Source organism: Vicia villosa, linkage group LG1, assembly GCF_029867415.1.
Source record: "Vicia villosa cultivar HV-30 ecotype Madison, WI linkage group LG1, Vvil1.0, whole genome shotgun sequence".
Taxonomy (NCBI): domain Eukaryota; kingdom Viridiplantae; phylum Streptophyta; class Magnoliopsida; order Fabales; family Fabaceae; genus Vicia; species Vicia villosa.
In genome coordinates this window covers 244,143,382-244,215,470 of record NC_081180.1, presented here as the reverse complement: position 1 = coordinate 244,215,470, position 72,089 = coordinate 244,143,382, and the positions used below count along the sequence as shown (strand labels likewise).

The following is a 72,089-nucleotide window of genomic DNA, read 5'->3' as shown; positions in this document are numbered from 1 at the left end:
TTTTCTTTATTTTCTTTTCGCATAATAATTTGAAGAACACAACTAACATCACGCTAACATCTTTTCACGAAACTAACTAAATGGGCCCCGTTGAGTGCAACAGGTGTGAGGGTTGCTAATACGTTCCCTTTGTATAAACGGCTCTCGAACCCAATTTGGTTACGACAACCATTTTTCCTTTCTTTCGTGGGATTTATCGATATTTTCACTTTCCTCTAGAATAATAACGTTCGGTGGCGACTATGTTGTATTTTGAGCGGACGATACGCTCTAGTATTTTTCGTGCCGCGACACTAGGGTGTCTGCTCTGATTCCAATTAAAATATGTTCCTCAGAGGATAAATGTTGATCGAGATGCTCCCACAACAGGTTCAACAAGATATACTAGAACCAACACAGATACAATAGTATGCGTTATGTAAGTTGATGGAGCTGGAAAATGGTAAATAATGTAGAGAATTGGTAACCTAGTTCGGTGAAACCACACCTACGTATGGGGGATTGAATCCTTAACTCAAAGAAAGGAAATTCATTATTAGTAGCTTAGTAAATTTATACATACAAGAAACTATAATCTCATGTTGTTTAATGGCTCTTCCTAACACTTCCCAATGACTTTCTATTTAGAAACTCCCCCTAAATATGAGAATCCACCCACTTTCTTTCTCTATCACACAATTCGTGATAGGATATTACAACCACTAAACTCTACTGATCAAATTCAATTAACACTTTGAATGATGTTGAATTTTATAACTCAACTAGATAAATGTTCTACGCCAAGTTACTGAAACATAGAAGTGTACAAATAGATTCTACACTAATCCTATTAGGGCGTTATCATGGGATACACGACACTATACCTAGGACTCTTAACATCTTTAATGAATACTTGACTTCTTGAATTCCAAAGTTGGTTGTGTCCTACTTATATAACAATTCTTCTGGGCTTTTCTTCATGGATTTGAGATTTATTTTATCCAGAAATATTGCTAATTTTGTTGGATATTTGATTTGTTCCTTGAATATATCTAAAAAAAATATAGGATTTGGTTTGTGACAAATTCAAATTTAAATCTCTTTAAATTTGATTTGATTTTCACTAGTGTCCAACAAATCATTTAAATTTGATTTGATCTTCACAACTGTCCAACCAACAACTAGAGATTTCAAAGGAGGTTGTGGATTCAGACGATAACATGTTTTCACATCTGTCTGCATAGTTTGGAGATCAACTACAACTTGAAATATTTGGATAACATGAGTCATCACTTGCAGATTCATGTATGAGAGCTTTAAAATTAACAGTGACTTGAAAAGAATCTATTGCTCTTGTCGAATTTGCACATCAGTTTCTGCTCATGATTCTACAAATTTTCTCGTCAGTGGTATCACTGGCAATGGTGTCGGAGATGTCCATGGAAAGGTTTCCGAAAATATCGTCGGAGATGACGCTGGTGAAATGGTCGGCAATGTCGCCAAAAATTTTGTCGGAGTTTTTGGTTCGGAAACTCTCTTTTATTTTATGTGCATCCTTATTATCCCTCTTTTGTATATGTAGATCTTTATATATAATAAGGAGGAGATCCTTAACACAGACAACTTACATGGTTTCTTTTTCACTACTGTTTGAACTTCGGTAGAGGATGTGGTCGCCATCGATGATTTCAGAGGTTTTTGAGCCTTTTGTGACAGAAGATTATTGTGAATCCATGAATGTTCATGATGAGGTTCTGCCTCTGGATCTTTCATTGCTATAACGATATTCATGGATCTCTCGTCAGCTTCATGTCTTGATAAATTTGAGGTGAAATTGGTTGTGAATTTCAATGGATATGGATGCATGAATTGTGTATGAGTAAGGTTGATTGATGAAATTACTGTGTAGTAGAATTGATACTTAGTTTCTGGACAGTGAAATTGATATGAGTAATGTTGGATTGGAACTGTTGAATATTTGTAGTTAGGTGAATGGTGGGTGTGAGGTCAAAAGTTTTTCTGATGGTGGTGCATGTATAGTTCATGACAATTGTTATAGTAATTTGGATAAATATATGAATGATGTGTTGCTGATGGATGTGAATTAGGTGGATGTGGTGAATATCCATGATCTTAATACAAACTTGGTGATGAAGATGCAACATGAATGTCGATAGAATAAGGTGTAAAAATTTCCCATAGAAAAGATGGAAATGAGGGTGTAGTAAGAGTGGTGTCCTTGTAATAGAGATTGAAGCTAGAGTGAAATTGGTAAGCCATGGAAGGTGTTGATGTTCTCTCAATGAAAACATCAATGTTAGGATGCTAATTCAAAATCCTAACAAAATTGATAAAAGATAACTTTTGATAACTTTTGATTTCATTGATTTAATGATTATCAAATAACACATTACATCTTAATATATAGAACCCTAAATATATCATAGTCATCCATGTAAGACAATCTTATAGACTAAAAAACTTCTAGAAACATTTCAAAACTACAACTAATATAAAATAAAATCCTAAATAAACTATTATAATAACTCTATCACAAAACCTCAATTTTACTTGAAAAAAAAAACAGAAAACCAGGGCATAAACCTAACCAAGAAAGTAAAATTTCTAGTTAACTTATGTAGTTGTCTTATATAAATTAAAGAATCCTCACTTGGAATAGCTTCATTGTAAATTTATGGCATGACATTATTATGGCCTCGTTGGTGTATGCTTTATCTCTATCATGATTATTTACATTTTTGAATGTTATCTATTATAATGTAAAGTTGTATTACACCTCTTTCTTAAGAGAAACTTGTATTAGACACTCTTTCTCTCTTACATAATCAATTGTTGAAGCAAACACACTATAATAAATAAACCACAATTTGCATGATCCTCGTACTAGAATAAGCCACAAATTAAAAGCAATTGATTCTTTATCCATAAAAGACAATCCCTTGATAATTCTTTACCATTATCATATTGCATTTGGTAATGTGAAGTCTTAATTATCTAACAGTTTATAATGGGAAAAATTAAGGTACAACTATATTCTTAAAAAAACTCAACTAAAGTACATACTAGATTATAATAGTATAAGATGATTTAGATGTTAAATTAATCTGTAAATGTGGTTGAGTTGTTTGACTAATTATGGTATATACTACTTATAAATGAGTGTTGATGATTGACATCTGGTTTCCCTTAGTTGGAGACGTAATGTTTAAGGCTTTCTTTATTCTCTCGTTCATTAAATAATATATATAGAGGTTGAGTTGAGTGCACTTTGAACATATATATTAACAAAGTTCATTGATTGTTTAAGGAAACAAGATATCCTCATTGGGCACATGAAATCTCTATCACGTGGGCTACAACCAATCAAAACCATTAATTCCCAAAGACCACATCATGCTAAATTATAATTGTATAAAAATAGGGTACTTGTTTGGGCTTAACTTAGTAAGGGATAAGAGTTTTTTTTTTCATAGTTTCATAGTTAATAATTGATGAAACCATGAAGTTATGTCTTATTCTGGTGGTTGTATTTCAGTGCGGTTGAGACGAGGCTGACATATATGGTTAACATTTTAATGTCTAAGCTAATAAAAGAATAATGAGTATGTGAGAGTGAGAATGAATTTGAATATTTAAGATGATATATATTTTCCTTTATATTGATGGATCAGCTTAAACTGCCCCCATAAGGTGGGGCGCATTATACGGGTATTCGTTGGATCTAATCAAACAGGGATCATCTTCTCTAGAGGGCGGAATCGCATGTTCTTGGATGAATAAGGGGTCACGTGCTTCAAGCGCTTTGCTACTTGACGATACTTTTAGGCATTGTCACTTTGAGCCTTTCGAACAACCCATCACAATTGACCCGTCCCCAAGCCTTTATCCATGTTTTACAAGATGAGGGTTTGTCGTGTACACCCCCTAAGCTTGTTGCTTGGCAGGAGCAAATAAAGAGCCTTAATAGGACGTCACTTTTTTTTTGGAACAGACACGTTAAATGTCTTTCTTTACATAATGCATGTCCCTATGCTAGTCAATAATGATGTCTCCTTTACATAATGATACTCATGTACTTTGAATAGCCTTCAAAGAAATCTTGACTGTTGGTGGCGTGTTCCACAGTTCTAGACGTGTAGGGGTGGAAATAGGCTAGGTAAAGCCTTAGAAGGTTGAGTTTGGCCTACGATAAATTTAAAAAGCCTGAGCTTGGCCTATGGCATATTTATAGGTTTTTTTTGCCTATCGTGGCCTTTTTAAAAGTATGGTCTGATTTGACAGCATATTTAAAAGTCTGCTATACATTAAGGCTTTCAAATAATTTATCTTACATATGAAGCCTTATAGGCTGAGCTATATATGCATATATAAGCCAACCTATAAGGCTTGAAATATTTTTTTAATAGTTTAAGCCTGACCTATTTAATTAAATAAGTTTTGAAAAAAAAGCCTAAACTTAGTCTTTTTATCAAATAGGTCTGGCCTAACCTTAAATAGGCTAGACTATAGGCCCCTGTAGGTTGGCCTGGCCGATTTCCTTCCCTACTAAGGTGGTGCATCGCCTGGTTCTCTGCGGCTGAGATACATGCAAAGGATTCTTGAAGTATTATTTTTCCCTTTTTTGCCATTTGTGAACTATAAAAGCTCTTTATTTGTCGTATCGCCAACTTTTCTCTTTCTTGAGAGCTCTTATGCACTAATTTTCTAATTAGGTTCAGCTGCGACATCTCATTTGGTGGTACATGTGATACATAGGAAACCAACCCATTATTTTAAGGTAAAGTCTATAACTTTCTTCTTGCATTGGCTTCCTCTTTTGTTAGGGTTTCTGGAGAGTAGGCTTTTGATGTCTCTGATATTCGAACTTCGATTAGTGGCATATTTGATTGGAACGCTGAATCTTTACCCTTGCCTGTGTATTGTATTATTTCCTCATATTTTTCGTTTCTATATTAACATTATTCTTCAGAATGGAGAATCCACCTACCATGCTTCGTAAGGAAAAATGGACAATGCATTAGTGTGGGTGAATTAGGAGACGTTGGAAATTGCATATACTTTCTTCTCTAAAGGTGGTTTGAGCAGAGCTTTCACCGAGGTGCAACCTTCCTCTATCATAAGGGTGCTTGTTCCTGAGAAAGATAAGAGGGTGTGTAGTAAGTATGACATGTCTGCTATTCCTCTTCATGAGTGTCTATTTTATTTCATAGGTTTTTGTCCTCCTTCGATAATTTCGAGGTTGGCGTTCTTAACCAATTATTAATCACTCCTTCCCAACTACACCCGGTGAGTTGGACTTATGTTAAAGCTCAACGTAACGTGATTGCTTTTGTAAAGGGCCAGGTCTTGAGATCTCTTCAGTTGTGCACTTGGATGTTTGATGTTTATGTTGAACATGTGATTCCATACACAAGAGGGGGTGATTTGTGGAGGTTGGAAAACAATAGTTTAAAACAAAATTATTTTCTTAATCAGAGTTTTAAAACATTTTAATAAAAATTTTCGGATATGTAGCGAAAGTAAGAATAAAGAAAATAAGTGGAAAGTAAAAGGTTAAGGAAAGAGAGATAACACCAAAGGTTTATAATGGTTTGATCTTAAATAAGTGACTTAATCCTTTCCTCAAGAATTGATCTTGAGAGTATCCAATAATGCTTGAGATCTTTTAGAAGGTTAAGCCCACAGACCCCCTTACATAAGGAAAATGAAGTTTTAGGTTGACTTCAAATCAAACAACCAACAAAGAAGTAAAGCGGTCAGTCTTCATGCCAAACAGTGAGCAAAGCTTCGAGCGGCTAGTCTCTATGCTTAACTGAGATTTTGTATGAACATATCTCAAACCAAGTTAGAGTTTTGAGTTGGCTATCCTCCGAACCAAACCAAGGTTTTATATAAGTTGACCATGAACCGAACCAAGATTTTATATCGGGATGATCTCAAACCAAATGGGCTTTTGTATAAGGTTGAGCTCAAGAACTGATGTGAAGATTTTTCACTGGTTATTCTTCATGAAACAAAAATAAGAGTTTTTCTTCAATTGGTTGAGCTCATGAACCAAACTAAGACTTATATTAATCCCCAAAAGAGCTTTTATACTAGTTTAGCTATAACCATAAACAATACTCCCTCCGTCCCAAAATAAGTGTCATAATTGACATTTTCACATAGATTAATAAATCGTAATAAATGAAAGAGAAATAATAGTGATTTTGCCAAATTATACTTATCAAATATTGGCCTGTTCAAATTGGTATTAAATTTATGTGAGAAAGCAATAAATTAGGAGTAATTATTAGAGGGTATAATTGGAAGATTAAAAATAAAATTACATTGGTAATCTAAATTGATAAATATTTTTTTCTAAATGTGACACTTATTTTAGAATGGTGGGAGTAACTTCTTAAGGAAAAATAATTTAATCAAGAGGAAATAGAACTATTGGTAAATTAAAAATAATTCCGTTCATTGAACAACTTCCTCACTAAATTCAAGAACGTTTCTCAAAACGCTATGGCTAAAAATATGTGAGAGAAAGAAAAATAATTTTGAGAGAGAGGAAGGTGAGACATCTCACATTTTCTGGATGGTAAGAAATGAAAGGGAAGGCTTCTATTTATAGGCTTATAGATGGTTCAATCAAGGAAACAATACATGGGTAAAATAAATGACCTAATCGATTAGCTAATTAATTAGGAACATGCAATAATCGATTACTACAACCCAAATTTGAAGGTTTTGATAGAGTTGTCTCCATTCATTAAGTTACCGTAATAATCATTTATATAATTAATTTTCCCTCATCTAATCAATTAGGCATTTATTCTAATTGATGAGACAGTTAGAAAACTTGTCCTAATCAATTTGACAGTTTCTAATTCATCTGTCTATATTACAAAAGTATTTTTGGTGATTTTATTTGAAAAAGAGAGTATTCAAAAATATTTTTAGGTGTGTGTGTGGTTTATCATACTACTTATGAAAAACGCTCTTGTGTTTTTACAAAACATTGATAACTCAACTAGACACGATCAGGTGAGCTTTCATACTTTCTCTCTTTTATGCTATGAAGCTTCAAGTCCTTTTGTAAGATACACCAATCATATAATCAATTAAATTTAATATTCTTATGGATGAGGCTTGATATATCTTCAAGACATTTGCTATCATTAGAGGATATCACTCGTGATTATAAAACTCTAATTCTTTAGCTTGATTCAGAGGAATAGCTTGATCAGCCATCTTGTACATCTTTGATCGCTTGAACCAGCTTTAGTACTTGCTTGTCTTTATGCATTTTTGTCATCAGGATCACTTAGGTGTTGTCATCATAAAAACCATGATGTTATCAGGGCCAAACATATATTTCTTATCTATAAGCTTTGATCACTTCCTGATTACACCTGCAAGAACATAGTTCTTTAAAGATCAATTTTTCCTTGTCACTCCTCTCAAGAAAGAATATCATGCTAAAATACGCTCCATAAACCTTGGGTTTCCCTACCAATGCTTAGAGATATTATCTAAGTTCATGCACCAAAGCCACTTATTGCCAGATTATAGGTATTATGTTTATAGATTGTGTTGGACTTAAACGAAACGAATCCTAAGTACAAAAATCATGCAAAACATTCTAACACAATACAAGCTCATTTCGTGAATCATGCCTAGAAAAAATTCATAAATGGATGAAGAACACACAAAGGTGAGGGACTTTTAACACTCATCCAACAATCTCCCCAACTTAGAATTGTTTGTCCCCAAACAAGAATTAATCAACCTAAGCAAACACACACAATTTCCAAGAAATCATGCTCAACAAGTTTTACAAACAGAAAGCAAATGTATGACATACAAATATCAAAAGTACACGCAAGGTAATGCTTACCACTAAACTACCACAAAACAAAGAATATGAAACAAAGTCTAATGAACAAAACACATGTCAAATATTCAAAAGCAATACATGTTCAAGAATGAATATCACCTAACACACAAATCATCAAGGGATGAAAAACAAATATGAGGGATCACTCCCACACAACAATTATGCCAACATCAATTCAAATTACGCATTCATCTAAAAAAACTCATGTTGAAAATACAAAAGCAAAAATAACAAGGGCTTTAAGGGTTGTAATGTGGCTTGGGTAACAAACATTTGTTTTTTCAAGGAAAATGAAACAAAAACTTGCCTAATCAAATGAGAGTGATCATTTCTCACAATCTCAAGCACTCACAAATTTCCTTCATCTTTTTCTCTTTTTCCATTGTTACACCAATCCATACAACTTAATAACATAACCATTATTCTATTTTTTTCATGTCTTTTTATTTTTTTTCTTTTCTTTTTTACTTTTATTTTTGATTTTTTTTCTTTCTCAACCGCATAACAAACTACCTTTCCTTCTCCTCAACTTGAATACAACCAAGCATCTAATGTGAAGGCTCCCAAACGTATTAGGCAAGGATAAAGACTCAAATAACAAGTCATGGTTATGGTTCAAGAAAAAAAATTAGAATCCATACAAAAATTGAAATTAACACCAACATGGATTCTAACAAAGGCTCAAAGGGGTAAGAAAATTTTTCACTCACTCACAAGGTAAATTGACTATTTGGCCATGTGGTTGTACTCAAAATAAAACAAATACCTTGATCATTTTAATGCTATCATACAAAACAATACAAATTAGAGATTAAACATAATTCGAACGAGTTAAACAAGAATGTTGGTCTCCATGCAATTTAGTAAACAATGGAAATGTTCCTCACATTGGTTATGAACTAAAGTGATTCAAAATTGAACAAAAATTGCAATAGAATAAATGTCATATAAGTTGTACAAAGCCTAAGGTTCATAAACATGTTATGTTCTAGAAAAACAATAAACACTAACCTTAACAATGCAACTCTCTTTAAACTTTTCACACTACCATAACATTTTCTTGTTGAGACAATCAAAATGAATAATCACCAAATGCATCCTCAAACTAATCAAAAACTAAATTTGAGAACAAACACAAACTTTGTTTCTAACAACCTACAAACAACATAAACCAAAAACCGTTGGGTTGCCTCCCAACTAGCGTTTGTTTCACTTCGTAAGCTCGACGCCTTTATTTATGCACAATCCTCAAATTTTCCTCTTTACATGGTTAGTTTCACCGGCAGTGACACCTAACCAAACACTTAGCAAACGTGAAGAGAAACAAAAATATACACTAAATTTACAAGTATCAAAAACATGAACACATAAATGCACAAGTATGGAAACGAAGACAAATATACAAGTATGGAAAACAAAAGCAAAATAAGCATATATACAATATATATGATATAAACAAAACTCAAAACTAGAGAAACTATCTCAATGCAATTCAATAGAAACACCAATCCCCGACAATGACGCCATTTTGTTGAAGCGGTAAAGCGGCAAGCAACAAAAGTTTTGGAAGTATTTATCTGGGAAATTATCGTGTCCACAGAGATTAGTGCTACTGAATTTCCGTTCGACAGAATCTTAGTTCTTGAGCTTAGGTTAAATGGGTTTTAAGTAAAAACAGAAAATATAACATATGAATATGAAATAAATACATTATTTCGAAAGAAATAACTTATCAGACATGTAAATACACTTACTCGTCACAAACTTAAACCTATCACTCTGTTGCACTCAACTTATAATACTCGTTAGAATCACCACATATCTCTCACATCAATTTCCATTTCCGCAACACCGACGAGATTTCAACTATATTGCTCTTTCGATGATATCTCAACCGATCGAATAACACAGAGGCATTATACTCTGATATTATGTGGATGTTAACCCCAGACCTATATTTAGAATCTAAAGCTAAAAGATATTTCCCTAATCAAGACTTGTGATGTCAATTTCTACAACAACACAAATCCAAAGCATTTAAGCAAAAAGATCAAGGAAACACCGACAAAGATTTATAAAGCAAACTTTATACAATAATAGAGTATCAAATATACATAGGTTTAGAGTAAACTTACAAACAAACCCAACAAAAAGGAAACACACAAAGAGGAGAAGAGATAAACCAAACATCTCACGGGTTGTCAGCTCCTATTGATGAGCAATCCACCTCCGATCATCCAAATGCACAACTCCATGTTGTTTTCAAGCTCTCTATACCAAAAAATGATGGTTGATGAGTGTGGGTACAAAAATACCCAAAACATAACCTAAAAATGTGTTTTTTCCCCTTTTAACGAGTTGTTGTCCCAGGCAATCTCGCTAAGCGATAGCAGAAAAAAACCAAAATTTGTTTTCGCCATAACTTGAGAACCGTAACTCCGAATTGCGCCCGATTCGAAGCGTTGGACAGCTTATTCAATATAATATCTAATAATGACAAAATGGAAACCAAATTGATGATTTTTATCATCCTTATTTTGATCCTTATTCTTTGATGAATTGATAAAATTTGCATTCTTGAAGCTTAGCCTTTGGCCTTTATTACTCAATGCTCCAACCATGCATGAATACCTACAAAAAGACATAAAAACTATCAAACGATACATAAATGAATTAAAAACACAAATTATATACAATATGTACAAATCTAGCTAAAACATGTGAATTCACACACAAGTTCAGGAAAAGAGACGATAACTACAATCTAGCATTTATCATGTACCCATAGGGACAAATCACCGCGCTATTGAAAGCTTGCATATTGGACCCTTCGTGCTACCATAATTTCTTTTTTCAAAACCCAAGTTTTTCAAAAAGCTTAGCGTACATAATGTCTCAAGGACTTCCACAGTGGAAGATGATTCTAGGCACATCACAGTTGGCAATGGATTGTTATTACCAGAGAAAAGACCCCATTTGAGACTCTTTACACTTTCTTGCTATAAAGGAATCCAAGGATTGGGCCTTTTTGATTTCTCAATAAAAATAGTTCTTTCTTCCTTGCTAACAATCATCAACTCAACAATATTTAATTAGATGGTCCCTTTGGAAGGGTTATTCATCCTAGGGAAGTCGCTCGTGATAGAAGTGATGTATTGAAATTTTTCCTTTTGATCCTCCTTTTCGTCATTATTGATATCCCTTTTCCCTTAGCTCTTGCCACAGCTTCAATAGCCTTCTTAGAAGAGGACTTCTCTCTACAAGGATATCGTTTCCTTTTTGGCAACTCTTCTCGGCCTATGAACTCCTTCTTTCTTTCTCGGAGCCCCTATTTTAATCAACTCCTAGATGGCATATTTCAAGATAAATCACTCTTTAGTATTATGGTCGTGACTCTTGTGAAACTAGAATACTTGAACTTATGTGTCCTTAAAGATTCTTTAACCAATTTGAGATTATTTATCCAGAAATCTTTGAGCTCCATATTGGCGTTCAAAGAAGTGTAGGATGAGAATCTACCCCGTGATCCTTGCTCCCCATCATGTCTTTGATGATTGTTATCTTTTTTTAAGGTATAATAGTATCCTCAGTTACCATTACTATACCTCTTTCCCCCTTCTTCAATAAGACTCTCCTCTTCCCAATTTATATAGGGGTACGCTCTATTAAGCAAGTCTCTTAAACGACAAGCTCCCTCGAGCCATACTTTCTCCCAAAAATATGCAATCCAAACTTATAAATTTATTAAATATTCAACACTTTATCCCATCATTGATACCTCCTACTACCATAACCACTTTGGTAAAACAGTCAATGTACTCACACATGGTTTCTTTCTTCCCTCGTGCGATCCTGCCGAAGACCACCATAGTTGTAGGTTTTTTTCTGTGCGATAAATTGGGTGGTGGATGAGTCATATAGATCCTTCCTTGAGCCAATGCTTCCATACGGAAGCATTTTATTCCATGTCATGGAATCTATAGTGAAAGTAAACCTAAAGAGATTACAATTTACGGCCTCACGGGCATGGTAATAGTCCAAATTGTTATCAACATGCTCTATGTCCTTGTTTGGATCCCTAGTACCATTGTAGTAAGTTAACTTTGGAGGTTTCTCAAAGTATCTTGGGATTCTTCTATCAAGGATATGTATGGAGAACATGGTCCTCTTTTGCTTGGCAGTAGGAGCATCTACGTTGTACTCTGCCCTCCTCTTAGGTGGAGTATGACTCCCTCCCCTTTCTTCAAATCCAGGAGAAGAAGCCCGATGTCCCATACTTTGGTGGTGGCTTGGAGGTCGTGGAGTAACTTCATGTAGGGAAGCCTCTTTAGTGGGAATTAGCTCTAGTATCTCGATGGGCCTGCCATGTGAAACCACTCCTCGTATGCGTCTAACTCTTGGAGGGGAATATTGTAAGTTTTCTTTGATTATGAAAATATTGTCTATTAGGAATTTGGAGTTTGACTGTTGTATGAAGTTGTACATGTTATTCAACAGGTCAAAAGCCCCCTGCATGCCTAATTTGGTTTACAATAGTGGAGGTTAAGGATCATCTCTTCTCAAGTAACCAGAGGTTGAAAAGGAGGTCGGTTTGAGGGTTCACCTTGATAAGGCAGAAGCAAAATCTGAGAAGCCATAAAATCTTAGAATCCTCCTAGGTTTATCGTTGGAGGAGGGAAATCTTGCGGCATTGGAGTAGGAGGAGAATTTGTATGGGTTTAAGATAGTTTTTTTAAATTTTATCCTCTTAGTTGAACAATCTCGATGAACGGATCATAAATAAATAATTTATCACGAATAAAGCATAATTTAAGATTATCGAAATACCTCTTGAAGCATGCTTTAGCTTTGATCTCAAACTTTGTAAGATAAAAAATAATACGTGTATAAAATCATACTATCTAGATATTAAACAGATACTAAGTACAATCAAAAGCGTCTAAATGACATCCAATACATGTAATAAACAAGTACAAGACTGTACAAATACATGATAAAGTTATCTAATGCAAGAAAATACTACAGATAGAGAACAACATATCGGAAACATAAACAACTTTCGCCTTCCAAGTCTTCGAGACATCATGCCTTTACTTCATACATGACCTCAGAGACCTAGAATATTTAACATGGTGTGAGATACAACTTATCTAAGTGGGGTACTCCTATCTTAGGAGTCCTCTCGGTCTTGGGAAATTATTCTGAAAACAATACCACAAGATCCCTTACTAAAATTTATTTTATCTCATGTAAACTTCATCACACAAAGGTACATTAACATGCTATAAACTATGTGTCATATAACATCATGCTTGAACATGAGAGGCACCACTTAGGTTTATCATATTATATTTCATCATACATAAGTACGAGAAGCACCTATATATTCTTATCATAGCATATCACATCATACATAAGTATGAGAGGAACCTACATATTCTAATCATAGTATATCACATCATACATGACTATGAGACACACCTATGTATTCTTATGATAGTAAATCACATCATACATGAGCATCATGTAACACCCCATTTCTACCCAGTATTTATAACAAAAATCGGAGTATAAAAATTCCAACCAATATATGGGATATCACATTTACAACTTAATCACGACGAAATAAACACATTCAAACAGATACATAACACTTTTGAATTGAACGAACTCATAACGACTTGTTTAGTCTTTAAAATAATAAATCAACTTTAATTAATCACGCAACGGGTTCACAACTTCAAACTCCAAATAAAACATATCATCTTACTTCATCATAAAACAACTTCAAAAATAATAAGTCTTAACGAAACAACACCGAAAATTCAACAATAAAACAAATCAATAATAATAAAAGCATGCGTTCGTCCCCCCGAGTGCTACGTATCAGAGAGACAGCACCGACTCGAACTTACGGCATCTAAGTCTTTGCTCACTGCGGGTCACCTGCACGTTACCAGTATAAAGGCAACACCCAACAAGAAAATGGTGAGATATCTATCAATATAAATGAGATTATGATAAATAATATATTGGAAACTTGTTAGACGCTGGCCTGAGGATCTAGAGGGGTGGTGAATAGATCTCACAGAGTTTTTCGAAATTATTTCGAACTAAAGCGAAAGCGGTTCTGAATCGACTTGCGTCTATTCCGGACCGTTATTGCAAGGGTCGTATATGTGACAAAACCACAAGATAATTGAGATTAACGATGGAGTGATATGTTATCGAATCAATACGTTTCACAGCTGAAAATCAATTAACTTCTAAATTGACAAACTTTGATTTGCAATGCAGTAATAATGGAATAAGCAAAAAGACAAACATTTGGTGATAATGTTCAAGTTGATGATGATTCAAGATGTGGTGAATTGTGATGTTTATGCAGAACCTTAATTCACAATTTTAACACTTGAATCGTTAATCAATTTTGCAATTATGACCAAATATGAACAAAACGTAAATGAAAAGATAAAAGCGACAAGAACAAGATATTTGTTCAGGCAGTTCGTCGATCGTCCTCGCTACGACTACGTCTGCCCCCAATTCCAAATTGAAATTGGGAAATCTTCCATTAATGTTGAAAGTAGTATATACAAAGAAGAAAACAAAGCGATAAACAATAAACCGAATTTGTCGATCCTTTGAATCTTCTTCCCCCTTAATCTTGAGCCAGATCAAGGTGATCCAAGAGCTTCACTTGATCCCTTTTCTGCAGTGTCTTGAATTGCCTTGAACCCTTGTTCTTCAATCTTCACACTCAGATGGATCCTCGATGAAACCTCTTGATAAAAACCCCCAAGAAACACCTATCTTGGAGGACAAAACCCTCGGATTTTATTCACCAAAAACCCCACAAATCTTCACCCACTAGGAATCTTCAATTCCGTTCCATGGACGTTATCGAACTCGATCACTAACCCTCAACGCAAGAATGATTATGTGTAATTGTGTTGGAGATGACGAAGAACGAAGATGAGAAGCCTTTGTGTATCTTTCAGTCGTTGGTGTTGTATTCAATAATTGAACCTTGGACAATATATATGAGTTGCTGGTATGTTCGAGCAGAGTGAACACATGATTTGGAAAGTTTTTAGCAGATAGGTCGACCTACCTTGGTGCTTAGGTCGACCTAACAGAGGTAAGAATGAGTCAGAATGAATTTGTTGCCAGTTGAGTCGACCCATTTCTAGGTTAGGTCGACCTAGAATCAGTTAATTCAGCTTTTTGAAGAATTCTTCAGATTAGGTCGACCTGTGGATGTGAGTGGGTCGACCTAACAGTGATATGACAAAAACTCTTCAGTTTAGGTCGACCTGGGAGTGTGGTTAGGTCGACCTACTTGTGGTATTTCTGAATCTTTCTTGTTTTCTTAGTTTTGAGTCGACCTAGATATATTGCAGGTCGACCTGATTTGTCTTGAATAGCCAACCTAGCATTTCCTTGAGTTCTTTTGCCTAAGCCTTGTTGTTTGTTTGCTTGTGGAGTTTGCCATGGATCAAAAACTTCTTTGTGAGTGTGATCTTGTATTCACATACTCCCCCTTTTTGATGATGGCAAACCGGTAGTAGAAGCTTTGGCAATAAGTGGTAAAAAGCTCCCCCGTACACTCAGCAACTATTCACTCAGCTGAGCTCCCCCGTACACCCCGTACACTCAGCAACTATTCACTCAGCTGAGCTCCCCCGTACACTCAGCATCTATCTCCCCCTTTGACAACATCAAAAAAGAAATGCACGAGTAATAGAAACAAGAGACAGTATAAAATAGATAAGGCAGGAACGTAGCACACATAATCGTTAACAGAAGCAAGTAGAGGTGACATAATATCCAAAAAAAAACTTTTAATGTTACAACCAAGCACACATAATATTCAGACAAATTTAAAAGAAAACTAAACTAAGTACTTAGAAATCTTTAGTAAATATTCATGACAATGATGGAATGAGATGTAATGATTTGATGGAATGAAAAGATATGCATCCTAACGCCTTCCCCGTCTTCCTCTTCCTCTTTGAAATGTCTGAGGACGATCTTCTTCAACTTGTTCCAACAGATCAAGCACGGAGTGGTTTAGAGTATTGAAGCTTTGACTTATGTTGGCATGACGATGCAATGCCGTTTCCTCAAACTGATTCTGTCTTAGAGTCGAGTTGGAGGCAAAAGTCTCAAAATCTCTTTTGTGGTCTTGAACTAAGTTGTACAACGATTGATATTGTCGTTGTTGTTCTTCATAGCGATCTTGTTGGAGCTGTTGCATTTGTTGGAATTGGAGATGTTGTGTGTCGAAGTGTTGTTGTTGTAGGAGTTGCATATTTTCAAGCATGGAGATGATGTTGGACTGATCCGGCGGAGGTGGAGCAGTGTATCCCCAAGGAATTTCTTCCTCTTGAGGAGGTACATATTGCCAATTTGAGTCCGTGTCATGAGCTACATCTTCCATGGTGTGATCCTCATCATTTGCTATTTCTTGATCATTTCCTTCTTCTTCATTCCCTGCAATGTGACCAAATTCCGTAGGATCATCATAGTTGTAGATGATCTTTTCGGTTCCCTTTTGAATGAGATAGTAGGTTTTCTTATTTGGATCCCAATGGTATCCCATGATGGTTAAGGTTGTTTGGGAGAAGTCTTGATTCTGTTTCATGTGAATGTAGGACAATCCATCGAGTTTCATGCCGAAATGGTTCACGATTGTTTGAATGATTGAGCCATAGCATAGAGCAGTAGTCTTCTGCTTTACCTCTTCAAACTTGGCAGTTAGAAAGTGTGGCCAGTGCACACGTATCCTATTTTGAATCAGGTACATTAACACAACCTCATTTCGTTCAATTCTTGAGAATCCGCTTGCTCGTGGTCGAATGACTCTTGAGATAATCCAGTTGAGGAGCCTAGGATCTCTTTTTAGGTGACCGGCTGTGATGGATTCATTTTGCTTGTCAAAGACGACAAGGTCTTTGAGAATAGATTTCATGTAGGCGACATGATCATAGTTGGCCGGAAAGTCACCGTCTTCTATACGAACTTCATCTCCCAAGAGTGTAAGACCAAAGATACTTATCCAGGCTCGTTTGTCAACAATATGGGATCTCGACCCCATCTTAAACCTAAAATTACAACCTTCCTCTCTTGTGAACCCTGCATAGAAAGCCCTAACAGTGTTTTCACAATACGGTGTGGCACACTCCAAAATGGGGTGAACATTTTGATGCTGAACAAGACTGACAACATCAGGAATGTGCATGTGCTTAGAAACATGTTGATTATAGATATATTGCTTGACTACCTTCCTCTTCATTTGCCATTTTTCAAAATTTTCTTTGCAATCAGGATGAACAAGGGCTACAACACTTACCGGTTGAGAGGATGATCCAGATGCGATTTCCTTTCCCTTTCTTGATTTTGGAGGCATTCTTGCTGATGATTTGTGTGAGAGGGATGATTTTTGACAACCTTTGAGTTTGAGGAATAGGGTTGGCCGTACACAATGATGTGAGAATGAGTGGGAAAGAAAAGAGGAATGATTATGAATGAATGGGGATGGGTCGGGTCGACCAACAGACCCAATTTTGGGAATTTTTACAGCAGTAGGTCGACCTAAATGAAGGCTGGGTCGACCTGACAGAAGCAGTGAGAAAAAGGATTAATTTAGGTTGACCTAAAATATGGGTAGGTCGACGTAACTGAGCATTTTTGGTTTCTGCTGAAAGTTTTCTTCTGTAGGTCGACTCAGATGCAAGGTAGGTCGACCTAAGTTGCTTCAAATGTTTGAAATGCCTTAGGGATGTTACTATATGATGCATTTATGCTTAGTTACTTGCTTGTATGCCCAAAACATGATATGTTATGAATGGAGATGATAGACACATATATGAAATGGAGATATATAGATAAACATATATGAAGTCACTATAAGCATGTTAATTGATAGCATATTATAGTATCAATAAAATTTTTGGAAGTGAACAATAAACATGTTACCGCTTTCTCAATGTGTAGGTGTTTTGTCATCATTGTGTGGAATCCTCTTGTCAGTGTGCCATACTCCTAGATTTGATGATAAATTGTCTTGATAGAATGTTTCATGACTTGATTGCTTGATTTTGCGAAAAACTCATCTAGTATCGATTACTTGATGTTCTCCCGGATGCGGGACAGGGTCCCAAACATTATTCTGCTTAGAATAGGTTTAAATTTCCTTGCAATGCAATTTGCCAATTGCACATCAAGTAATGCATCCTTTGTGTTTTTCGGATTAACTTGTATTTGTGATGTATCTTATACATTAGTGGTGGCCAGGTCACCTATATTTCCTTTGCCAAGAATAGTTCTTCATAGATGACATACCAAAAGTGATATGTCTCCCTTTATGTGTCTTGAGCATCAGCTATCAAGGAACCACCACCTTTCGGCGATGTCAAGACACTTTTCCTGCAAAATTAATTTAGAATGGAAGGTCCCCAATCTTCATTGGGTCCTAGGTGGTGAGTACAGAAGTTGTTGCACTTAGGCACCCATTGAAATACTCCTTTAGGAACTAAAATTCTCCTAAATTTGCATTTTTCAATGGTATGTCCCTTTTTGCAACAATAATGACAGGTAATATGATGAGAATATGCTGTTTTGCTAGTTGATACTTTTGGTACAAAAGTGTATTTACTATATAAAGGAGTATACGATCTTTTGAACTTATTTGGATCAACCGCAAAAGTCACTTTTGGATGTAGAGCCTTGTCTAACTTGGCTTTTAGATCTCTTACTTCTTTTTGCCAAATGTGACATGTCTCACAACCAAACCATGATGTAGGATCTATTTCAACTTTATCCTTTTGAATGTCTAGCATAGATTGTTTTAAAGCTTCCATATCCTTTTTGGTTTTCTCAACTTTTGATTCAAGATATGAAAAGATTTTCTTATTTGAGGCCAAAAGTTTGAAAGCTTTAATTGCATCTCTATGTAATTCTTCAAAAGCAAGTTTTAGTTGAGAATGAGATACCTTATCTACGAGTTCAGGTTTAAGATGACTTCCAGCTTTCTTTTTCTTGTGTTGATGAGCCATAAAACATAGGTTTGCTGATTTTTCTTCATCGCTTGATGAGCTTTCACTAGATGAATCACTTTCCCATGCTATGTAGGCTCTCTTAGATTTGTTATGACCTTTGCTTTGGTTCTTCTCTTTTTCCTTCTTAAGGTATGGACAATCCGGTTTATAGTGACCGGCTTTCCCACAATTAAAGCAAGGGCCTTTGATTTTTCCTTTGTTGTCGTCATCTTGTTTGAACTTGTTTGATTGCTTTCTATAGTTGATCAAGCCTTTGTCAGAATTTTTTGCTCCATTTTTCTTTAGATATTTGTTGTATCTTCGCACAAACAGTCCCATTTCCTCATCATCGGAGTCTTCGTCATCACTTGTATCACTATCCTCTAGCTCTTGTCTTGAGGTCTTGGAGCTTGAAGCTTTTAGAGCTATTGACTTCTTCTCTACCTCTTTCTCCATGTTCTTATCTTTCTTTGCCCTTTTCTCATGCATGTCAAGACATTTAAGGTGTTGTTCATGTTCCTCTAGTTTACCAAAGAGAGTGGTAATGTCTAAGGTGTTTAGATCATTTGCTTCCTTTATTGCTGTAACCTTGGGTTGCCATTCCCTGTTCAAGCATCTTAAGATTTTGTTAGTAGCAACTGCATTGGAAACAAGTCTATCAAGAGAATTTAATCGATTTTTCAGGTGAACGAATCTCTTCTGCATGTTTTCGATGGATTCACCATCTTCCATGTGGAAGAGTTCGAACTCTTGAGTTAACGTATTGATCCTAGCTAGTTTGACATCATCCGTTCCCTCGTGGGCAACTTGCAATGTGTCCCACATAGCTTTAGCCGATCTACAATGGGAAACGCGATAGTATTCATCAACTCCTAGAGCTGAGATTAGAATGTTTCTCGCTTTCCAATCGTATGCATATCTCTTTTCATCTTCAGCATCCCAAGTATTTTCTGGTTTTGGAACAACTGCACCAGCTGCATTTGTCATGGTGATCTGAAAGGGACCATTGACAATAGCTGTCCAGATGTTCCTATCAATTGCATTGATGTGGACACACATACAATCCTTCCAATAGCCATAGTTTTCACCGTTGAAAACTGGAGCTCTATTGTGAGCCCCTTTAGGTCCGGAAGCCATCTTTCCAATAAGTGTTTCACGTAGCACGGAATAAACCAGAGCTCTTGATGCCACTTGTTAGACGCTGGCCTGAGGATCTAGAGGGGGGGTGAATAGATCTCACAGAGTTTTTCGAAATTATTTCGAACTAAAGCGAAAGCGGTTCTGAATCGACTTGCGTCTATTCCGGACCGTTATTGCAAGGGTCGTATATGTGACAAAACCACAAGATAATTGAGATTAACGATGGAGTGATATGTTATCGAATCAATACGTTTCACAGCTGAAAATCAATTAACTTCTAAATTGACAAACTTTGATTTGCAATGCAGTAATAATGGAATAAGCAAAAAGACAAACACTTGGTGATAATGTTCAAGTTGATGATGATTCAAGATGTGGTGAATTGTGATGTTTATGCAGAACCTTAATTCACAATTTTAACACTTGAATCGTTAATCAATTTTGCAATTATGACCAAATATGAACAAAACGTAAATGAAAAGATAAAAGCGACAAGAACACGATATTTGTTCAGGCAGTTCGTCGATCGTCCTCGCTACGACTACGTCTGCCCCCAATTCCAAATTGAAATTGGGAAATCTTCCATTAATGTTGAAAGTAGTATATACAAAGAAGAAAACAAAGCGATAAACAATAAACCGAATTTGTCGATCCTTTGAATCTTCTTCCCCCTTAATCTTGAGCCAGATCAAGGTGATCCAAGAGCTTCACTTGATCCCTTTTCTGCAGTGTCTTGAATTGCCTTGAACCCTTGTTCTTCAATCTTCACACTCAGATGGATCCTCGATGAAACCTCTTGATAAAAACCCCCAAGAAACACCTATCTTGGAGGACAAAACCCTCGGATTTTATTCACCAAAAACCCCACAAATCTTCACCCACTAGGAATCTTCAATTCCGTTCCATGGACGTTATCGAACTCGATCACTAACCCTCAACGCAAGAATGATTATGTGTAATTGTGTTGGAGATGACGAAGAACGAAGATGAGAAGCCTTTGTGTATCTTTCAGTCGTTGGTGTTGTATTCAATAATTGAACCTTGGACAATATATATGAGTTGCTGGTATGTTGGAGCAGAGTGAACACATGATTTGGAAAGTTTTTAGCAGATAGGTCGACCTACCTTGGTGCTTAGGTCGACCTAACAGAGGTAAAAATGAGTCAGAATGAATTTGTTGCCAGTTGAGTCGACCCATTTCTAGGTTAGGTCGACCTAGAATCAGTTAATTCAGCTTTTTGAAGAATTCTTCAGATTAGGTCGACCTGTGGATGTGAGTGGGTCGACCTAACAGTGATATGACAAAAACTCTTCAGTTTAGGTCGACCTGGGAGTGTGGTTAGGTCGACCTACTTGTGGTATTTCTGAATCTTTCTTGTTTTCTTAGTTTTGAGTCGACCTAGATATATTGCAAGTCGACCTTATTTGTCTTGAATAGCCAACCTAGCATTTCCTTGAGTTCTTTTGCTTAAGCCTTGTTGTTTGTTTGCTTGTGGAGTTTGCCATGGATCAAAAACTTCTTTGTGAGAGTGATCTTGTATTCACAGAAAATAGATCATAAAATTACCACATTCGCGGCATATTCGTTGCAATTCACTTCACATTATAATATTCAACAACGATACGATTCACGATACAAGTCACAATACTTAACATAAAGTCATACTCGTGCAATATAGAATGAGACTCTAACAAATGCACATGCATGTGGTAGCCAGGGCTTCAGCCCCCATCGCCAATTTCCAATTAATAGAGGCATCAAACAAGGCATAAGCCTTCGTCACTGTTTTCCAACCTAGGCCGTCACAAAAATGAAAATGTATGTGACTCCATGAATGCAACATCACATACATAATCACAACAAACTCATCGCAAGGCATACGCCTATATCACGTTATTCACCACAATAGGGGTTATTCATCATCACCATAATTCCTGCACTTCACACTACTAACAAATACTCACAGCACAATATCAATAAGATATATCGCCAAAAAGAAAATAGGAGCATCACAAGAAATGCTCTTGACACAGTCCCTGCTAAAACAGATATGCTATTAGACAATATAATTTTCTGCTGTTAATTCACCACTGATATTTCCTGCTACCTACTACTACTTGCTCCTGTATTATATGTTTTACCTCTATTAAATCTAACACCTATACTGTTCATAATGCATCAACCCTTCTATTGATATTTCTTGTTCTGCCATAGTATCTATACTAAAACACCTATTTTGATGTTTACTCTTATGCTGATTATTCAGAGTTGATCCTCTAGCGTATTACTTGAAATCCTACATTAATCCTCTGCTATAATTAAACTCTGTTAATTTAATCTCCCATAATTATATCAATTATAAGTATATCAATTACTCTGCTAGCTTAGTTATACTGTTACTGTTACTAAATTAATTAGGATGAAAAAAATAATAATGGAACTATGTTAATTATAACTCATAGGGGCACTTACTAAAAGAAAACTAGGAATGTAATTATGTGGCCCCCGCCCCCTTAAATTAAAGCACCCGCCCCTTCATCCTTCACTTTAGGGGCGCCCACCCCCTTGTTGGTTACCCTCGCCCTCACATTTTTGGGGCGCCCACCCCCATTCCCTGTGGTCCCCACCACAGTTTCTTTCTTCCTCCTATTTTTCTATTCCTCTCATCCCCAGATTAATTTCCAAAAATTGATCAACATCCAATTTCAGAAACGATTCAGCAATACAAAATCATCAAGCACAAGATTATTGATTCAATTAACCAAAACAATAACATTTTCAGAATTAAGAATCAACAGAACCCTTCATTATTCATCAACAGACACGATTCATCATAATTTTCAAAAACCACACAACAGAGAAAACACCAAAATACACAAAACATAAAGATAATTTTTATAACCCAAACCCCATATATTATCGATCATATTCCCGGTTATAGAGCTAGAACTCCACCCCTTACCTTGGATTGAAGGTTGCTCTAAATTCTTTCTCCGATCGGAATCTCCCAATTTGCTCTACGTGATTTTTACTGCTCCTCTCCAAACCCTTGCTTTGCTTCTATTTTCTTTTTTTATTGCTAAAAGACCTAAATTGGTATACTGCTACCTCTAATTTGTTTCATAATTCAAATGGGCCTAATATTCTTCCGTACAACTCACCTCACCAATTATTCTAGCCCACATAACGATAGAATACACACCTCCTTATATTTGTCTATGCTTAATTCAACTAGTTTATTTAATTAGCAGCTTATCCCATAAAATACTAATAATCACATTATTAATATTCCTAATAATAAAAATACTAAATAATATTATTAGCAATCGGCCGGCTACTCAATTTAAATACCCAATTCGGCAACTCAAGACTGTCATACCCCAAAATTTGCCCTCTTCATTTCATCTCCAATAACTCAAGGATCAAAGGTTTTCTCAAAAGCACTCTCCCCTATTCAAAATTAGGGTTTGCATTTTATGAAGGGATTTTGAATCTCTTAGGCCTCAAATGGATCTCAATGTGTCACATATGTATCAAAGCATCTCCATGTCAAAAGTCAAGCTTCAATTCCAAGGATTGCTCACTCAATGGCTCAGATGATCAATAATCGACTATGTTGACCTAAAAGTCAACTATAGTCAAAATACAGTCAAACTTCAAGATTTTTGGTCAACATCAAGTATGTGAGGTTATATCCATCATTTGATCAAAGGTTGATCATGATCCATTAGTAAAAACTCAGAAATGAACAAAGTCAAAATGTTCAAATTAGGGTTTTTTTAAGGAGAAAGTCAACTTAACTTTGACTGGGCATAACTTCCACATGGAGTATCATAAATTTATCACTCAAAGCCTATTTTGAAGGAAATTGGATTCTCTACAACTTTGTCTCTCATAAGCCAAGGCCAGAAATGCTTCATTCAAGAGATATGGTCCAATACATTATAGGTCCTCCAAAAGTCAACAAAAAAACACCTTTTGGGTCAAAGCTCATAACTTGAGCATGAAAGCTCCAATTGAGAGGAAACCAAAAGGACTATTTAGGGGACTCTTTAAGCTTTCTAAAAAAATCCTAGAATACTTCCAAGTGATGAAAATTGAGAGAGATATGTGTGGTAGAAGTTGGTCGATATTTGAGAAAAGCTTGAAACTCTAAGTGATGGAAATTGCATTTTTAACTCATGGGCCTATATTTCTTTGATTCAAACTTATTTCTAAAGTAGCCAAGAGTCTCTAAAGCCCAATGGCATGCCATTCCTTTATTTATTTTAATTATTCTTGAATTAATCCAATTTAATTCAATTTTAATAAAAAATAAAATGTAAAATTAAATCACTAAGGGCAAGGTTTGTTATTTAGCATTCTTAAGGTCCAAGATAATCATTAAAGGCTCGCAATTTCGAAAATGTTTGATTGATAGGAGATAAGAAGCAAAAACAGGAAGTTTTATATAGATTTTAATCAAATAATCAAACTTTATCATGACCAATATCCAAGCCCATTTGGTAACCCTAAATTGCTCTCCATATATAACTAACATGCTGCAGCCATAAAAGGGGGTGGGGAGAAGTCCAAAAACAAGGGTTTGAAGGAGCAAAAAAACGCAAGAAACTAGGGCACGTGAAAGAACTCTCTCCGGCCAATATAGATCAATTCCAGACGTCCAACTATCCTCTTGAAGGTCCCAGGTGCGTAGCCATACCCTCTTTGAAGTCGGAGACATCCCTGAACGTCCCCTCCATACGTCATTGGTTTGTTCACTCTCTGAAAATTCAAACGTTGAATACGCGCATTTTAAATAATTGTAATTGATGCATTCATGTTCCTGATGTTGCTTAGAGTCATTTAGGACTATTGTTTATTGGATTTAACGCCGGAACAGAGCTCTGCCATTGTTAGGGCAAGGAAGCTCTTGTGCTTCATGTTCATGTTTTCAATAGTTTTTAGACCAAAACAATACCATATTCATGATCAGGGGACAATTCTAAGATGATCTGGGCCGGTAGTTTTCCTTCTTGATCGTGTTTTTGCAGGTTAGAAATCCCAGAAGGTTGGCTACGAAAACTGGTTGCAGGAACCATAGCAAAGGCGTAGGGAATTCGTAGCTAAAACCCCCATGCATGGAGCGATGAAGAAGACGAAGGTGAAGGGTCGCGTTGGAGGATGGGGATTGGTCTGTCAAAGAAGAATTTTCTCTTTCCCATTCCGATTGGCCCGTCAGCGATTCAAAGCCTCTCTCCCCTGTTTTCATTGGTTCAAACGCATACGCTGGGTCCCATTTTGACTCAGTTTGAATTTCCAATTGAATTACCTATTTATCTATATGTTTATTCATGGTCAATAATCTGACACTTGTGATATGCAGCCTGGTTGGTGGCGCGTTTTGCCTGGGAACCCAAGAATCCTTGGTTCGAACCTTGGCAGGACCCCCTTTATTTTTAACGCTTCATTATCTTCATTTGTTTGTAAATCCTGCGCTTCGCTTCCCTGCATACCCACGGTGTTCATCAGCCAGCAGCCCTTGGATCCCAACGCTGCTTGATCCAGCGTCCTCTGATGTGCCAGACCACCATGAACCCCCAGAGGATGCCCACATGCAATTAGAGCCCAGGTTTTTTTGTTTTTATTGTTTTATTTTGTTTTTCTCTTATTAGATAAAAATGTTAAATTCAATTAATATGTTTAATAGGATTATTATATAATTAGGATATCGTTAGTATTAGGATTTCTCCCGATTATTTTTAATTACTCGATTTAATTATTTTAATTAAATTTAATTATAAAAATCACTAAAACCCTAGAAAGATTATCATGTATTAGGGTTTGCCCCATCCCATTGGCCATTGGCCAAAGTATTAGGATTAGGGTTTTCTAGCCAACGTAGGTTTTAACCAAACAATCTTAGAATTTTATTCGCTTCGATTAAGTTAATTGATCGCGGTGGGTAATAATCAATTATCAATTAATTTAATTAAATATAATTCAAATACACATTATTTTGCTAAAGGGTTTCAACCATCTTATTGGTTGCGATGATTAGCCTATTTTCTCTGAAAATTCGTTGTTATTTATAATCGAATCTATCGGTTATGAGTGATAACGATGAAGTTTAAATAATTAATTCTATAAAACATATTTATTTGTTATTAGTGATAATCGAACCTATCGATTAGAATTGGTAACACTTCCCCACTAATCCGTTAAACTATGGTGATCAAACCTATTGATCATCGCAACTAACGGTAACATATTAAATCAGGGTTGTACGCCCAAAACATCTAAAAAACACTAAACCACGATACTACGGATTTTCATCCTTTTCAATCAGTCAACTCAAAATGCCTTTCAAATCACAAACTACGATAGACCATTCAAAAAGCCTTAAAACCATATCAAATTCAAATTCAAAGGCGTACAACCCTGTGCGCGAACTACGTTGACTCTGGTTCTCCATAAGGAGATGCGTAGGCACTTGGCAACAAGGCGACTCCCCTTCCCTCGACCTGAATATAGCATCTTACCCTGATCTCTTAACTGCGCGAGGTTTCCTATTCTCCTTGGTAGAATAGGTGGCGACTCTAATCTTTAATTTTTAGGGCAGGTTGCTACAAAGACGCAACAACTTACGACAATAACTCAAAATTAACTTAATTAAATAATTAGCTAAATTACGGGTGTTACACATCAGACGCACCTATGTATTCTTGTTATAGCACATTGTATCATACATGAGTATGAGAGGAACCTACACAATCTTATCATAGTAAATCACATCATACATAAGTATGAGAGACACCTATATATTCTATTCGTAGTATATCACATCATACATGAGTATGAAAGGCATCTACTTATTCTTTGCATCATACATGAGTATGAGAGGCACTTACCTATTCTTATCCTAGTACATTGCATCATACATGAGTATGATAGGCACCTATATATTATTATCGTAGTATATTGCATCATACATAAGTATGAGAGGCACCTGCTGTAATACGGTGGGAGAATTGACTTTTTGTTTTGTTTTTCACAAAACATGTTGCAGTTAGCAAGAGTCGCCACCGACTTTTCTTTTATCCAATAAGGGAAGGCTGAAAAGAACAGGAAAGACCTTGATAGATTTTGAGTTCGGGGGGTCGGCTATACAAAGGGAAGGTGTTAGCACCCTGTGTATCCATGATTATCCATGGGCTCTTAATTTCTTAGCTCACTTTGTTTGATTTGTGTGTGTGTGTGTTTTTGAAAAATATTTGTAGTGCTAACAATAAGGCAAACTTTGTAATAATTCTTGTATCAGTCCTCAAGAATGTATACAAAGTGTTTTTTTGAAAATATTTGTTTGAAGTGCCAATAGCAAGGCAATTTGCTTTATGATAACTTTTGTATCAGTCCTCAAGAGTGTTGATAAAGTGTTTTGAAAATTTTTGTTTTGAAAGCGTGAGGTGTTAAAATGATTTTTGAGTGTGAGCAAGCAATTAGGAGCATCTATCCACTAAGTATTGGTCTTTCCTATTATCTTCTGTTTCCTTTGGAGATAGTATTATCCATGCCATTAGTTGGTAGGAAATCCTATCTATTGGATGTGAATGGACAGGCGTAGGGTCATCGAATAGTCATCGAATGCAACATTTGTAAGGATATCTTAGCATTCTCGAAGGGACTATCATCAATTTATAGGGTCATCGAGTGACAAGATCATTTTTTCGAAGGCAACTCGAAGGGTCATTGAGGGACTATGATCTTTTTGTGTCGAAGGGACGATGATGATTTATTTGTGAGCGTCATTTGCTAAGATATCCCTACGTTCAAGGGACATGACTATTGTAATCATAAGGCAACAAGAGAGATTACCCTAGAGGTGTATGTGTGAGAAATGTGTTGTTTTCAGTTTATTTATCTTTTGAAATTAGGTTAGCTATGTCCAATTTGTTAGTCTTTCCATGCACACCCTAATTACTAACAATTATATACAGTAATAGGAAAAACAAAATATAGGTCCTAGACTATTACAAGGCTTCGGGAGCACGGGTACAGATAATAAAATGGGGAAAGTAAAATCCTAATTAACTATTATAACCCAGGAGCAGATACAATAATTGGTAAAAAATGCGGGAAAGTAAAATTTAAACTATTACAAGACTTTGATTAACATATACAATTTCCCAAAAATGAATAATAGGCAGAAAAAATAAATAAAAAAAAAAGAATTAGGGTTTGGAAAAAAGTTTTAGGGCTAGTTAAGTTAATTATTAGGTTAAATTAATGAAAATATGACTTATTGTTAACCCCAATTGTTTAACCTAAACCTAAATATTTACATGATTTGGAAAATTAGATTATGGCCAAAAATTAAGAATAACCCTAATTTGGCTTAAAAAAGGTTTTGGCCAAAAATGTTAGAGATTTAGTGATAAAAAGAAGATCTGTGTTAGTAATTAAATGGAGTGAAAAACAAGTGTAAAAAGGGTTATTGGAGTAAAAAACAAATGGCCAAAAAAATTGCATGGGGAAAGACTTGAACCCACCCCCTTGAGGTCAAGGGATAAAGCTCCATCCACTTGGCCAATCCATATGAAACCTGTTCATAAACCACGGTTTCCCAAAATCACGAAGAACAAACCCTAACAATGACAATTCACCATACCTGCACTAATTTTCAAAACAACTGAGCCGGAAACATTCTTTGCATTCATACAAATAATAAGATATGATCAAAATATCTTGATCCTCACCTTCAATGTTCCGGTTGAGAAAACAATTGGAAAAATAGAAAAGTGATTAAAATAAAATCAAAAAAATATAAAAATTTGATTATAAATCAAATAAAATAAGATCACGAACCTACAATTTTTTTTGGATTTTTTTGAAAATATGAAAATAAAAATTAAATCAAATAAAATCGAAAAAAGAGGAATTTGTGATTTTGAGGGTCGAAATCTTATAGAATTCTATTCTAAAGGAGTATTGTCCCACGAATTTTTTCTGAACTTCTGGAAAAAATTAGGAGCAAATCGAAACAATAGTTTCAGAACTCAGCTGATAGGCTAAAAAATTTATCAATGTACTGCAACCGGAATTGCAACCCTGAAAATCAATCAAACAAAATACAAAAAAAAAAAGAAAATTTCTTTAGCCACCTCCCTATGGGGGTCACCCCCAGCGAAAATCCCAAAATACCCCTGCTTCGGAAATGAACTTCCGAAGCGCTTTTTTTTTTTAAAAAAAATTTCCATAATTCGGAAGTGCATCTCCAAAAACACCTCATGGGGGTGTCTTCGGAGATGAACTTCCGAAAAGCATATTCAAACAGAAAAACCAGTAAGCAGCGACAATAGAGTTAGCCAGAAGAGAAGGCAGAGTTGAGGAACATCTCATCTTCATGCTCAATATGTAGATTCTTGGATTCCATTAGAAAATCAATTTCTTCGCTTTTAAAATCAATATGTAGATTCTTGGATTTCATCGCCGCGAACACTATCCATCTTCTGGATTATAAACATAGAACTTTGACTTTCCCAGCGCACCCCTTTGTTTGATTTTTTTGTAATGACGTCCCCTGATGATAATGATAAACTATAGCTTACATTGATTGGCTCCTTTGTCTCGCGTAAACTCAAGTTGACAAGACTTTGAACAGCTTCATGTCTCTTACTTTGTTCCATTTTCAGGCTACAACATGCAAGAAAACCAAGAATAAGCTTAACCAACCCCCTTAAGTTGAGAATATTATTTGGATCAACATGCTCGACTTCAACATCATCATTCACAACAGATGATTCTTCTTTGGATAGTGACTCAGAGATATTTCTAGCACCAACTTTTCTGTAAATATCAGATAGTTTACTCTTGAACAATGGTGTCATGTTATGCTTAGGATACCATACAAAAACTTTCTCGCTCTCAAAAAGCTTCTTCATATGAAGGTTATCTGGAATAAAAACATCTTCCTTATCGGCCAGAAGTATATCATTATTTCCTGATGTCGTAGGTAGTTTCTTCAAACTGTCAGCTCGAGTACCGCTCGCCATCGCTTAACGACGAGGGAGGGTTGATGATCACACCTTTTGAGATCAAGAACGACGAAGATTTAGCGGTTATGTGGGCAACGTTCGACCGATTTTCTTTGAAAGGCCCGATCGAGTTGGACGCCAAACTTCAAAGATCGGCGGACGACGTTATCAAAATGTTGACTCATCCCCACCTACCCGTGTTCAACAATATGTAACTTTAATTTTCAGTAATATTATCGTTGTAATCTTCACCCGATTAAATAAAGCGAATCGTTGTTGTTTTTCATTTTTCTTCTGTCCAGACATAAATTCGGATGTTCATTTCCGAATTCCCTCAAGGGGGTGAGTTCGGAGATGAACTTCTGAAACACCACATTTTCTGAAAATGTAACTTTATTTCGGAGATGCATCTCCGAAATCAATATTTTATATTAAAAAAAACACGTTTTCGGAAGTTCATTTCCGAAAACTCCTTTTTTTCAAAAAAAAAGTACCGTTTCGGAAATGAACTTCCGAAACAAGGGGTAATGTTGTAAATTCACCAGGGGTGGGCAAGAAGGTTAGGAGGTGGGTGAAGAAATTCTCAAAAAAAAACAAGAAAAAATCTATCAAGAACACTATACCTGTGGAAGGTAAATTAGGAGAGGTTTTGGAGGTGATTGTTGGTTTTGTTAGAGAGTTGTTAGTTTGAAATTTTTGTACGTGAGAAAATCAGAAAAGGGGGAGATTGTTCGTTTCCAAAACTGTGAAAATAGAGTCCTATTTATAAATGAGAATTAGATCAAGAGTTAAATGAAATTAATATATTTTTGGCATGGTTTTGAAGATTGAAAATTGATTGAGATTTGACTCAAGTCTTGGTGAGCAAGATTATGAATCTGGATGATATTGTGACTGAGTGCAAGATTTGATTTGAAAAGATTTTATTTATTTTTTATGATTTTTGACTATTTTTTTTATAAAATAATGATTTTAATAAAAAATATTATTTTTAAAAATGCATTAATTAAAAATACGAAAAATTGAAATTATAATTATAAAAAATACGATTTTGTGATTTTTTAAATGAAAAACTAAAAAATAAGAGAAAATGGGTCATGCACTGACAATGTAAAATATTTTTACACTGTCAACCAATCACCACCATGCATCTAATTAAAACATTCTTTTATTTAAAAAAAACTTTAATGACATGACACATTCATGTCTTCCTATTGGATGACAGTGTAAAACTATTTTACACTGTCAGTGCACTACCTTTTAACTCAAAAAATAAAGTTAGAAACAAAATAAAAGGAAAAAAATGTCAAAAGTTGGAAAAGTAAGATTTGAACTGGTGACCTTATACTTGCAAGCCTTACTCTCATATCCTTACCAACTAGGCTATGTCACTTATTTGACATAAAATATCAATTGAAGGTGTATGAAGCATATACAAATATTTTGCTATTTATTAAAATATAAATTATTTAAAAGTAAACTATTATATTTTAAAATAGAATTTAAATCGAATATTTATAAAATTCAAGATTTCAATGTAAATGACCCCAAAATTTTTATAAAATTCCAATTTTGAAATAATTTTGAATATTTGAAGATGATGGACAAATTTTGGGGTACAACACCTACGTATTATATGAAAGGCACCTAATGTGAGAAGCAAGCAATTATGCTTAGTGTGTAACCGATTATAGGCACGAACAACAGCCAGAAACTCATTTTTCTCACAGGTAACCTGTTACCAACTGCTATTTATCGATTACCACTGAGTCCAGAGTCCAAATCCCACTATTTTTTCACATTTTCTTTAATCCAGTATTTGGCTATGTGTTTGTATCTACAGTATGTAGGGAAGAAATTCCTAAGTTTTTCAGGATCTGCATTTGGGTCAGATAGTGGTTCTAACATAACATAAGTTTTACCAGTAATAGAAATAGGAATCAATATCTTTGACTGGTAAATCCCGCGTTGTGCTTCATCAAGAAGCTCAAGCACATATTTTTGGTTACCCACACCCTTTGGCCCTAAGATTTTATGAACTGGAGGAAGACCGGAAGTCTTTGACCCTTGTACCTTATTTGATGATTCTTTGCTGATAGCAGTATATGATGCCATTGCTGCAAAAAGTTTAAGAGGAAAACTGGGTTCTTCTGTGGAGAAGATGAAGAAAAGAGAAGACGATGGAAGTTGATGCTAGCCCACGATCTCTTCGGGACTACGGGCGTGATGATTATAAAAGATTCTCACATGATTTTTTGAGAAGAATGTCATAATGATTATGACGTCATAGTACTTGAAGGGTTTATGACGTCAAAATGAACTTTTAAAAAATGTCTTTTTCTTCAGTATGTCAAAAATGACATTTTTGGAGGGTAATTTGTTAGCTGGAAATTTTCGACGCCAAGTTTGACTTAATGTGATGAGTAAAAAAAAGGAATATTTTTAAAGATGTTCTGGATTTTCGACAGGAAGTGTGTTTGAAGGTCCTAGTCGAAGTCACCCTTGCATGAGAGGGAGCTGTTGGATAAGACAGAAAATTTTCTAAGTTCGAAGTTGTGATTCGATCGAAGCAATGCTGATAGTGCATTCGACAAAGATTTTTGAATTTGAACAAGAGATAACTGTTTTTCATCCTTATCCAATTTCGAAGAGGAGACACGTGTAATCTTAAGATATATGGAAGACATGTCGAGCGAAACGTGTTATTTTCAGGGAGAAAGACAGTTGATTAGCAGTTATTTCAACTTAGTATATATAGGGGTATTAGTCTTAGGATTTTAGGGTGTTCATTTGTTGTACAAATACTCATAAATAATATAAGTATCTTGTGAATTGAGAAAAGAGTTGCTGAGAATGTACGTATGAAAACACCATTATTTTATTTCAGTTTACAGTTCATTTACATTTCCAACATTTACCTTTCATTGCAATTTCTTTTATAAAAGCACTATTTATTGGATTTCCTTTACATTGTGCAAGTTATATCTTTTAAACAAACAATATCTAAATTATGAATGTTGTCGAAATGTTCAACATTCATGAAAACGTAATTTAAACAATAGAGCATGTCCTAAGATTCACTGATTGATCCTGTAAGTTAACCATTTCGTTGGAGACCAGAGGTTGCTTACCAATTTTCACGATAAACACATCTTGTTCACAACATGTCCATAATATCACACTTTTAGACAATAACTAGACATTGCACAAGAATAATTTTTTAAATTTTGTTGAAGTCTTAAGCCGTTTCGGAGCAGTAATGACAAATACTGGTGCATTATGCTTGAAAATTAGGGTTTTAACAATGTTATTAATGAGAAGGTTGACAATCCGTTGTCAAATAATCGTTGGATCTAAAATATCAAGAGGAGGCTTAGGTTGAGGAAGAGTTTGGTTTTGAATGGAGATCACTTTCATATAAGATGATGTGCACATTAATGAATTCATGGTTAAAACCAATCCAATAAAAATTAATATTTCTGCTATTAGAATTTAGAATGCTCTTAAGTATGTTAAGTCTTCTCTGAGTCGAGAATATAAGCTTTTGGCATGTGTTAGAGGTAGATAGATTGATCACATGGATAATATTCATTTCAATTGTAATAATTGATAGAATTCAACATAGGGACACGTTGAAGGCGTCTCTAAAACTCAAAATGACATTTGTTTAGATTGAGATTATTATACTAAGTCTTGTGAAGAACTTGAGAATAGGAGTAGCATTCCCACAACTTTAGAAACTTGAGAATAAGAGTAGCACTTATAGATTTCTTTAACATGTGTCTTTATGACTCATATAAAATGATGACATCTCTCAAAATTAATTATCTTATATTTAAGAAATTCAATTATCTTTTCCTTAAAGAAAAAAAAGTTGTATCTATCAATTGTACAAGATACCATATTGGTAAAAATTAATATAGTTTTACTTAATTACTTACTTAATTACATTACATTGGCAAACAGCATGCTCGTCCCGTTTAGGTATGACCTGTAAAAGTCCACAAAAAATAGGGTGGGGCGGACATAGTTGAGGATGTAGACTTAAAACTTAAGTCTTCCCGCAAAAAAATGAGGGTGGGGCAGGAAAAGCTCACGGGCACTGCACATTTTAAACTTAAAAACACACAAATTTATGTAAATTACCATGTCTGCAAAAGCCCCCGAAAAAAATTGGACGGAGCGGACACATTAGATGGTGAAGACTTAAATCCTTAGTCCACTCCACACTAAAGTGTATGCAAAACGAGAACATGTCTAATAGACCAGATCCGTTTTGACACCCGTGAATTTGAGCACTTATCACTCCTATTAGTAGCAATCAGCTTGGTTTTGAATATAGGAAAGCTTTTACTATATAAAGTATCAAATCCTACAATCATTCTCACAAATGCAGTGAGATTACACCAGTAATACCTACCCTCAAATAGACTCTTCAACGTGCATTTTTTTTGGATAGAACTTCAACGTGCATTTTAATAATACATAATAATTGTTAGTTTCCATTTTGGAATATTAAAAGGCACTCTCTATAATTAATTAATGGTCCTTTATTTTACAATATTTATTATATTCCTCCAAATTGAAAAGGACAAGATTGCCAACACTAAAATCAACTACCTAACTAAGAATAAAACATACCACCAAACACCCAAAAATACCCTTAATGAAAAATAAAATTGCACTAAACAAAGGGCATTTAGGTAACTTGCTAATTCAATGAAATTAACCAACCAATGATATTAACCCATTCATCCAAATGGCACATATTTTTCAAATTATAGAGTGTTTTGACTTTATCCAATAGACAATTTCTTTTCCCCAATAGACAATGGTTTCCCTCTATGTTTCCTTTTTTAAAATATTTCAAAAAAATTCTCTACCTTCTCTTTCTTTCTTCTGGTCTACCCCTTTCTCTTTCTCTTTCCTATTTCAAAATCATTTCACTCTCTTCTTCCATATCAAACTCTCTTCTCTCTCTTTTTCGCTGAAACCCTACAACTATGCCAATTCATCAAAATTCAAGCAAAGAAATAATAGACAAAAAAGAACAAGAAATGAAATTAGGGTTATGATGGATAACCGGAGATCCAACAATCGACAGAGAGAATGGTGAAGAACTGATGTGCGTCCAAGCCCATGTCGATATAAGTTACGGTGGCTACGGGTTTGTCGGGTGTGTCTAGATCTGATTATTGGTAGAAGATTTTACGGTGGTCCGGATTGTGCCGTCGGCGGTGAGTATGGGTGGGTTTTCCGATGATTTGTTGTGTTTCAAACGATTTAGTTTCATTTCATTTTTTTAGATCCAGTTTCTTCCCTTGTCATATGAGGTATTATCGGTGAGAATGAAAAATCAATTGATGATTTTGGAAAACGTCAGGTACCGATATGTCTGCTATTGATGTTTATTCTTACTTTGTTTGGTTTTATTTTTGTTTTGAAATTGTTTATGAATTGATTAATGTTTGAAGGTTGCTGAAATTGTTGTGAATGTGATGCTAACTAATAAAAGCAAGTATTGGTTATCAGATGGAGAAGATGATGATGAATTTGAAGGAAAAAAACAAACTCAGAGGTTGGGTAAAGCTATTACTCAGCTTAAATTCAACTTATGGGAGCAACCCTGTAAGTTTTGTTTGTTTGTTTCAATTTTGTAAGTATCTTTTAACGTTGATGGTTAATTTTGTCTTTCACATAATCTCTTTATAACTTTGATTCTTTCTGGATAAATCAGGCCTTTGATTTTGTAAGTATTTTTTTTTTGCTTATTTACTTAGGATCTATATTTTGAATTTGTTCAAGTTGTTAAGTCAAACCTATCATGTGTTTCTGGTGGAATGTATTATATTATCTTTAAGGCAAAGGCAAAACAAGAAGCTTCTAGCACCCTTTCTACAATTTTCCAGGCCCAAGTCTGGAACAGGAGGACTGCCCTGCCTGAGGCCAAGTCTTGTGCCATCAAAACCTAACTATGCTAATAACGTTGAAGATTAATGCTTTCCAACTGACAGTACATGCTCTAGAAATGTCGTTGCTTCCATCAGTTCTCGCAATACGGTTGTGGTGTATGCTCTAGAAACATGACAGTTTGTGCATAGTGGTTGATTCCGTCGAATTCGGAGAGGTGATCTGACTTCTAACATCGGATTCCCAGTGGCAATGCAATGAATTGGTGAGAACGATTTCTCTGCCTCACTTATTCCTTTTCTCATTCGATTTGTTTTCGCTTCTGATTTAAACCTTGAATGTTATTCTTTCCTTTTGGTTTGAGTGTAAGCTGTAATTAAATCTGTCCCTGATTTCGTGGAGTGATTTCATGTAATTGAGTCTATGTGGGAAAAACGTATAGCAATAGGGGTCCTGCCCATTTTTCAATTCTGCAAGCAGTAGAACCTGCCCAATATTGTGTACATATTGTAACATTTCACTATTGTGATGGCATATATTATAACTTTTGTTCTAATATTTTTATTAAATTCAAAGCTATTGAATGAGTATGAGAGCATTGTGTTGTTGTGCCTGACACTGATATTTTTTGTGAAGGAGTGCCTGTTAAAAGGGAAGACAAGAATAGACTACATGAGGTGGGTTATGGTGATGTTGGGGGTGTTAGAAAGTAGATAGCTCAGATTCTTGAATTGGTGGAACTTCCATTGAGGCATCCATAATTATTCAAGTCATTTGGTGTTAAGCCACCAAAAGGGATTTTGTTGTATGGATCCCCTGGATCTGGTAAGACTTTTATTGCTCAAGCTGTTGCAAATGAAATTGGTGCTTTCTTTGACATTTTTAAATCTAATTTTTTATTTTGGTGTTTAATATGCTTAATGAAAAACAGGTATAAACACAAACATAGAGGTGAACTATTACATGGATGTTTTGTTGGAAATAATTTCTATCTTTTTTGTTTTCTTTTGGTTATAATATTCATTTATTTTTTTCCTGTCATGGTAACAAAATGTAGAAGAATGCCTATAATTTATTACAGGATTATTCTTTTAAGAGTATGGTTTTTGAGATAAATATCTCTCAACATAGTTTATATTGATTATAGTTGCACTGTTTTTTAGTATAATTTTCAAGAAAACTATATAATGTTTGTTGATTTATATATTAGTGTTCAAGAAGCTCCTTCAGGCACTATTCCATTATATGTCAATTGTGTTTAACAAACTCTTTATTTTTCAGTATTTTTCATTATTCCATTATATACTGCTAGAAGAGTCACATGATTTTGTCAAAAGTTGTTTATATGATGTTTGATTCTTGGTCTCTATTTAACATCATAGTTTCTTAAATAGCAGGGTAAGTTATTTATAGCTAAAATATAAGTAGCAGTATTGGATAACATGTAGGACCAAATACTAATATGCCATCATATTTTATAATTTCAATTTTTTGAACTCAGTATGTTTTCTCGATGTTGTAGCCTCCAGTTGCAGCACTCCGCATCAACTCTGCCTTCTCAACTGTTGTATTCCCAGGTACAGTTGTTTTCTCCTTGCCTTCAACTGCTTTTTGTATACCTTAACATACTACAATGATTCTTGCTGGTCCCTGTTCCTGTTAAATCAATGTCAAGTAGCAGAAAAATTGTACTTTCTTAACCAATTTTATGTTGATAATGATTTGACGTTTCAATGTGATGTTTTCATCCTATCAGCAGAGAAACTTAACTAAACTGGTTTATAATATTCACTGGAAAGTAGTAAGTTTGTCACACTTCAACACTCATGATGCTTTTCCATATTATATTGACTTGATATGAAGTTTCGCATTCAACTAGAGTAATGTACTTGATTATTTGGTGGTTTCAAAGCATGTACTGTCCTTTGTAATTTAAATAGCATTTCTTAATCTTGTATTTCAATTACTTACAGATTTTGTCCTATAATGGTGGAACGAATTTGATCCAACAAAATTGAAGTTTTACTGGTGCAGTGGATATGTTGCTCATCTGTTTGTTCGGGAATCTAACTTCAACATATCTTGGATCATTGTGCATATTATTTTAAAATTTGATATCTGCTTTATCTTTGCATCTGTTACAAGTTATGGATATTGATCAAATTAGGTGATGATGAATATGATATTTGAGTGTATTTTGTGATTTTGGTAAGAGTTATATTGGCTGGTGCAGAGTCCTGATTTAGAATCATGTTTTGAGGCACAGAGACTTGATAGTGATATTTTGATGTTCATCAAGTCTCAAGTTTGTGGTATTAATCTTGGTGTATGGTGTTGATTTGTCACTTAATTATCTCAGGTTTATAGTAGGTGGCGGTAGTGGTTTTTCTTCCATTTGGTTAATCTGATATGTTGTTGTTGTCTTATTTTCTACTGTTATTTATAACTGAATATTGAATGTGTTATCCAAAAACATGATTTCATAATCAAAATATTGAATGTTTAAAGAATAATGACTGTTGGATATTAATTATATCTCTATTACCATGTGGCCTCTGGAACTGATTCTAGCACATCCAGCCGGACAGCTGAAACAAAGCTTGCTGACCTTCTCGATAGTACACTTTGGACTCAAAACTCTGTAGAACTCAAATGGGTGTTAAAATATATGTATAATAGAAAGGTATGCATTACAATCCGAGAGGGTGGAATGGAAAGCCCTTCTCATTGTTAGGTTTCGTAAAGTTTAAGATGGAATGACTTGAAATGTGATATCAAGTGCATTCCATCTACTACTTCTATTCTTTATTTCTTATAAGGTGCATAAACTGTTTGGGTGCCTCATCTGAACTAGGTGCAATTATCCTGTTTAACTAATTTATTTCTGATTATCCTAGATTACTCTAATGTGCGATGGAGCATTAACTTGCCAAATTAATTCAATTGACTATATAATATTACAAAGGAAATTGAATGAATGAAATGTTCATACTTGAAGTCATGCATTCGGAATTTGTAATGATTATATATATATATATATATATATATATATATATATATATATATATATATATATATAATCATTCGGAATTTGTACTGATTCGTATAGTCATGCATTCGTTTCTACTATTTTATTTATTTCTAAAATGTAAAAGTTTGTGAAAGTTTGTGTTACAAGTATTTTTAGGATAATTTTCAAGCCTATAGGTTCTGTAAATGATGGTTGCTCACTTTTGTTGTGCTACATATCTTCCATTTTATATGCCATATAGAAGTGATGTGTGTGTGAATCAAGAAGCAAATATATTAAAACAAGAAGCAGAAAAGGACGAAACTGATGTGCTAATGCAGTAGACATAGTGTGTGAATCACTTTTGTTGTGCTATTTGTTTCACTAATCTACTATCCAAAATAAATAAATAATAGATGCAGAAAGAAAAGTAATTTTGAACTGAAATTAGCAAATGCATAAAACTAAAACCATATATATATATATTTGTAATGATGGTATTTATTTTACTTTGTATTAAAGTATATATTTTTCTTATTACAAATATATTAATAGAGATAAATATATTTAGATAAATATAAGTAACTGTACTAAGTAAATGGTTTAGTAGTTTAAAATAATCAATATTTGTTAAGAAAATTGAGCTTATCAAAAGTCTCCAAATAATTACAAGATAGGTGGTGGTCTTAGGTATACTTCCATTCTTTAGAAGTGTACAAGATTTGGTTAATGGGAGTTCCTCATTAGTATCTAATGCTCAACTAACTAGAAGAGTCCATTGACTAGAATAATCTTCTTCATTTTATGACAAACTTCAAGCAGCAACATAATACTTTCTTCTTTTTCATTTTTATTTGTAAAAATCCCCTAACCACCATTTTCCAATATAATTGGAAATTTTTTTAAATTTTTTTTTTTTTAAATTATTCAATTAAAATTCGTTGTTTTTTAAATTATCAAATAATTTAAGATACCGCACGGGACTTCTACTAAATGTTTGACATTAATTATATCTGAATATTGTTGTTGTAGAGTTTGACAAAGAATATTTTTCATGGATCACTATCACATTATCACCATAATACATTTTTAATTTTAATCAATAAAATATTTATAAATATTTATAATTATTAGTAATATTTATAAATATTTATAGTTATTAGATATGTTGGATTTATTATATTAGTGATAGTAATACATATTTATTTTTAAATATGTGCAGTTATTAGTAATTTTATAATAACAATTATATATTAGTAACAACCAAGCCGATCTAAGATATTGAATTTTATTGAAGCTCACTATTTTTACGGGTCACTATCACCATAATACTTTTCTTACGTGAATTTTATTATGAAACTCACTATTTTCACGGGTCGCTATCACCATAATATCCTTTTGCCTATTGCATTTTCAATTTCTTTTTTAAAAATAGCTACAATATATAGCTTTATTATATCTATATATTATGTTATGAATCTTAATTTAACATTTCTTATTCGAGTTTTTGAATTTATTTTTATGCGTTTGTACTACATTATTCATCTTAAGATTTTAAATTACCCGTGCGTAAACTACATTATTCATCTTAAGATTTTAAATTACCCGTGCGGACGCACGGGTCTTCTACTAGTATAAATTAAAAATAACAAACAGAGAAAGAAAAGAACCACTTTTGACGCAAACCTTAAAACAGGAAAAAATTAGCGCCCTCGGTTTTAGAAATTCCACGTGTCAGTTTCCGATACGTTACTTTTTTCACTACTTTCAGAGTCCCCACGATTCCTGGATTCCCATGTTGTACTAGTAAACTATTCCACGCGCACAGTTCTCACGTTTTCACCACTCTCCCTCTCAATTCGAAACGTGCACATTTTATACAACACAATGAGCGAGTATAGAACACGCGCTTTCCCTCTATATACTTGGTTCACAAAAACTTGACAAGGGAAAACCTTAAAACCACTCATCTTAGAAAACCAATTTTAAGGTTTGCATCAGAAATACTAACGATTTCACTCACACCATCCCCATCTGCTGTATACAAAATTTTATTTATTTATTTTTATTTATAAACAAAAATAGTATTAAAGCCTTATATTTGAATCATCAGGATAAAGTTTAATTAGAAATTGATCTAAAGATCCTTATAAAATTACTCAAATTGTTATAATTTTATTAATTTAAAACATACAAACTTATAATAATCATATAATATTCACATTTATCGGTTGAAATAACTCTTTCATATGTTGTTGATAATTTTTTTTTCGAATACGAGATACTAAGGGTCTGTTTGGTTGGAGGTAGATGGAGGGGAGGGGAGGGGAGGGGAGAGGATATTTGTAACTATATTTGTTTGGTTCACTTTTTATGAGGGGAGGGGAGCAAAATCCCTCCTAAACTCACTTTTTGCTCCCCCAAATTGGAGGGATTTGGAGGGGAGGGAAGATTTATTTATTAAAATTTTATTATGTTCCCTAATTTATCCTCAAATATTTTTTTAATTCCAAGATTGTCCTTACTAAATTATTAAAGATTAGGTTTTTGTTTCATGTTGCATTTGTCTTCTATTTTGTGGCTGCTATCTGTACCTTGTTTTTCTCAGGTGATTTTTTTTTTTCATTGAATTGTTCTTTTTGATTTTATATTTTTATTACGTGTGTAATCGACATTGTTTGTTAGGATGTTATATTTGTACCTATATGCTATTCAAATTTGTATATCAAATCTATAATTTTACGGCGAATAAAATAGGATTCAAGCTATTTTAATTATAAGAACAGTACGGTATAAAAAATAGTAGCAAAGTAACGAAGACACCTGTGTAAGGTGTATCAAAAGTACCGAAAGCATAGACTATGGTAAAAGGCATCGAAAGTAGCGAAATCCAAAGCATAGAAACATATACACGTTTGCTATATATAAAAAACAGTATTAAGAAAAACAGTAGCAAAGAAATTAATATACACGTTTTCTATAATGAAAAGAAATTTATATATTAATAAAATAAACAATAACAAATTATATATATGAATTGTTTTTAACTTTCTAATATTAATATAATAAATAGTTTTTTTTTCAATATAATTTTTTTTTAACATTCTAATATTATTTTATCTATTCTTTATTATAGAAATTATTTTATTGAGTTAGATGGATCATCAAGATCAGAGAATTCATATTAACAAATGGTTTGATTTGCGTCGAAGAGTTATAGTTCAACTAATGTGTGCTGTTGTTTACTATTATGTTCGATTATCTCGTAAAAGAAAATTGTGTTATAGTATGAGCTCTGAGAGAGAAAGGGTACGTGAAGAAATTATGTACCGAATTAGTAACAGTGAAACTAGTAGAAATATATTAAGAATGGGTCCCCAAACTTTTATGACCTTATGTGATATCTTACAAAGAGAAGGGGGATTAAAAGCTACTCGATGGTCAAGTGTGGAAGAGTAAGTTGCAAAATCAATTTACATATTAACACATAATGCAAAAATTCGTGAAGTCAACTTTTGGTTTCGTCGTTCTGGCGAGACTATTAGTCGTCATCTTCATCAAGTTTTGAGAGCTATTCTTGAATTAGAAGACAAATTTCTTGTCCAACCCGATGGCTCAACGGTCCCTCATGAAATTTCTAGTAGTTATAGATTCTACCCGTATTTTAAGGTAAAATTTATTATTATTTTTATTTGGTGCCTCCGACTCTATAATTATTTTTATTTAGAATTAATTTTACCAAGTACAAATGAAAATATTTGTAAGGTTAAAAAGGTAATTTAATTTTAAAATCCCTCCCCTCCCCTCGTGAACCAAACATATATGTTGTTAAAAATCTCTCCCCTCCCCTCCCCTCCCCTCCCTTCTTTGAACCAAACATATATTTAGTGGAATTCCCTCCCCTCCCCTCCCCTCCATTCCCCTCCCCTCTATTAAATTCCCTCCCCTCCCCTCCCCTCCCCTCCGTTGAACCAAACGGACCCTAAGAGATTTCTTTCAGCTTAACTATAAGTCTTAAGTTTAAACTCAAATCTGCAAATACGTCAGTATTAAATTTTTGTGAGTGAAATTTTTATAGTTTATTATGGTCTTTTTCGACTAAAAAATTTAGTCTATACAATTGCACACACATTTTATTTACTTTCTACTAAAATAAAATATTGTTGTAATTATTCCCTTTCTTTTTTTATGACCTGTTCTCATTTCTATTGGATTCCTATAAATAGAAAAAAAAGAAAATTATATAAATATGGTAATGACTTTTGTCCTAAAGCTCCTTAGTCTTTCCATATAAAGAATATAACTGAATCAAATACCCCTTTCAACAAATCTACACCAACATCTAAAAACAGTTTCTCAACCTTCTTCATCTTCTTCTTCCTTTCCTCCTTATTACTCACAGCACTCTTATACTTTTCAAGTAAGTCACTTTTTCTTCTCTTTTTTATCTTCCACAATTTTTTCTCTATTTTTTTTGTTTATTTTTCAAAAAAAAAAATTGAATATATTTCAAAGAATATTGAATATGGTCATGGATCTTAAGTAGAAGACTATTTGATTACTGATCTAGTAGGTAAAAGAAACCCTAATCCATATATTGAGATGGGAAGAGGAAAGATTGCGATTCGAAGGATTGATAATTCAACAAGCAGGCAAGTAACTTTCTCAAAGAGAAGAAATGGATTGTTGAAGAAAGCCAAAGAGCTATCCATTCTGTGTGATGCTGAAGTTGGATTGATTGTTTTTTCAAGCACCGGAAGGCTCTATGATTATTCAAGCACTAGGTATTAACTTATCCTAAATATTTATATATTTTTGCTTTTTGATTAGTGATCTGAGATCCCAGTTTTTTATTTACTGAAGAGAAAAAAATTAATTTATAAAGTGGAAAATTAAATAAAATAATTATATATGTTTGTTGTGATTATTCTGTTGCATTATTAGGAGCTTTTTAGAGCATTAATATATTTGATATGATCATATAATAAAACATAAGTATATGAATTTTATCCTGATCTGCACCTTAACTATATGTAGGGAGTTTAAAGTGGCACAAAATCTTATATTGTACGGTAAATACTATATATATGTATAGGTTTAAGGAAATGAAGTATAGTTTGGGAATCTATTTTCTGCACTGTACACTATCACCAAAACGCAGGTGCATACCTTTTCTTTTGAAATTTTCAAAGCAGTGGTTAATTTTATTACTGTAAAATGTTGTAGTAAAATAATAAAACTTTAATATATGTTTTTTATCCACGCATGCCAAACAGAAGGATGAGGAAATGCTAGATTTAGAATGTCAGAAATTTGCCATGATTACATATTTATAATGTATATATATTGTTATTGAGCTAGCTAGATATGAATATGAGTAGTTTCACCCACTACATGTTTAACATGATATTGAAGATGAATAGTCACATGTGATATAGTGCATTAAACCAGTAAACTAACTCCTTTTGGCACTTCATATCAGTATATAATCAATGTTTAGGGAGATGATTTTTGTCCCTTAACTTGAAGAGAAATTTTTCTTAGCTTTTTATACTTAGTACTACACAGTTCAACTATAAGAAATATATTGAGATCATGGTTGAAAGAAACAAATGGTGGGAGATAGTTAGTGGGAATGAAATGGAATGGACATTTGTATTGAAATAGATGAGGATAAGATGTCTAAAGAAAAATTAAACTAATTTGAAAAAATTGGTTATAAAAAAAAAAAAAAGTTAGATGAACAAGATTCTTTTTGTTTGAATGTTAATTGATGTGGTGGAATCGATCAAGGTATGTCTTGGACAAGGAGCTGCAGACATGCTTATGCAAACAAACATAGCTTGGAGGCTTGGACAACAGTACTTTTCTTAAACAACAAAATATTATAAAAGGATAATACAAGAAACATTCTAACCTAGATAAGAAAAACTGTTCAAAAAGGGAAAACAAAACAAGTTATCATGCCAAACCAACCCAAAAAATCTCCTCATCCACACCTATTTTCTAGATATACAATACAAATTACAAAAAAATACATTAAAAAAAAATGATATTTGAATTGAATTTGGTCAAAATTGATTTTAAAAGTTTGTCAAATCGTTTTTTTTTTTAAAAAATTATTTGATAAAAAGATATATATATATTTTAGTATGACAGAAGAGGAAACAAAAAACAAGAAGGTGATATATTCATAGCAATTATAATACCACTATCGTCCATGATTTAGTATAAGTAGGAGTTGACTTGTTGACTCACCTTGACACAAATACACATTCGTGAATTTCTTAAATTTTATGTTTGTACTATTTAGAATTTCTTAATTAACAGTAATGTGCAATTTGTTAGAAGTAATTCATATTTATAAGTCTTTTGTTAACTCAGAAGCAGAAGCAGAAGTGTTTTGAGGTGGTTGTTCTAGAAGCGGTGTTAACTTCTGGGTCGTAGTAATATTTTGTTACGCTTATGTAGCATTTACTTTGTTTAGCATATTTAGCTTTTCCTACGTGACATAATTATTTGGTGTATTTAAACACCTTGGTGTAACTGATTTTAGTAGTGATTTTCATAACTGAATTTTTCCATCATAGTTTGTTAAGTTTTTCTCTCTTCTCCCGCTTCTTCCATCTTCAACCTTGTGCACCAACAATTGATATCATAGTTTGGTTCGATTCACAGGGAAACACGAGTGTACGTGGGCGTGTGTGATTGATTTTGCTTCTTGAATTTGCGTTGAATTCACGATCGGAATCCTAACAGAATTGCATTTCTTGATTTTGCGGGATCGGGAAACAAGGGTGTTTGGTGAGATCTGAGTGAGTTTCCGTGCACAAAAACGAAGATGAACAATAGAAATATATTGAATACAAAGCTTCCAGTGTTTGATGGAAAAGGAATCCGTGGGTGACTCAGATGCGTGTGTTGTTCGGTGCTCAAGACATTCTAGATCTCGTCACTGATGGTTACGTTTCGGTTGCAGTGGATGCAACGCAAGCGCAAAGAAACTCGCAAAGAGAACTGAGGAAGAAAGATCAAAAGTCATTATTCTACATCCATCAGTGTGTGGATGCTAATGTGTTTGAGAAAATTGCTGATACAACGACGGTGAAGGATGCATGGGACATACTGGCATGATGCTACAGCGGCGATGGATCGGTGAAGAAGGTGAAGCTTTAGCAGAGATGTCATTGTGAAAGAGTCAGAAGTATGGGATTGAAGCAAGTCTTAATCCATCTCTGGTGCAGTGTTGACACCTGAGATAACTTCTGAATATACTTCTAAATTGGAGGAAATTCTGCTACAGTGGCGATGGATCGGTGAAGAAGGTGAAGCTTTAGCAGAGATGTCATTGTGAAAGAGTCAGAAGTATGGGATTGGAGCAAGTCTTAATCCATCTCTGGTGCAGTGTTGACACCTGAGATAACTTCTGAATATACTTCTAAATTGGAGGAAATTCTGCTTCTGGAGATGAGTATGAGTCAGAAATCGAGTCTAATAATGAAGGAGACTCTGAAGATGAGTCAGAATCAAAAGATGATTCTGATTTTGAAGGAGAATATGATTTTGATCCAGATTTTGATGATGATCCAGAATTTGGTGGTCAAACTTCTCAAGGGGGTCAAGTGTCTGAAGGTGGAACTTCTGAATGAAGAACTTATGAATGTGGTCCAACTTCTGAAGGTGATCAAATACCTGATACTGTTCTAGAACTTGAAGAAGATTATGAACAAATTCATAGGCCAGAAATAATCACACAAATACCAAGAAGATTTACTGAGTTTAACATGTTGCAAGATACTGAGATATACTCTGAAGGAGAAGTCATTTAGTGTGCCATGTTAGTATACTTTGAACCAGATAATACTGAAGAAGCTCTCAAGAAGAAAGTATGGCTGAAGAACATGAAAGAAGAACTTAAGGCTATATAAAGAAATAAGACTTATGATTTGATTAAGCTTCCAAAGGAGAAGGAAGCCATTGGTGTTAGATGTGTTTTCAAGATAAATCTGAAGCCATATGGATCAATTGGAAAACATAAAGAAAGGTTAATTGCTAGCAGTGGCGGATCCAAAAAATTTTCTTAATGGGGGCAAGAAATTAAGAGATATTTTTTGTAATAAAAGAGGTAAAAAAATAAATACAATTATTAAACTGTATAAGTCGATGGAAAAAACAATGTCTATGTTGAACGAGTTATAAAATGACTATTAAAAATATTAATTTTTTAATAAGTTTTTTAATTAAAATTATGCTATAAATGTTACAATGTATTTCAGTTTATCAAAAAATTAAATAAATTAAATAAGTTGGTGATTTATATAATTATATAATTTTTAACCTCCCAAAAAAATTTTAATATATTATTTTTCATCAATAAAGTTGATACTACCTATTAAAATAAATTTATATTAGGCTATATAAAGGGACTAAAACTTAACATACAATTTATTTGATCAAAATGATAATAAGAACTTAGAAGAAAATAACTAAATCTTTATTTGGTAATTGATAATAAAAAATTGGTTAATTAAGAATATTATTTGATAAAATAAAGTTAATATAATGATTAACTTGTTTACTAAAACTAAATAAAATAAAATAGGAGATATAATGAGAGATTAGCCGAAACATAGAAATTGTATGGGGACAAGAAATTTCAATTTTTATATGATGAGAGAAATACTATATGTAATGTTTAATGGCAAGAAAAAATTGGTGGGGGCATCAGCCCCCATAAGCTTGTATGTACATCCGCCACTGATTGCTAGTGGATTTCAACAAAAATCTGGCTTAGACTACTTTGAAATGTTTGCTCCTATAGCTAGACATGAAACAATCGGATTGGTGATTGCTATAGCTTCAAATAGAAGTTGGCCTCTGGTGCATCTAGATGTGAAATATGCATTTATGAATGGTCCATTAAAAGAAGAGGTATATGAGTCACAACCTCCTGGATTTTTGAAAAAGAATTAGGAAGGGATGATGTACAAGTTACATAAAGCGTTGTATGGACTGAAACAAGCTCCTAGAGCTTGGAATCTGAAAATTGATTCATTTTTCAACCTTCAAAAATTCATAAAGTGTGAGATGGAGTATGGCATTTATGTTCAACATAATTCTAAAGGAAATATGATTCTAGTGTGTCTCTATGTTGATGACATATTGCTAATAGGGAGTTGTTCTGATGAGATAGCTAAGTTCAAGAAGGTGTTGATGAATGAGTTTGAGATGATTGATCTGGGAAATATGATATATATTTTCTATGGATGGAGATTATGTACTCTGAGAAGGGTATAATTTTTCATCAGCTGGAGTATGAACTTAAACTTCTGAAGAGGTTTAAGCTAACAAATTGCAAGACTGCAATCACACCTGCTGAGACGAATCACAATATGGATTCAGATGTTGAGCGTGATGATGTAGATGCTACAACCTTTAAATAGTTGGTTGGCTCATTGAGATATCTTTATTATGAAGTTGGAATAGTGAGTAGGTTTATGAACAAGCCAAAGTGGTCACATTACCAAGTTGTTGTTAGGATTATGAGATACATTAAAGGGACTCTGAGGTATGAAGTGTTGTTCATTTCTGGTGTTAAATTTGACTCAAAGCCGATATACTATTCAGACTCTGATTGTCGTGGAGACAGAGATGACAGAAGAAGTACTTTTGAATATTTTTTCAAGTATCTAGGAAGTCCCATTTCTTGGTGCTCAAAGAAGCAACATGTGGTTGCCTTATTAACTTGTGAAGTTGAGTATATTGTAGGTCCTATGTCTGTGTGTCAAGTTATTTGGATGATAAATTTGTTGCAGGATTTGAAGATTAAGGTGAGCAAGCCTGTGAAGTTGATGATAGACAACAAATTTGTCATAAGCCTTGCTAAGAACCCAGTGGTGCATGGGAGAAGCAAGCACATTTACATGAAGTATCATTTTTTGAGGAATCAAGTTCATAATGGAGTGCTAAAAGTTATGCCCTGTAGCATTCAGAAGCAACATGCAAATGTTCTGACTAAAGTTGTCAAGATTGAATACTTTATCCACTTGAGGAATGGAATTGGTGTTAGAGTTTTAGTTAGCTGAATATGAATTAAGGGATGGTGCTATAAGTAATTCATTTTCAGAAGTGTTTTGTTAACTTAAAAGCAGAAGCGAAAGTGTTCTAAGGTGGATGTTCCAGAAATGGTGTTAGCTGCTGGGTCGTAGTAATAGTTTGTTACGCCTACGTGGAAGTTAGCTTTGTTTAGCGTCTTTAGCTTTGCCTATGGGGTATGGTTCATTGGTGTATTTAAACACCTTGGTGTAACTCATTTTAGTAGTGATTTTCATAACTAAATTTTTCCACCATTGAGAGTTTGTAGCTTTTTTCTCTCTTCTCTCTCTCATTCAATCTTCATATTCATCTTTAACCTTGTGCACCAACACAACTAAAAGGGAGGGAGGAGGAATAGAGAGAGCACTTTGTTTTTTATAATCTAACAAGTTTTTTACCATTAGCTATCGCATTACATAAAGATTTTGACTTCTTCACTCAAACGACTTAATCCACTATAATCGAATTTAATTACAAATATTCATTAGGTTTGTTCAAGCATTATGTATTCCCTAAGCCTTATTAGACTCTATGTATTATTGACCATCACTGCTGATTTTTTTTTACATTTAATGTTACAATAAAGATACAACAATTCTCATCATGAAATAATTTAAAAGTAAACAAAAATTTGTCTATAGATAACTCTTCAAAGAAGTATTTAAACGTGAGTCTTTAGATACATTTATAAGATGATAACTCTCTCTTAAGAGGGAATAATCCCTCTAATGGACGTCATTATTTTTTTGAGTTTGTCAACTCAAGTGTGTGGAAAAACTTCCTTTCTTGGCATTGGAAAAAACATGTTTTAATAGAAAAGCATAACTATATATTAATAATAAAAAAGATATTAAAGATATAAAAATAAGTGAAGAGCACCAACGGTACATTGAACCAACAAAGCCACCTAGAACAGGAACACCAAGGCTAAAAAAAGATACACAAAAAGGGCAGCCCCTCACAACAAAAAGGAAAAACAACAAACCAAACACTAAAACACGACCATAACCAAGAAAAAATCAATCACCCAATAAACCAATATATTCATCAGCCACAAGCACAATAGAATTTCGGATAGCGTAAGTTGAAGGAAGAAGAACTCAAACACCTATTGTAACAAAAGGAGAGCACTTAGCTACCTATCACACTCCTAAATATTCAGCCACTTAGCGAATTACGCTCCTAGTCAAGCATAAAAATATCAAAATCCGGAGTAGGAGCATGAATCCACTTCCACGCCAAACTAATAATCAAAGATATCGAATGATTGACCGTCAAGCGAACCTGTCTAAAAATAACTTTATTCCAAATAGCGCATACCGTAGAATGTCAGATAAAACAAGACTTACAGTTTCCAACTTCCTGTCCCCCTAAACCTGCCAACAACTGAAACACCTCTAAGACCGACATCGGCAAAGACCCTGACTGCCCACCCACCTAAATTTCCAGTACAAAATGATAGAGCCAACTTCACACCTTAAAAAATATGGTCTGCCAACTCCAAATGACTACCACACATAACACGCCTCACATCTCCTCCACTCGACACAATCTACTTAATCAGTAACATATTCTAGAGCAGCTGCCAGGAGAACACTACCACTTTAATGAAGGGAAATTGCTATATAAATGCAATGAAAAACAAAATTTCCCTTAAGTCTATTCTTATGAATAACGCATGATCATTGATAGAAATAATTACCACTTGTGGTGATTAAAACTTTTGATGCAGAATCGAAGAACGATCATAGGCGTCGAACAAAGAATGTCGCTTCTACTCAGTCCACAAGAATAAAGTACGTTCATTTTCAGTGCTAGCTTCCGTGAATGAAGACTTTGAGTGTGTGTGTGTGTGTGTGTGTGTGTGTGTGGGAGAGAGAGAGATAGAGAGATAAACAATACAACTAAGGTTCAAAACCAAATTTCATCAATTGTGTAAGCTTCTACACAAACATTCTATTTATAGAACCAATTGTGTGAGATGCAAGCTAAAAAGTTCACTTAGGTGCATTGTAACTTATGGTGTACTATATTTCATTCAAGTGCACGGTACCTTACGGTATTTCGTATTCCACTTTAGTGCAACATACCTTACAGTGTTCTACAATTCACTAAAGTGTATCGTATCATACGGTGTTCCATAATTCTATTAAGTATTTTATACCTTATAATGTTCCTTATTTCACTTATTCATTCTATCTCTTAGCAATATGTCTTTATGTGTATGACCTTGTAGGTTCTCGTAAGTTGACAATTATACTAAATCACACATTTAATTTAATAAACAGTGAGTGGTATCTAGTAACACGTCACTACTAACCAAGTCACAAAAATGTCATGTGATCTGACAAAAAACTTTGTGATAATGTTTATGTGTACAATTACCCTTTTGCCCTTACAACCTTTACAAATTCGCATTTCACTCCGAGGTATACTTGTTTCTTAGCTACTCTTCAAATCACAAAAGTTACAAATGCTTAGCTAGTGATAGCAGAAATTTACACCTCTAAATATTTTTGTTTAATGAATCATATCCCCTTACTCTTTCATGTTTACAAAAGCAACAATTACATCTAAGTCACTTTTTGTACCTTTTTTTCACATAGTTTTCACTTCACATTCCTAACAAATTCATCGGTCCACATTATAGCCAATAAACTAATTATGCCCTAGACATCAGTCAATACTCGCCTACTACATCTCCTTTTCACACTCGTGCCATCATTGAAAACTAAAGGTACATCCAAAACTTAAGTTAAAAAGATAAAATATTAGGGTTCAACCATGGTGGAGTCATATTGTTATAGAAATTTTGGCGTGTCTCTCTCTTTCTACTATAACCTCACATTTTTTTGATAAGCAACAAAATTTTATATCAAAGAGCACCAACAGTGCTCCAAACAGACATTATAGTGTGCACAAATACAAGAACAAATCATACAATAGCCTATTGATTACAAATTCAAGAAAAATAGAGGTTGCTTGTACCACTCATAGAATGAGCAACCAACCTTCTTTTTACTGCCTAATGCCATCCACCACCATAGGTACATCTTAACATTGTGAACAATTTCAGCCACATCTTCCACCGCATTGTTGAAAATGATGTCATTTCTTTGTTTCCATATACACCAACAGACTGCTGCCCATACAGCACCAACTCTCTTTGGTGAACAATTTGATTTCAGTTCAGCCATAAACTTCAAGAAAAGGATGGCACAATCAGCCTCATGCACCACAAATAAGCCCAGCCACACTTGAATACTTTCCCATACCCCTTTCAGTTTAACACAGTACATGAATAGATGATTAATTTCTTCTTTAATTGGGCAGCCAAAAACACACAAGCAATCTTCATTGTCAGCTATTATTCCTCTCTTTAGAAGTTGCATTCTAGTTGGCAATCTGTCTTGAATCAATCTCCACGCAAAAATCTTCACTTTCGACGGCATCCTAGCTTTCCATATTGCCTTCAATACTAGCCTATTATCTGACACTATATTTTCCTCCGAGGCTACTGCCTGCAACTTAAGATAATAAGATTTAACAGTGAATCCCTCCAACCTACCTAAAGACCATACAAGAGAATCTTGCCCGGATTCCGATAGTTCCACGCCCCTTAAAATATTCAGCAGCTCATCCTTTTCCCCCTGCACCACACCACCAGACGCTTCACCCAAAAGATCAATCCTCTAGTTCCATACTCTGTTCACTCTCTCACCCATTGATGCTACGTAACCATCAGAAGCAGCAGAAAGAAGAAAAAGATTATGAAAGGCTAACCTCAATGATTCCTGGCCGATCCTCTTCCCATACCAAAAATGTGTTTAGGTATTAAGGATTTGCTTCTCTTTAATAAGGCTCTTCTCACTAAATGGCTTTGGAGGTTTGTCAATGAGGAAAACGCAATTTGGAAGGCTATTTTAGAAGAAAGGTATGGTGTGCTGTTCAAACGAATCATTTGCAAAAATAAGAGCACAAATTTGAATTTAAAGTCAATCTGGTGGAGGGACATGATGGAACTTGGTGATGATTTAGAGGAGAGTGGTTTTGTCCAAATGCTATAACCTCACATTTGTCGAGACTCCCTCATGCATATTCTTGATCGCTCAAATATACATAATCCTAACCATTTTATTCATCAGGGTTTTTCACAAAAATTCTCTATCATATGACTTATCTAAATCAATAAAAACTAAGTGATGGTCTTTTTAATCAATATGATACTGCTCGATCTCTTGCATGGCTGACTTCTTAGGCATTAAACTAAATTGATGATTAGTAATAAGTCTCTTTTCATAGTTTCCATTTAATCACTTTTTTCTATAACTTAGTGGTATGACTCATAAGTTAATCCACTTATAATTTGTACAATTTTATATATCTCCCTTAGTTTTATACATTATAATTAAAATGCTTATTCATCATCCATCCTACTTTTTCTTTGACATCATAATTTTGATAAAAATTCGGTAAGTCATTCAATGTCTCTATCTCCAACACTTTTCCACACTATAATAGGTATGTTGTTTTGCCCAATACCTTTCTATTATGCATCTTTTTCAATGCTTATTTTACTTTTTGCACTTGAATTTGATTATATAAGTTATATTTCGGTCTTTCTTTCTAATATATAAGCTATTGGAGTCTAGTAAGATCTCATATCCTTCATTAAATAAATTATGGAAATATTTCTTCCATTTATCCTTAATATCATTTTCATGAATCTAAACTTTACCTTCTTCATCTTTAACATCCTTCACTAGATACACATTCCATATCTTTCTTTTTTTATTACAAATCTATATATAGATTTTCTCTATCTTTAGTTTCTAAGAATTTGTATAGCATAAAAAATTTTTAGCTCTTGCTTCAAAAACCCCCTATCAATATATTTCTTATATTTCTTATAATTTTCTCAAGTTTCACAATTTTAACACTTACATCAATCCTTAAAATATTCTATTTTGAGTTTAACTTTACTCAAAATACTTTAATCCCACCTCTAAGATTTTTTACCCTAAGGTCCAAAATCTCTTGACTCTATCAACGTCATTTTTGCTACTTTTCTAATCCATTGTGTCATCTTATCGCACATATCATTTGTGATTCTTTGTGGCAACCTGAAACCCTCCTTGAAGATCTTTTGTTTGAAAATACTTTTTTCCCTTCAAATGTCATAATATGATCTATGGATAAAACTCAAATCAAATACATCACTGACCTTATGAATAAAACTCTTATGCATGATTTTAATCACGTTTTCATTCATATGAGTGAAACCTCCATTCTCCCCAAAATTGGCTCAATCCTACATTATTTAGGTCAATAGTTAAGACTTGTCAATATGTCACAATTACAATACTAGAGTTTAGCTTCTCTATCAATAAAGTGTTCCAACTTATGGAAACAATCTAGACTCCCGATAACAAGAAATAAAAATAATTTTCATATACTTGTAGGGAATCATTCATCTTGGCATGCAACATCATCCAGCTAACCCTAAGCATTCCTTCTTTATGCATGGTTTGTCTGATGCATATTGGGCCATTGACCCTAATGACAAAAGATTAACTTCTAGTTGTGTCATCTTCTTTGGTCCCAACTTAATCTATAGGTGGTCAAGGAAACCAACTGTGGTATCTATGTTTAGTGTAGATGTATAGTACAAAAGTCTTGTTCTCAGAGATTATGAGGCTCCAGAAACTCCTCCAAAAACTTAAGGTTCCTTCTATATTTATACTCATTATTTGTGACAATGAGAATGCATTTGCAGTGGCTTATAATCACGTCCTTCGTGATTGGACAAAGCATATGGTTATTTAATTATTTTTTATAACGGATAAAGTTAGCTAAAAATCTTCAGGTTGTTCACATACTTGCTATTGCTAAAAACAAATCAAACATCTTAAGTATATACTTGATGAGAAATTTGTCAAGCTCGAGGTGGTCCCATTGGTTTTTCCAAAAGACCCGCCTTGATCTTGAGGGGGTGTGAGAGATGTACAATTAGATGCTTTTATTGCCACCTCAGCATAGCTAAGTCAGAGTTAGTTATGCCTTAGTATATCTTGGATGATTCTTATATAAGCTTTATCTAGCTTTAGTTTCCACCTCAACATAACTAACTTAGAGTTAGTTATAGATAAATTAGAGTTAGTTATGATTTTCAAAGTAAATTATTCAATTCTCTCTATTTTCTCTTTTGAAAATGTTTATTATGACGTTGTTAAATGAAGGCTTGAGATACCTGAAAAGAACCAAAAACACTAGTTTTGCGTATTGCAAAGGCTCAAAATCTTCTCAACACGTTCAAGGTTTTCTTGACATTGAATGTGCTGGTGATTTGGGTAAAATAAGACCTTTATTTGGCCATGTGTTCCTAGTGTTCAAGAATAAGAAGTTGGAAATCCACACTTCAATACATAGTAACACATATTAGCTTTGTCGACTATAGAGGCATAATATATTGGGAAATGATCTCCGTAATTTCACTCTGTGAACTCAAAATAGGAACTAGCGTAAATGTGAAATATAAGCTTAAAGATTCAAAAAGAATTTTAGCATGGAAAACCTTCTCAATGTGAGAAAGGGAAAAACCACGGGACCCTTAGGCCTCTTAAACTCCCACTGTAATGATAATAAGAGTACAACAACTTTAATTTTAGGTGGACCTCACTATAATGTATCTCTCAATTTAAAATGAACACTCTTACAAATAGGCTCACTATTTCTCTCACAAGGAAATTCTCTATGAGGAACAATTTTCTCTCTTGAGCAAGACTCCATTTCTCTCTTGCTTCTTGTTGTTCTTCTCTTGTGGTTGTATATTGAATGCTTGCTTATGGTCCTATATTTAGGAGAAGCAAGATAAATGTGCATTACATGCATGAAGACACTTGTCCTTTGCCTTCCATGAAAAACACCAAGAGTCCTTTGCAAAGCATGCACCATAACAAGTGTTATTTGCAAAGTATGCACCATAACAAGTGTTACTAATACGCTACACAATGTGTAATCCATACACCTTGCTACTTGTCATCACATGCTACCTTCCTTTTTGTCATATGTATGTTGGCCATGTGGCAATGGCTGGACCCCACATTTCCCCCCTCTAGCCATAGGGGAATGGCCTTGATTAGTTTGGGGTTGCTGCCAATCCAGAAACTTGTTTTCAAAACTCTATCTTCTATTTTGGTAGGGGTTTTATCATCATTTATGCCCCATTCTTATTGGTGTGAATTTTCTCTACTTTCAACAGTTTACTCTCCAACACATCACGAATCCAGTGATACCTCACGTCAATGTGTTTTGACCTTAAATAGTATGTCGAGTTCTTGTTGAGATGAATTTCGCTCTGACTATCGCAATAGAGAACTTAACTTTCTTAATTATGGCCTAACTCTTGCAAGAACTTCTTTTTCCACAAGATCTCCTTACAACCTTCAGTGATTGTGATGTGTTCAGCTTCCGTGTTACTCAAAGTAATGCATTTTTGTAATCGTGATTTCCATGAGATAGCCCCCCTAAAAAAGTAATTAAATACTTGGAAGTAGATTTTCTTGAATCTACATCTCCTTCCATATCTGCATCTACATATCCACCGAGTAATTGCTTTTCATTGTCAAAGCACAAGCACTGTTTGGTAGTTCTTCTTAGATACCTCAGTATCCATTTCACAACATTCCAATGCTCCTTTCTTGGATTCAACAGAAATCTATTCACAAATCCTACAACATAAGCAATGGCTGGTCTTATGAAAACCATTGCGTACATAGGCTACCCACACCTGAAGAATAGGGCACCTAGATCATTTCTTCTTTTTCGTCTTCATTGCTTGAACATTATGTCTTACTAAGTTTTAGATGACCATATAGTGGAACATGCACATGTTTAGCATTATGCATGTTGAACCTCTTAAGGACTTTCTTGATATAATTTTCTTGTGATATCCACAACATTCTTTTAGGAAGATCTCAAATGATCTTCATTCTAAGAATCTTCTTTACTACACCCAAATTTTTCATGGCAAACTATTTTCTCAATGCCTTCTTTAAAGAAGATATTTTTGTCTTGTCTTTCCCAACAATAATCATATCATTAACATACAACAAGAGTATGATGGATTCTCCATTATCATATTTTTCACAAATACGCAGTGGTCTGTGGATGTCTTTTCAAATTTATGTTGGGTCATGAAGAGTTCAAACTTCTTGTACCATTTCCTTGGAGCTTGCTTCGATACATATAGACTTTTCTTCAAATGACGCATAAGGTGTTCTTGGCTTGGTTATGAAAATCCATCAGGTTGCTTCATGTATATTTCTTTCTCTAAGTCTTCATGTAAGAATGCTGCTTTAACATATAGTTTCTCTATCTCTAAGTCTATCGTCGGAGCTAGACCAAGGACTACTCTTATGGATTTCATCTTCTCTACTGGTGAGAATATCTCTTCAAAGTCTATTCATTTCTTCTGATGGTACCCCTTCACTATAATTTGTGGTTTGTATCTTGGGTTTGGGTAGTTTTTTTCAAACTTGAGTTTGAACACCCGCTTATTTTTTAAAGCCTTTCTTCCCTTTGGTAATTTAACCAAGTCATATGTCTAGTTCTCCTTCAATGATTGCAATTCTTCTTACATGGCTTGCATCCATTTGTCCTGGTCATCTATCTCAATGGCTTTCATGAAGCTTTGAGGTTCTCATTCACCAGTGAGAGTGACATAATCATCTGGGAAATATCTTCTTGATGGTTGTCTTACTCGCATGGATCTTCTCACTTAAGGTTATTGGTCCCTCTTATCATTCTCTATCATTTTCTCTCCCTGTATTTCCCGACCTTGTTCTTTTTGGTTAGGTTGTTCCATATGATGGGTTGTGTTGTCACAACTGGTTCATTATCTCGTTGAGAAACCAACCCCTTAAGTTTTGTACCACAATGGTCTTTGGCTTCTTAGATTGAATATCATGGATTGTCCAGTCTTCATAAAATACCACATCTCTGCTTCGAACAATCTTCTTGTTTGTAAGATCCCATAATTAGAAGTCGCTTTCATCTCTTGGTGAACAAAGGTATATGTACTTCTTTGTCTTAGCATCGAGTTTTGCTCTTTCATATTTAGGAATATGGACCAATGACCTATCCCAGAATACTCTCATTTGATTGTAGGAGGATTTGTTTTCATACCACACTTTATCTAGTATCTCTCCATTTAATGATCTTAGAGGAGAAAAGTTTATCAAATCAACCGCAGTTCTCACTGCTTTCCCCCAAAATGATTTGGGAAGTTTTGCATGAGAAAGCATGCTTCTAGCTTTATCTTCAATCATTTTGTCCATCCTTTCACCTATTCCATTCATTTGGGGAGTCTTCGGAGGTGTCTTCTCATGTCTTATCCCATGAGCTTTACAATATGCTTCAAACGGACCTAGGTATTCACCTCAATTGTCACTTCTTAAGCATTTCAACTTTCTTCCAAATGCTCGTTCTACAGAGGTGTGAAACTCCTTGAAAGCTTGCAGAACTTGATATTTCCTCTTCAATTGATACACCCACACCTTTATGAAGTGATTATCAATGAAGGTAACAAAGTATTGTGCGCCACCAAGAGAACTTTCAGATGTGGAGCAAACATTTGAGGGAACAAGATTTGGGATTTTCTTCCGTCTTCTTGCATCATCTGATCTTGAAAAGATACGTTGTGTTGTTTGCCTGATAAGCAGTCTTCACAAGATTCAATTGGTTGCCCCTTGATATTTGAAATATTATCTTTAGCAAGGATCTCAAAACTTTCTCGATCATCTGGCCAAGTCGTTTATGCAACAATTCTTTGGTAGCATCTTGAGAAACATTAGTTTCTCCCTTGTTTATCTTTTCTAGCATGATGTACAGGGAGCCTTCCTTTTTGCCACGAGCAAATGTCATGCTCCCTTTGCTAAGCTTCCATCTACCATCATCGAACTAGTTTATCATCCCCATATCATCCAACTTTCCTACTGAGATAAGGTTTAGACGCATTTCTGGTACATGTCTTACTTCTTTCAACACGAGCTTATTTCTATTCTCTCTGATCAGAGTCACTTCACCAATACCAACAATCTTTCTTGTGACGTGGTTTCCCATCTTCCCCGTACCAAAATCTCCTATTTAGTATGATAAGAGTAATTCTTCATGAGGTGTAACATGGAAAAATGCTCCTGTGTCAACTATCCAAGTGCATTCATCGAATGTAACATTTAGATAATTGTCATCTCCAATAAGGAAAAGATTCTCGTCGTTCAAGGCTATTGCAGTTGTGGTTCCATCTTCCTTATTCTTCTTTGGATTTATCAAATTTGGATGGACTGTTCCAGCATGTTGATCTCTCTTTAAGAATTTTCACTTAGGTCTTTTGTGGCATGCTTTGCCACAATAATAACAACTTAGTCTTGTGTGAGACTTGGATCTAGCTTGCGATCTCTCACGACCTCCTCTTTTAAGATTCTTACTCCCTCCTCTGTTATCAATAATGTTGGATTCGAATTGGTTTTTGAAGCCTTTTTCCCTCCGTTTTGACTCTTCATTTAGTAAGGAATCTGTAATAGAATACATGATAAGTTTTCCGTCTACAGCAGAGTTACTAAGAGTGACGACTAGAGTGTCCCAACTCTCAGGTAGAGAACTTAAGAGTAGAATAGTTGGCAACTCATCATCTATCTTCATGTCAACTTTCGCCAGTTGATTCACAATACCTTTGAAGGTATTCAAATGCTCGATCATGTTTTGGCCATCTGAGTACTCCAATTTCACTAGTTGTCTACAAGGTGGGCTTTGTTTCTTGACGTCTTCTTTTGAATCAAGGATTCAAGTGTGGTCCACAACTCATACGCATTGGAATAAGTTGACACATGCTCGAATAGACTCCCATCTATGTATTTTCTTATCATGGCAACTGCCTTCTGATTTTGGAGCTCCCACCATTTTTCTTCCTTCCCCTCTAGCTTATCTTTTTGGGAGATTGGCTCATGCAAATCTTTACAATATATGTGGTCTTCCATCATAGCCTTCTAATAGGTATAATTATCAGCAATCAACTTGATCATATCTCCATCATGATTGGTAGAAACCTCCGTCTTGAGAACACGGAAAAGTAGTTCTTTTAACTTGGAGATTTTGTAAATAGTATTGTACACAAGACACACTTTCGTAATACTACGATTTAGTACCAACAATAATAGTTCCTTTCTGATGTGGAAGATCAAACAATGTTGCAACCACAAAGCATACTAAGAACTTTTTTATGAGTACAACACCATAGTATCTCAGAGCTTAACCAGACGCTGATACCACTGTTGGGTAAGGACCTCCATAATTTCCCTCCTCTGTGAACACAAAATAGGCACTAGAGGAAACGTGAAATTTAATCTTAAAGATATAAAAAGAATTTTAGCGTGGAAAATCTTCTCAATGTGAGAAAGGGAAAAACCATAGGACCCTTAGATCTCTTAAACTTCCACTATAATGATAATGGAAAATCCAACAACTTCACCCTTAGGTGGATCTCACTAAAATGCATCTCTCAATTTGTAATAAACACTCTCACAAATTGGCTCATTATTTCTCTCACAAGAAAACTCTCTATAAGGAACAATTTCTCTCTTGAACAAGACTCTCTTTCTCTCTTGCTTCTTGTTGTTCTTCTCTTGTGGTTGTGTATTGAATGCTTGCTCATGGTCATATTTATAGGAGAAGCAAGCCAAAGGTGCCTTACATGCATGAAGACACTTGTCCTTAGTGTTCCATGCAAAACACCAAGTGTCATTTACAAAGCATGTACCATAACAAGTGTTCTTTGCAAAGCATGCACCATAACAAGTGTTACTCATACATTGCAGCTTATTTATATCTGACGTTTCATGCACATCTTGTGCTATTAATATATCTTTGGTTTTTTCAAAAAGAAAAAAAGTGTTACTCATACACTACACCACGTGTACACCATATACAATTACTACTTGTCATCACATGCAACCTTCTATTTTGTTAAATGTATATTGGCCAATTCACTCTCGCGACCCCACTTAATATGCTTTAAGCAGTAACAAATAGTCTCGTGTTGTTGTTTCTGGTACTAAATATACAACTTATTAATGAGGATAACAAAAAGTTAATATTCATTAGAACAGTACTAACTTGAGGGAAAAAAAACATTAGAGAGGAAAAAAGAAAAGAAAATTATGAGAGATTCTCTATGATTCATAATTGAACCATGCATGAAGATCATAATTAGTTCGCAAAGCTTTTTATTAACTTTGTACATTATGGCAGCATGAAGGCGGTTATTGAGCGCTATAACAAACAGAAAGAAGAACAACATCAGCTAATGAATCCTGCTTCAGAAGTCAAGGTAATCATTACTATGCTCTTCATTATGTTGCATTTTAAATTGCTTATACATATTTGATATCTGTGTTTCTACTTGCTAGTTTTGGCAGACAGAAGCAGCTGGACTAAGACAACAACTGCAGTACCTGCAAGAAAGCCATAGGTAAATTAAATAATGAGCACTTAGCAGTTGCATAATTGTAACCTTTTTGGTAATTAAAAGAAAATTTTGATTTTTCCAATTTCTGTTATAAGTAAAACAAACCAATTTCATATGAAAATGTATATATTATACTTTCTTTGTGGTAAAAGCAGGCAATTGATGGGTGAAGGACTTTCTGGATTGGGTATTAAAGAACTACAAAATCTGGAAAATCAACTGGAGATTAGTCTCAAGGGTGTTCGAATGAAAAAGGTATGTCGGATCAATTCAACCAATCATTTTTAAGCTTTTTACGCCAAATTATCGTCTGTTACAACGCCGTCTATTTACCTGTACTGTAGGATCACATTTTGACTAATGAGATTAAAGAACTACACCAAAAGGTACCCGGAGGAGTATGGTTTTCTTGCTATATTTTACTAGGCTTTCTCGCAAATTTCTGACCAGTTTTCGTTAATGCCTTTGTAGGGAAGTCTTGTCCATCAAGAAAATGTAGAACTCCATAAGAAAATGGACTTCATCCAGAAAGAAAATGCAGAGCTACAGAAGAAGGTAAAAAAAACACTACAATTGAAGAATATGTTATGGAAACATGCACATCCCGAACACAAGACGGAACACACACACACACAAGCCATATCAAGCAAAACTTAGTTTTCATTAGGCTTCCAATTTTCATGGGCTATAACTAAAGAGAAGATTTGGATATTAGGTTTATGAAGAAAGGAGTACAAATGAAGAAAATGTGGCATCCAATCTTTCATGCACTATCAGAAATGCTTATGATTTGCATGCGTCGATCAGTCTCCAACTAAGCCAACCACAGGCTCAATACAGTGAACCAGCAACGAAAGCCATGAAACTAGGGTATTCCCTCGAACTAATAACGTACCAAATATAGATCCAGTCTATGCTTTTTCTTTTCTGATTTGTTTAGAAACTAAACACTTAAATTCTTCACCAGATTACAGCTGCATTCCTGACGAGATGTCATGAACCAGTTCAAACATATAATCATGCTGCTATGTGTGATGGATCTTGTAGTTCGACAGCCGCATTGTTCAATTCAACAGAATAGGGTATTATGTAATTGTCTACAAGAAACTTAAAATTGGTGTCAAAGATCAGACATAATGATTGTCTTTGTAAATTTTATGCAATAAGATATCAATGATTGTTGTGCCTGCCTGGTATTGTTTGGAACACAAGTTCCTCTATTCCTATACCTTTAATATGTGATTGGGGAGATAACGAAAACTGTGTAGCTCTCAAGCGAAAAAGTTCGACTTACGGTTCTTCAAAAGGCTATACATAATAATTGCAAACAATAATGAGGGAACAGATATTAGACATCCCTATGTCACAAACATAAACTATGAAGAGCTAGAATTATGCATGATCAAGCCATTGTACTGAGAAGAAAAACAGCGTGAGACTGCTTGGGAAAGTGGAGTGGTTGAATTTGAAGAAGAAAAAGGATTCAACTTATCATGGATGATCATGCATGAATACAAGGACGCATCATTAGCGAAGACTTAGAATTTGCATGGTTAGAGATTTCGGTTTTAATGAATTATTGGTTAAAACTTCATGTCTTGTTTGTATACATACTCATCATGTACTTTAGTTAAACTAAACATTTTCGTGGACTAAACTATATAATAAAAGTTATATTCTTGATCTAGTTATTCTAAGTTTTTTTTAGCGGATGTTTGTTTTCTCTATTCGGATACAAGAATTTTGATGTATGATTAAGTAACCTATTGAAAGAAACTAAGAACTACTGCACGAAGTCTAATCAAAATCTATGTTAAAGGATAAAGGATCATATCTAGCCTTAAATTCACCTAGGATTGCATACCAGTATAACTATCATTTATAACACGAATCCAATGTGGAAGGCCTAGTTTCGTGATGCTTTTGGTTTTAGAGAGAACAAGTTAACGTGAGGGGAGATGTCATGTGTTTATGTCATATTTTATATATATATATATATATATATATATATATATATATATATATATATATATATATATATATATATATATATATATATATATATATATATATATATATATATGACACAAAGGTTTCATATTCTTTATATATTGTTTATGTCATATTCTTATCTACACAAAGTTTCATTTAATTTTGACACATATAATTAATTATAAAATAATATAATTTTTTGTTATTTTCAAGAAATTTTACTAAAGGTAACTTTACCCAACTTTTTGAGTTGGGTAGATAAGAATTCATCATATATATATATATATATATATATATATATATATATATATATATATATATATATATATATATATATATATATATATATATTTATATATATATATATAGGAGGGATCAAATTACACCCGAAGAGTTACACCACGAGTTACACTCGTTCAATAACTACATCTCGAATAAATGACTAAATACAAAGTTTCGTTATAAAATGCTCTCACTTGATATGCTCCTTATATATAAGGAGCATATCAAGTGAGAGCATTTTATAATGAGAGATGAGAGGAATAAATATCAACCATTAAATTTATTAAGAGAGAGAATGTTATATATATATATATATATATATATATATATATATATATATATATATATATATATATATATATATATATATATATATATATATATATATGTTTTAGAGGTGGTATGTGATAAATTATAGTTTTGCAGGATTCTGCAGAGAAAAACTGGTTTTAGTCACTTTCTACACTATACTTCTACTGGTGGATGACCATTGAAAAAATTGCTGATTTTATTGAATTCACCATCCACTGTTGTATCTTAGCATTACAAAACTTTTATATAGGCTTGACTCAAAACTGACATAGAAGACAATAAGATGATAATTAAGATGAGGACTATTTTGGTTCTCTCAATCTTAATGATACAACTCTAACATAACTCTAAATAAAGACAATCATTATAATGTGATGGTTACACTTCTTTCATAATGCTTACTAATAATGGTGGTTACAACACATTAATTTTAACACTCCCCCTTAATGTGTTGCTCTTTAACTCTCATTGCTTCTCTAAGTTGCTGAAATCTTCCCCTTCATAGTGCTTTAGTAAAAATGTCTGCAAGCTGCTCTTGTGAATGCAAAACACTAACTGCACATCACCATCTTCGATCACACTTCAAATGAAGTGGTGCTTTATATTAATATGTCTTGTTCGACTGTGGAAAACAGGATTCTTCGCCATGGCTATTGATAAGTGCCAAATTGTAGTTATTTTGTGTATAGTTTTGCGGCACTTATTTTCTCTTTTTCCTCAATTTAGACTAGTTTTAGTGTATATTACATACAATATGTAGCTTTTGCATTTAATCGAGTTTTTGATTCATTTATGTACCGACTAATAGTTTTTCATCCATTTTGTAGGTATTTGAGCATGTATGGAGCATTGAGTAATAAAGCTTCAAAGATGCAATTTTGGATCAATAAAGGAAGAAACATTTGAAGAAATAAAAAGTGCAGGCTGGTGTGATTCGCCCGGCGGAGCATTTAGCTCGCCGGGCGAGTGAGGAAAATAATTGCAAAGTTTCTGCCTTGGGCCGCCTCTCGTTCGCCGGGCGGAAGAAGAAGGAGTCGCCGGGCGGAACAATTCGTTCGCCGGGCGAAAGTAGATATTTTTGCCACTTAATGACGTGGCAGAGGCTGTGTGGCCAGGAATAAAGGTCTCGCCGGGCGGAGCAATTGGCTCGCCGGGCGAGCGCTGCGAGACAAATTTGTGTATATAGTTTCATTTCATTTCATTTTTAGGGTTATGGTTTTGGGAGGCCAATTTTAGGGTTCTCTCAACTCCATCACCTCATTTCTTGTTAGATTAGGAGTAGATAACAACATTGGATCTTGCAATTGGTGGATTGGGAGTGTATTCTTCATCAATTGGTGTTGACAAACCAAGACATGTTTGCTTTCTCTTTCTCTCTTCTCTTTGTAATTTCCATTGTTGGGTTGTTTGTATGTATCTCCTTTGAACTCATGTATATTTGTTGATCATTATGTTGTATAAAGCTTGCTTTCATATCTTTGTGGATTATTATCTTGGATTTTTGCTTTGTTGCTATTGTGTTTGAGTCGCTATGGAGACGTAGGACTCTAATGCTTATCTAGGATAATTTTCTATTAACTTAATTGCAGAGATGGATTAGGTTGATAATCACTTAGTGTCAGTGCTTAATGCTTCTGAGTGGTCGTGTTTGTCTGAGAGATCGGCATCTACGGGAAGTTCAGATATCTCATGTGTTGTTTAGGTGGTTGAGAGATCGTCACTTAGATAATATTGTGGTAGTAATGTTGACATGTGATAACATTGATAGGTTACAAGTTGAGTATATTCGGTCAATAAGTTTAAGTTTGTGAGAACTAGATCATATTTCAGCTTGACAATTCTATTCTATTAAGGAATGAGTAGTTTTCTTGTTGATACATTTACTCTCTTATACATTTATAAAACCAAACTCAAGAACGAATTAATTGATCGAATGGCACACATCTCTGTGGACTACGATACGATATAACCATATCACCCGGGAATAATATCCTACTTACTTTTGCTTGCCGCTTTACCGCTCGCAACAAAATGGCGCCGAGCGGTAAAGCGGCAAGCAAAAGTAAGTAGGATATTATTCCCGGGTGATATGGTTATATCGTATCGTAGTCCACAGAGATGTGTGCCATTCGATCAATTAATTCGTTCTTGAGTTTGGTTTTATAAATGTATAAGAGAGTAAATGTATCAACAAGAAAACTACTCATTCCTTAATAGAATAGAATTGTCAAGCTGAAATATGATCTAGTTCTCACAAACTTAAACTTATTGACCGAATATACTCAACTTGTAACCTATCAATGTTATCACATGTCAACATTACTACCACAATATTATCTAAGTGACGATCTCTCAACCACCTAAACAACACATGAGATATCTGAACTTCCCGTAGATGCCGATCTCTCAGACAAACACGACCACTCAGAAGCATTAAGCACTGACACTAAGTGATTATCAACCTAATCCATCTCTGCAATTAAGTTAATAGAAAATTATCCTAGATAAGCATTAGAGTCCTACGTCTCCATAGCGACTCAAACACAATAGCAACAAAGCAAAAATCCAAGATAATAATCCACAAAGATATGAAAGCAAGCTTTATACAACATAATGATCAACAAATATACATGAGTTCAAAGGAGATACATACAAACAACCCAACAATGGAAATTACAAAGAGAAGAGAGAAAGAGAAAGCAAACATGTCTTGGTTTGTCAACACCAATTGATGAAGAATACACTCCCAATCCACCAATTGCAAGATCCAATGTTGTTATCTACTCCTAATCTAACAAGAAATGAGGTGATGGAGTTGAGAGAACCCTAAAATTGGCCTCCCAAAACCATAACCCTAAAAAATGAAATGAAATGAAACTATATACACAAATTTGTCTCGCAGCGCTCGCCCGGCGAGCCAATTGCTCCGCCCGGCGAGACCTTTATTCCTGGCCACACAGCCTCTGCCACGTCATTAAGTGGCAAAAATATCTACTTTCGCCCGGCGAACGAATTGTTCCGCCCGGCGACTCCTTCTTCTTCCGCCCGGCGAACGAGAGGCGGCCCAAGGCAGAAACTTTGCAATTATTTTCCTCACTCGCCCGGCGAGCTAAATGCTCCGCCGGGCGAATCACACCAGCCTGCACTTTTTATTTCTTCAAATGTTTCTTCCTTTATTGATCCAAAATTGCATCTTTGAAGCTTTATTACTCAATGCTCCATACATGCTCAAATACCTACAAAATGGATGAAAAACTATTAGTCGGTACATAAATGAATCAAAAACTCGATTAAATGCAAAAGCTACATATTGTATGTAATATACACTAAAACTAGTCTAAATTGAGGAAAAAGAGAAAATAAGTGCCGCAAAACTATACACAAAATAACTACAATTTGGCACTTATCAAACTCTCCCCAACTTAAACTTGTTTGTCCTCAAACAAGAAACAAACAAAAACTCACTCAAAAGAAAGTTTGTCCTCAAACAAGACTGAACAACTCGAAATGACAAAAACGATCAATCAAAGAATCACGAAACGACAAGTTTTGAAAAACAGAAACAAATGTATGGCTCAAATGAAAAACGGTACACACAAAGTATACTACTTACCACTACTACGATGATAACATAAAATCATGAAACCAATGCTAAATACAAATTTATGCCAAACATTCTAAAACAATGCAAGTTCACATATGAATCACACCTAGCAAAAAGAATCATCGGTAGATGAAAAACACAAAATGAAGAATTTTCACTCATCCAACAATCTTGCAAACAATAGACAAAATTATGCATTCATCTCAAAAAATTCACATTGACACATGAAAACATAAATCACAAGGGCTTTTCAAGGTTGTAATGTGGTCGGGAAAACAAAAAGGGGTGATTCCTAAAGCTAATTGAAACAAAAAACTTGCCTAATTCTAAGGGAGATATAACTTCCACAAAGTTTCAAACAATACAATTTCAATCCACTTCTTCTTTCACACCAAGTGTTACACCAAACACGCCACTTATTAACACAATTTATTCCAGACTCTTTTTGTCTTACTATTTTTTAAAGCTTTTCCTCTTTTTTTTTTTTTTTTTTTTTTTTTTTTTTTTTTTTTTTTTTCAACACATACTCAACTAACCAAATAAGCACATAATCAATGCTCTCCCCAACTTGAATTCAACCACATCATAATATGAATACTCCCTACTTTCTAAGGCAAGGTAAAAACTCAAACAACAACGAAAGGTTGAGGGTTCAAGAAAAAAAACAACAATCAAAATCCACCAAAAAGCGAACTAATTCTCAAGTTCAAAAACGAAATGGATAATGACAAAAAGCTCAAAGGGGTTAACAAAAGATCACACACTCACAAGGTGAAATGAATATATGGCTAAGGTAGTTGTGCTCAAAATCAAACAAAATGCCTTGATCATTTTCATGCTTTCACAAAGTCAATACAAACAAAAGATTAAACATAATAACATCTAGTTAAAACAAGAATTGTGGTCTCCCGCTTATGTAAACAATGGAAAGCTTCCTCACAAAAAGGTTGGGAACTAAAGTGATTCACAAAGGAACAAGTATACAAAAGAATGAATGGCATAAAAGTTGTTAAAAGCCTAAGTATCATGAATATGCTACAATCTAGAAAGTGATAAACACATACCTCGAACGTGTACAAAATGTTAAACTCTATCATTACCATACATCCGCAAGTCGCAACGATCAAACTTGACAATTCACCAATTGCGACCTCAAGCTATCGAGCCAAACTTTGAACACAAACAATCAAAAACTAAAGAAAAATTATAAACAATTTAAAACCGTTGGGATGCCTCCCAACAAGCGCTTGTTTTACGTCGTTAGCTCGACGCCTTTATTGAGCTTAGTTAGTAACTTCCTCCATCATGCCATGGTGATGATTCACCGCGCAACCTAAAGAAAGTGTCCTAACAAAGACTCAAACACACGTTACAAAACAAGAATATTTACAACAATAAGTACAAAACACAAACGATAAGAAAAACAAAACGTTTGGTGAAATTAGTTAAACAAGTTGAAAAGTGAAGATATGACATTTAAGAACTATCCGAGTTCAACTTGTTTAATAAGTCCACCAAACTAAATTAAAACAAGTATAATTATACAAAGTATATAAATTCACAAATGTATGATGTTTATAACTCAAAAACAAAGAAACAATCGCAATGCAAAACACATCCCCGGCAACGGCGCCATTTTGTTGCGAGCGGTAAAGCGGCAAGCAAAAGTAAGTAGGATATTATTCCCGGGTGATATGGTTATATCGTATCGTAGTCCACAGAGATGTGTGCCATTCGATCAATTAATTCGTTCTTGAGTTTGGTTTTATAAATGTATAAGAGAGTAAATGTATCAACAAGAAAACTACTCATTCCTTAATAGAATAGAATTGTCAAGCTGAAATATGATCTAGTTCTCACAAACTTAAACTTATTGACCGAATATACTCAACTTGTAACCTATCAATGTTATCACATGTCAACATTACTACCACAATATTATCTAAGTGACGATCTCTCAACCACCTAAACAACACATGAGATATCTGAACTTCCCGTAGATGCCGATCTCTCAGACAAACACGACCACTCAGAAGCATTAAGCACTGACACTAAGTGATTATCAACCTAATCCATCTCTGCAATTAAGTTAATAGAAAATTATCCTAGATAAGCATTAGAGTCCTACGTCTCCATAGCGACTCAAACACAATAGCAACAAAGCAAAAATCCAAGATAATAATCCACAAAGATATGAAAGCAAGCTTTATACAACATAATGATCAACAAATATACATGAGTTCAAAGGAGATACATACAAACAACCCAACAATGGAAATTACAAAGAGAAGAGAGAAAGAGAAAGCAAACATGTCTTGGTTTGTCAACACCAATTGATGAAGAATACACTCCCAATCCACCAATTGCAAGATCCAATGTTGTTATCTACTCCTAATCTAACAAGAAATGAGGTGATGGAGTTGAGAGAACCCTAAAATTGGCCTCCCAAAACCATAACCCTAAAAATGAAATGAAATGAAACTATATACACAAATTTGTCTCGCAGCGCTCGCCCGGCGAGCCAATTGCTCCGCCCGGCGAGACCTTTATTCCTGGCCACACAGCCTCTGCCACGTCATTAAGTGGCAAAAATATCTACTTTCGCCCGGCGAACGAATTGTTCCGCCCGGCGACTCCTTCTTCTTCCGCCCGGCGAACGAGAGGCGGCCCAAGGCAGAAACTTTGCAATTATTTTCCTCACTCGCCCGGCGAGCTAAATGCTCCGCCGGGCGAATCACACCAGCCTGCACTTTTTATTTCTTCAAATGTTTCTTCCTTTATTGATCCAAAATTGCATCTTTGAAGCTTTATTACTCAATGCTCCATACATGCTCAAATACCTACAAAATGGATGAAAAACTATTAGTCGGTACATAAATGAATCAAAAACTCGATTAAATGCAAAAGCTACATATTGTATGTAATATACACTAAAACTAGTCTAAATTGAGGAAAAAGAGAAAATAAGTGCCGCAAAACTATACACAAAATAACTACAATTTGGCACTTATCAGCTATTGCTGATTTATTGTCACACTAAAGCAGCAGACTTTCTTCTTGCTTTTCTCCGATATCTTCAAGTATTCTTCTTAACCACAATGATTGTTGTGTAGTCAAGCCAGCTGGCAAATATTCTGCTTCAGCTGAAGATTGCGCTACGGTGTCTTGTTTCTTCGAACACCAAGAAATTACTCCTGAACCCAGGCTGAACACATAACCAGAAGTGTTTTTCATATCATCAACACTTCCAGCCCAATCACTATCACAATAGCCTTTAACTTCGAGTTTAGAATTCTTTTCCAACCTGATTCTATGCTCCATGGTTCCCATGACATATCTTAGAACTTTTTTTCTGCTCCAAGGTGTAAGTGACTCGGTTTACTCATGAACCTTGAGAGTAAACTAGAAGCGAACTTTAAATCGGGTCGTGTAGCTGTTAGATAAAACAAACTTCCAACCAAACTTCTATACATGCTTGCATCTACTAATCTTCCACCACGTTCCTTCTTTAATTTTTCATTCACCCCTAAAGAAATATCAACAGGTTTCCAGCCATTTATGCCAAACTTTTTCAAAATATTTTCAGCATATTTCTTTTGACAAATAAAAACTCCATATTCATCTTGGTAAACCCCAATACCAAGAAAATGATGCAGCAAGCCAAGATCACTCATCTCGTATTTTTTCATCATTTCTATTTTAAAATTTTCAACCATTTTCTTGTTGTTACCCGTATACACCAAATCATCAACATAAAGGGCAACAAGAAGGATATCATCTTTACCTTGATGCTTCACATACAAGGTATGTTCACTCTGACTTCTTTGAAATCCTTGTTGAATGATGTAACTGTCAATTTCATTATACCACGCTCTAGGGGCTTGTTTCAACCCATAGAGAGCTTTCTTTAACTTGTAAACTTTTGCTTCTTGGCCTCTAGTCACAAAGCCTTGAGGTTGCCGCACATATACCTCTTCTTTTAAATTCTCCATTCAGGAAAGCTGACTTCACATCAATTTGGTATAGGTTCCATCCTTTCTGAGCTGCTAATGCAATAACTGTTAGTACACTATCCAATCTTGCAACTGGGACAAAAGTTTCACTATAGTCAATTCCAAGCTGTTGTGCATAGCCTTTTACTACCAATCTAGCCTTGGCTCTTTGAGTTGACCCATCTGGATTATGCTTCAATTTGGACACCCACTTTACTCCAATAGTTTCTTTTTCATTTGGCTTTTCAACTAGCTACCATGTTTTGTTTTTCTCAATGGCATTTATTT

General features: G+C 34.5%; 1 protein-coding gene and 1 long non-coding RNA gene across 5 annotated transcripts; both read left to right on the top strand.

Annotated features, from left to right (window-relative positions):
- The first annotated feature begins 34,906 nt into the window (after nucleotides 1–34,906).
- LOC131645064 (uncharacterized) lies at nucleotides 34,907–38,186 on the top strand. 4 transcript variants are annotated; one of them, XR_009296872.1, is made up of 5 exons: nucleotides 34,907–35,464; nucleotides 35,556–36,256; nucleotides 36,628–36,816; nucleotides 37,514–37,568; nucleotides 37,965–38,186. It is a non-coding gene; the product is annotated as an uncharacterized LOC131645064 (long non-coding RNA). The 4 variants fall into 4 exon arrangements; XR_009296873.1 differs by having other exon boundaries at nucleotides 34,908–35,464; nucleotides 35,614–36,256; XR_009296874.1 differs by having other exon boundaries at nucleotides 34,912–35,709; nucleotides 35,862–36,256.
- A 5,398-nt stretch (nucleotides 38,187–43,584) lies between these two features.
- On the top strand, nucleotides 43,585–62,619 carry LOC131624844 (MADS-box transcription factor 23-like). The gene is made up of 7 exons (XM_058895766.1): nucleotides 43,585–43,785; nucleotides 61,403–61,481; nucleotides 61,561–61,622; nucleotides 61,775–61,874; nucleotides 61,964–62,005; nucleotides 62,091–62,174; nucleotides 62,335–62,619. Exons 1-7 carry the CDS (start codon nucleotides 43,604–43,606, stop codon nucleotides 62,521–62,523), a joined length of 738 nt encoding a protein of 245 aa, XP_058751749.1. The 5' UTR covers nucleotides 43,585–43,603; the 3' UTR covers nucleotides 62,524–62,619.
- The last annotated feature ends 9,470 nt before the right edge of the window (nucleotides 62,620–72,089 follow it).

Coding starts and splice junctions, on each gene's coding strand:
- LOC131624844 (XM_058895766.1), top strand. CDS start 43,604: ATGGGAAGAGGAAAGATTGCGATTCGAAGGATTGATAATTCAACAAGC. Junction 61,623..61,774: donor TACCTGCAAGAAAGCCATAG/GTAAATTAAATA, acceptor TGGTAAAAGCAG/GCAATTGATGGGTGAAGGAC. Junction 62,175..62,334: donor ATGCAGAGCTACAGAAGAAG/GTAAAAAAAACA, acceptor TTTGGATATTAG/GTTTATGAAGAAAGGAGTAC.